A 72,089-nucleotide genomic window follows, 5' to 3' on the forward strand; every position below is an offset into this window, starting at 1 on the left:
TTATAAGAAAAAATAACAATTTCCTTACTACGATGTCTTTCTCATACAGTATGGAGACCATGGAGTGGGTGCTCCTAGCCAGTGATGGCACTTGACTGCTATGTGGCCACCCGCCACTTTCTCAGATACACCATCCTCATGATCAAGGCACTGTGTATTCAGATGGCTGCTGCCTCCTGGAAATTAGGCTTTCTCAACTCATTGACAGAAGTGTTCTTGCAATCTGGTTGCTCTTCTGAGGGAAGAATGCTAATAATCATTTTGTTTGTGAAATATTGGCCACTGGCAAGCTGCCTTGAGCAGCTATTTCCATGAATGAGATTACTATCATGCTGGGCAATGTAGTATATGTGTTTTCTCCATTATTGCTGATTTGTATACCTGGTATTTCCTCCTCTCTTCTGTACTGAGAATGAGTTCAGCTGCAGGAAGAAATAAAGGCTTTTCCTACCTGCTCAGCCCACATGACAAAGGTGACTTTATTTTATGGGACAATTCTCTTCATGTATATGAACCCCCAAATCCAAAGACTTTTTAAAAAGTCAAACTCTCCACTAGTGCACCTCCACCTGATCCCTTAATTTTCTTCCTTCTTTCTTTTTGGGTCTGAGACACAGAGCTTTAAAATGGACATAGAAAGTCGAAGAAAAACATCACAAAAACAAAATTGGTGACAGATGAACACATCATTGGTCCAGGTGGGATGCGTGGTGTGGACCAGGGCAGTGACTGGGACAAATACATTATGTTAGACAGAGGAGCAGATAATAATGATCCAGGGCTTTAAAGACATTTAAAGTAATGACTTTAAAGACATTACTTTTTTTTTAAAAAGATCATTTTATTGGAGGCCCTTACAGCTCTTAAAAACAATCCATTCACCCATTGTGTCAGGCATATTTGTACATATGTTGCCATCATCATTTTCTAAACATTTACTTTCTATTTGAGTCCTTGGTATCAGCTCCTCGTTTTTCCTTCCCCCCCCCCCCCCCTCCGTCCCTCATGAACCCTTGATAAATTATAAATTATTGTTGTTTTCATATCTTACACCAACTGCTGTCTCCCTTCACCCATGCTTCTGTTGTCTGTGCTCCTGGGGTGGGGTGGGTGGGTGATGTGTTGATCTTTGCAGTCGGTTCTCCCTTCTTCTCCTCTTCTCACCACCACCCTACCCTCCTGGTATTACTACTCCCATTTCTGTTCCTCAGGGCTTTATTTGACCTGGATCCCATGTGTTGTGAGCTCTTATCTGTACCTGTGTATATATATGCTCTGGTCTAGCCAGAACTGAAAGGCAGGACTGGGGTCATGATGGTGGAGGGTGAGGAAGCCTCAAAGAACCAAAGGAATATTGTGTGTTTCATCAGTACTATACTGCACCCTGGTTGACTCATCCCATCCTTGTGACACTTCTGTGAGGGGATGTGCTATTGTCTGCAGATGAGTTTTGGGTCTCTGCTCCGACCCACCTAGTTCTCAACAATATGTTTTGTTTTTGCTGTTGTTTTGAATCTTCTGGTGCCTGTTAGCCAATCCTGTCAATATCTCATGATCACACAGACTGCTGTGCTTCTTCCATGTGGGCTTGTTGCTTCCCTGCTATATGGCCAGTTGTTTAACTTCAAGCCTGTAAGACCACAGATGCTATTTCTTTTGATAGCTGGGAACCATCAGCTTTCTTCACCACATTTGCTTATGCATCCATTTTGAAAGACATTACTTTTGACAAACTGATTGCCCTATCAGTTTGGGGTGATCATGCCCATGATAATCATGGGACCATGTGAAAACTTATAAATAGTCATTGGTTCAGTAGGAAACAATGAGAAACTGGCACTTTTGAGTCCATATACAAAATAAGCTGACATATTTGAGCAATGCTTTTAAATATAAACAAAACAGAAGAAATTAAGTAATATGTACAATAACAGAATTCCAGAAATAATGGCATTTTCAGATTAGCAGTCTAACTTTATCATGTTATGAAAAGGACTGTGATCTCACAAAAGCATAGAGACAAATAGTCTAAGACGTGCAATTAAATTTATGAGAACAAGGAAAATCTATTTTAAAGTAACCCTTCCAAGAAATTTAGCACATATTCAACAAATAAAATACATATTTGCAACTCTTCTTTTTGTAAATGTATGTGACTTAACATTTTTGTCTGTTTATTCTTGCCAAGAACTTATCTATTTCCAATCTACAGCCTAAAATATTTCTAGCTACATATTTCACGTTCTTTTTTTCCCTTCCCAAATACCTATCACAACATGAAGAACAGTAGAAAATGTGAGGAGTTAAAATTTACTGTTTTTCTTAAATTTATAAAGACATAACTTACTAAAGCAGCAAAGATAACAACATACTGTTGTTATATTATGAACGAATTAAGTAAAATGCATGGTGTTGATAGAAGAAACTGTAAGAAGACTTTAAATGGAGTTTTTCTTTTCTTGTTTAAAGAAATGATACAATATTTATTCACACTAAATTATAATCGATTTAGGGTGTACATTGATTATAATCTCTGAAACAATCTTGCTGCTGTTGCTTTTGGTGATGTTAGCTGCCCTTGAGTTGACTCTGACTTGTGGCCACCCACTCGTGGCCACCCGAAAACAAGCACTGCCGGACCTTATGCGGTCCTCAGAAGTATTGGGATGCTTGGGCCCACTGGCTGCTACAGCCATCAAGGTGAGGATCGTGCCCTTTGTCACGGACCCTCGATGTTACCAAAGATGATGTCTTTTACCAGGAACTAGTGCCACAAGAAAATGTAGCCAAAGTGCCTGAAACAAAGTATTAGCATTCTTGCTCCTAAGGTGCACTCTTGTTTTACTTCCTCCAAGATAGAATTGTATGTTCTTCTGTCAGTATGGGGTAATCTCAATTTTCTTTAACAACAGTGAGATTCAAATGCATTAATTATTTTCCCATTTACTTATCCATTGTCCAGTTTTCATATCCATAGGAGGCAACTGAAAATAACATGGCTTTGGTCAAGTCCACCTAACTTACTCTTCAAAGTCACATCTCTGTTCCTAAACACTTGAAAGAAGTATTTTGCAGTATATTTGCCTGCTGCAAGACATTGCTTGAATTCTTGACTGCTACTTCCCTGAGTGTGGACTGTCAAGTAAATGGAAATACTCGACAATATCAGTCTTTTCTTCATTGATCAGGATGTTGTTTATTGATCTTGTGTGGATCTTGTTTCCACTGTGTTCCGGTGTAATCCACACAGCTTCTGTAGTTTATTATTGTCACTAGTCTTCCTGGTTTTTAATCAGGCAAGATTGTGCCATCTACATACTGAAGTTTTTTATGAGCTTTCTTCTAATCCCTAGGCTTCTTTCTTCTTCATAGTCTAGTTTGATTGTTCAGTGTATAGACTGAATAAAGATGGTGAAATGATACAACATGTTTCATATAACCTGCCTATCACAGAGTATTAATAAGCCTTCCTCCAATTCTGATGCTGCATTCATCTTTATATAATGAAACTTCTCTAATTATCTGCTCAGCATACAAATTGAATAAGTATGGTTAGAGGATACAACCCTGACACACACCTTTCCTAATTTTAAACCGTATTCTTTTCATACAACTGCCTTTTGGTCCATATGCAGGTTTTGGATTTCCATTCTTTTTAAAGCCATGCATAGTTTGTTATGATCCACACAGATAGTTAGTTGCCCCTTTAATCAAGTCAAATCCATGATACAATTGAAAGGAAGTTTTCTTGGGGGTGTGGTCTACCCTGTTTAAGCAGACATTGTGGGAAGGAAGGCTTCCCCTTCTCACTGTGTCTGGATTCTGCATCTGTTTCCTTAAACCCCAGTTCTTTGCACTTGAGCCAGTGGCCCACGATATTGGCTGGCAAGCATGGAAGCTAATAGCAGTCTGCCATAATGCCTGCTGGAGGATCCAACCTGCTGCCCTTGCATCCATCGACACACCCCTGCCTACCAAATTAAAACCAACCTCACTCCCATTTCGTCAGTGCTGACCCACAGTGACCCCTGTGGGTTTCTGAGACTGTAACTATTTAGGGGCGTAGAAAGCCCAGTCCACTGGTAATTTCATAGTGCCAACCATGTGGATCACATGCTGATGGGTAATCCCTACACCCCAAAGCTCCTCAGTACCCATGCTTACACCAGCCTGTAATCATTTTAGCTCCTAGTTCATCTTCCTGTTTCCTGATTGTCTAGTTCCATTAGCTATGGGAGCCAGGAAAAGTCTTCAGCTCCACATCTGACCCACAAACTTACCCCAGACTGAACTTGACCACTTCAACCACTGTCATATCCATTTCCTTGATATATATTTCTTTAAGTATGTATACCACTGATTTTGCTTTTCTAGAGACCCCAACTTAACACAGGTAGAATAAAATTGATCGCTAATAAATATCAGGATCCATCCTAGTTGCTTGTTTCCATACATTATTTATTCTATAAAAATGTGTAATATCGTCACACATTTTTATTTCATGGAAGAGGAAACTAGATTTGATTCTTTAATACATCTCCAAAGATCACTTGACTTGTACAGAAAACCAAATTGGAATTCTTCACTTTAGAATTCACGTGTTGTTTTTTCTTTTATAACCATTGCTAACAAGTCATTACGGATTCATAGTGACCTACTAAACCAGGATAGAACTGCTCCTGTGAGTTCCCAAGCTTATAAATCTTTATTATAGTAGAAAGCCTCACCTTTTTCCCATAGGGAAGCTGTTTTGAACTATTGACCTTTTGATTAGCTGTCCAACACATAACCCATGACAAAACTGGGTCTCTTTTTAAACATTCCACAGTCCTGACTAAATATACAAAAATATGAGTCAATTATTTTAAAAACATTTGTTCTTATTTTTCCTTGACCATATCAATCATACACATTCCCATCTCTGTTCAAAAGATTTCCAAATATGTGCCTATCTTCCTGATTCTCTCTTGGATTTCACTAACCTTTGTCTTCACCTGGATATCTGACCACAAAGGTGTAGTCAACCAGTCAATCAATTTATATCTCTAACTACGTGATATTACCATCCTCATTAGCTTCCCCTTATCTGAACAATGGTTAAAGCAGGTATTCACTTAGAACTAATTGTTTCATCTCTAATGGCTTCCTGTCCATAACTGAGAAATTCTAAAATCTAACCCCACACTCTTGTACATTTCACGTGTGTCTTATTTTTCCATCCCATTATATTACATCTTTACTGCCTTTTATGGACATTGTTGTAATGGTCCTCTAACTGATCTCTCTATTGTCACCCGATCTTCTACACCAGTCTTTATCACAAAATCAGCCTAATCGTGTCATAAATACTTAAAAATCTTCACTGCTTTTCCATTTTCTAAAGAATAAAGCCCAAAGTCATGAGCCTATGCTGAAGCAACCTGCTTCAGCTGACCATTCCACTTGCCACCACTTAAGTGAATTCTAGTCAATATTTCTGAAAGGATCTCTCTTCTGTTTGCTGCTGTGACTTTGTTAACAAAAGGTTTCACTCATTCTAAAAATTACTTATCTCTTAAAACTCTGATTCACTCAGTCAAAATCACACTCTTCCCTGTGTCTCACTATCTTGGTCTCTCTGTGTTTCTGTCTCTGTATCTCTTTCTCTATCTACTGAGGAAAAGGCTCTCACTTCTACACTTCCACTAAAATATTAGAGTATTTTGGATAGCTTGGCATTAGTAACCGACATATAATATTCTACTTCAGTTCAGAAATAGAACTTGTATGTACCTTTTTCTGGTTAACAAAAAGGATACACATTATCACACCACATTCTTGTTGTTGTAGATGCCATTGAGTGGGCTCTTTTATGCACAGCAAACTGAAACACTGTCCAGACCTGGACCATCCTCACAATTGTTCCAATGCTTGAGCCCCTTGCTGCAGTGACAGTGAAATCCATCTCCTTGAGGGTCTTCCTCTCCTTTGCTGCCCCTCTACTTTACCAAACATGACGGCCTTCTCACATTCCTTACAAAGTTAAAACCGTCAATCCTTTCATCTAAGCTTGTATTCAGTGGGAGAGAGAATGAATCATTCTCCAGAGCCTTTTTCCTGTGGCTAGCAGGTCTCCCAACATATCTTGTTCTGTGTTCTGGACATGACATCAAGTTAGGGTGTCTAAGGTCAAACAGTTTTTTAAAAATGGAAGGATAGGCATTCAATCCGGAGTTCTTCAGTGGTAGATCTCACACATTTCCATAATACCACATTGCTACTTCAATAGCTATAATAACTTAATTGACAAGTATTGACACTGTAGATGAGAAACATAATAATTTTTTTTCTTCAGAAAATATATAGAGAATATAATTTTATGTTTTCTAGTTTAAGCTAATAATACAGAGACTATATATTTTATTTTATTTTATTGTGATAAGTAAGAGTCCATGGAAAGGATACAGAAAAATTTTTATTATTAATATCTCTTTGTATTTGAACATTGTTGCCACATTGATCCAGAAACTTTGGTCATCATGATAGATCATATTTCCTCTTCAATACAAATATTCTATATTCTGATTTTTAAAAGCATTGATCAATTCTAGTATGGAAACCTTATTAACCTTTACTTCCAATCTCTCCCCTTTTTCATTTTATTTAAAATAATAATGATAAACTCCTTCCTGTTATTGGATATATTACAATAGCCAATTATAAAACACTAACCAGACAATTCATAGGTAATATCAGAGTGAGATAATCTTAGATATTATGTGTGTATTTCACTGAAATTGGCTCAAATCAGGTAAAAGAAACCATTTTCGGTATGGCCCGTAATCCTAGCCAAAACCTAGAGAGGTCCTCACCAACGGAAGGCACTGTCATAGGCTTATAATATTGAGTGACATCAATTACAGAAAAGCACCTACTAACAGAAAATAGATCCAAGGCCTAACAACAGAAAACCTTAAAAGGTAAACAAACTTTACTCGGAAAGTTCTACACAGAAAAAGAAACTTGTGAGGCTTAAACACACGTTACCTCCTGACCCAGAAATCAGAGTCACCTTGCCATTTTGCAGGAAATAAAGGTTATATCTCTGAAGGAGTGTAGAATGACTAGGGCTGATTAGCTGAAATTAATAATTGCTTTAATCTCAATAACTGTATTAGCTATTACTTATGTATACTCTCCTTACTTCTTGTACATAGAATTGTTGTCATTCCTTATTCCTATTACCACTACTTTTCCACCTTTCTTTTAGCCTCTCAATAACCAAAGATCATTGTGTCTCCCCTAGGCACCTGGCTTGATAAAATTGTCACCCTTTGAATGGGCTAATTGAATATTTGGTATGATTTTTTTTCATATGTCCCAACATTAAGCCCAGAACACCTTCTGTCTCTCCCCCAAGGAGAAACTCACAACCTGGGTCGAAATTATCATTCTAATTTCATTAACTCTGGTGAAACATTTGTGATAAATAGGAAATAAGATGTGTACATCTTGATCTCATATTTATTCATTTGTTCCAAAGAGGATCTATGAATTCCATGAAAGCTTTTGAGTATTCATTTTGGTATTTGCATGCATGCTGTGCTCTCTATATTAAGATATATTCATATATTTTACGATTTTACACCACTTTATTAGGTTTGAATATTGTATTTTCTATGGCATAGTAATCACACCTTTTCCTTTATAATGTTGATAGATTAATTCATTAGCTTAAGAAACCAGCTGGCCCAGAAAGGTACCATTGAAAGGGTACTAGTAGTTTCACTGATATACCTTTTTTGAATTTAAGACATGTCAGCACCCTCTCAACAACACATTACTACTAAATGCTAACTTTTTCCCTGGTTGGCACCTTTTGAACCGATTCTATTCAGGACTATATTTGCACAGACTCTTTACATTTGTATGTAGGTATTCGTAGCACATAGGTCTATCTGCATGAGCAACTTCAGCAAGTCTCCTAGTAATGAACATCAAAGTACAGGCAACTCACACTTCCCCTTCAACGCTAAGTAAGATTTCCCTCACTCTCATAATGGACCAACCCTACTGACAACAAACTCCTCATCACAATCACCTTTACTTCTTGAGCGGCTTTTAAACCTCTGAAAAGGCTTTGAGCCTCTTCTTGCACTAAAATGAGGATCCAGAAAAATAGTTTGTATCTGTTCCAAACTACCTGCAAATTTGACTTAAAGTCAGAGTTAGAAATGAATCTTTTTTGTAATTCAGGAATTGCCTGTATATACTCACATGTAAAATACAGCTACACAGTTATAGAATATGTATTTATATAAATATTTCAGATAGGTTTAGGTAAGAAATCTTTATATTATCTGAGAGTTACAGTGGTCTGTCAAGAAGAGACTTAGGAAATAAAATATCTCATTTAAAATGTGTCTTTCTCCACTATCAAAATGTTTGGGTGTACCCTGAAAATTAAACGACCCTTAGATTAATGTTGATTAATATTATTTGCTACTGGAAAGAAAGAGAGCATAAAGAGGGTTTCTAACTAGCAATCTTTTCACAGCCATTTTTACCTCTTTATTCCTTAGACTATAGATGATTGGATTCAACATAGGGGTCAAAACCACGTATAGTAAAGCCATAAATTTATCAATTTCCTGTGAATCCACAGCTGATGGCTTTAGGTACATGGAGAGAGCTGTCCCATAGAACAAAATGACCACCGTTAGGTGGGCTGCACATGTTGAAAAGGCTTTGCTTCGGCCATCCGCGGAGCTGATCCTCAGGATGTTGGAGAGGATAAAGGCATATGAGACACAAATAAGGAGCATCGGCACGGGAAGGAGAAGGATGCTGATCACCAGCATAAGGAGTTCTACCATGGAGGTGTCTACACAAACCAGTTTCAAGACAGCCAGAATTTCACAAGTGAAATGATTGATGATATTTTTCCCACAGAGAGGCAATTGCAGTACAGAAATTGTTTCCACAAGGGCGGTAAGGGAGCCTGTCACCCAGGAGCCAGCTGCAATGTGTGCACAAATTCTCTTGTTCATGATGATGGGATATCTCAGGGGGAAGCAGATGGCTACATACCGATCATATGCCATCATGGACAGGAGCACACACTCTGTGGAGCCCATGGCAAGAGAGAAGTACATCTGCACAGTGCACCCTGAGAATGAGATCGTGCTTTTCTTTGTAACTACGTTTGCCAACATTGGAGTGAGAGCAGAAGAGGTGTACCAGATGTCCAGAAAGGAGAGGTTGCTGAGGAAGAAGTACATGGGGGTGTGCAGGTGGGAATCCAGGATACTGACAGAGATCAGAATAACGTTGCCCAGCAAGGTGACCAAGTACATCAGCAGGCACAATGCAAATATGACGACCTCAACTTTAGGATAGTGGGAAAACCCCAGAAAAATAAAATTTGAAATGATTGTACAGTTTGTCTCGGTCATGTTAGTTATTCCTTCATGCACATCTGTAATGGTGAATAGAAGTATAAAACTTTATATTTAGTAGTCATTGTCTTGCTGTTATTACTAGAAGAATATTAATCATTCATGAAATATATATAATGAAATACATTATAAGGTACTAAGGATATTATTATATCAAGTTGGCTCTCCAACAATTTGCATTTAAGAAGATGACCCAACAAAGTAAGTGAACAATAATGACACCATAATATGTGCACCAGCACGTACCTGCCAGATAAGAGTCAGAACCCTGACTCAGCGATAGCTCTAAGGATTACCGTAATCAAAAGATTCCTTAAACCTAAATCAGGTCAAAGAACAGACAGCTGCATAAGGAGAATTTTTTTTGTAAAAGCTACAATAGGAGAAGATTTGTATATAATTCACAAAGTTGAAACTTATTTTAGTATGATAAGTGAGTATGTTGCATATTATGTAATATCAGAAGATGAGGCTAGGATAATAAGGGAAATCAAACTCACTGTCATGCTACCTGATTTCTGTCCTTTGGAAGGTATTTTCTAATGTGGAAATAATCTTGGATTCATTCTTACCTTAGAAAAGAAATAATTTTCAATAGTTATTTTATTAATAAAATTGTTTGCAACATATCTAACAATGGAGCACATATATAGACGTATGTTTAAAACCCACTGGTCTACAAGAGAGGACATGGGAAGCAAGACGTACAGGGCTTCATGTTTTCATCTCTGCTAATTTATTTAATATCATCTGCCAATACTTTCCCATCACCACCACCCCCTCACTCCCGCCCCCCCCAACTCCACAGCCACACTTTATAGTATGAAATAGCAGCCAATTTATTGTTCTTTATATTAACCACATTAACTCATCCACTCTCAGCTTGCTTTGAGCTTTGCTAAAATTTCAACCCTCAAACCATGGGTGAGGATAACAGTGAAAGGGCGCAGTTCTACTCTGTCCTACAGGGTCACTGTGCATCAGAATCAACTCATTGGCAATGGGTTACTAAATTCTCGAAAATGATTTATGATAAGATAAACTTGTCCAACTTATTCCCCTGTGTATTTCCTGTAATGTCAGCACCAAAATTATCCCAGAGAACTTCCAATCCAGCCCTTTCATATTAAACTTGAGAAATACTTGCAGAAAATTGATAACTTGCCTGAGGTAAATGAACAGATCTAGGATGTTGAATGAAACACCTCTCTTGCATTAGTACTCCTTTATCCAATTCAATATTTCTTCCAGCCATCTAGTGCTTTTTAAAAATAGAACATGTCTCTTCTGTTTTTGTGGCTAGTGGACACTCATTAATGTGTGTTGTAGACCGGAAAATACAAGAACGGAAGGAGAACATCTGCTTCCGTTCAGCTCAGCATATGTGGCAAGGATCTTCCTCTTTGGTTGGCTTGTAATTTCCGTATCTAGAGGGAGAGTGATCTTCAGCAGGATCTTTTCTTATAAGTCTAGTGCAGTGCTAAAAGCAGTAAACGAATTTAAGGTTTTAAATTATGAGGACATTGCATGGGAATGATGTTAAAATCAGTTATGTGGAGGCCTTTTGTGTCAAATAATGTAATGGATTGAGATCGAGATGGACTTAATTTGCAAAAGCATCAACCCAAAACCTACCCAAATCACAGAAATTTCTAAGAGAAATAACACTGTGATTCTGTTCTGCCAAAATCAAGGCCTGTGATCTGTCCTCCCAGAATTCCAAAGGGTTATCCCTGGAACTAAGACTACTATTAAAGTCTGCTGTTGCTATTAGGGACCTCCAACTCCCTAAACAATTTGGTGTTGTAATTCTGAAAACATGAAGAAGTTTAAAAACCTTTCCAGTTCTCTGGAGTATAGTCACAAGTTCCATTAACGAATTGGTATAAAAAAAATAGTATCTAAGTTTTAACTTGTTTCAAATCAGTAGGTGCAGTAAAAGGCCTGTGTGGACCCTAGTTCTATAAGCAAAGCTTGAGGGGACAGTTTGCCTATTTCATTTCTGTGTTAGATTGTCCGTGCAATACACAGAAAACAGTGCAATTAAAAAAACAAACTCACTGCCATTACGTCGATGCAGACTCCTGGAAAGGGTAGAACTACCCCGTGGGTTTCAGAGAGCTAACTCTTGAGGAGAGTAGAAAGCCTGGCCTTGATCCTGCAGAGCAGCTGGCGGTTTCCAACTGCTGACTGTGTGCATCGACACTCATGGGTACCCACGAGCCACAGGGCTCTTGCGCAACTGAACGAACAGTAGAAATGCCTCTGCACCACGCTTGTTGGTTTGTAAAGTGAGAATCTGTCCAACTATCATAGTGACCTGAGGAACAGAAATAAAGCATGCTTACTGAGCTTTTAAATGATCCATAAATGAAGCAAGCAATCTTTGACAATTCAAATATTTTATTACTGTTTTATGCCCCTTGAATAAAATAAGTGAATACAGTACAGAGTTTGTGATTTTAAGACTATGTAATATTTAACCTCAAGGATAACTGAAAAGTACTTACAGGAAAGAACGCCTTCTAGAGCAGCTGCACTCTGTGAGACAGGAGTCATCATCCACGCGGCAGCCACGGATATAGTAGACCTGGGGTTTCCGTTGTTTGGGAATAAAGAGGGTGTTTTTTTTCTTTATCTCTGAGCTTTATATTATTTGCCGCTTCTACATTTAGTGATTATGAGACTATGAGTCTATACAGAAATGAGGATAACAGAGAAAGTCAAGTACTGGTATCCTCTGAAGTACTAAGCCATTGCATGTTACTCACCTGGGCGTAAACTTCCTTTCCTCACAGGTCAAGAACTCAGGTACTCCAAAGATACTCAATTCAAAATATATCACCTCATAACTAATATTTCCTTAGCATTATTCTAGGGATATAAGATATACCATTGTCCTGAGAATTAACTCATTGGCCAGGTTGGTACAATAAACATTAACTATCTCACCTTGATATTGGCTCCTCATTTTTTCCATCCTTTCCCCACCCTCCCTCCTTCAGGAACCCTTGAAAATTTATAAATTATTATTTTTTCATGTCTTAGACTGACCAGTGTCTCCCTTCACCGACTTTTCTGTGGTCTGTCTCCCTGGAAGGGGCTTAGATGTAGACCATCATAATCGGTTCCCCCTTTCTCCCTATACCTTCCCCTTACCCTCCTGGTCTCACTACTCTCACTGTTGGTCCTGAGGGGGTTATCTGCCCTGGATTCCCTGTGTTTCCAGATCTTATCTGTACCCATGTACATGCTCTGGTCTAGCTGGATTTTCAAGGTAGAATTGGGGTCACGATAGTGGGGCGGGGGGGTGGCAGGGCAAGGAAGCATTAAAGAACTAGAGGAAAGTTGCATGTTTCAACGGTGCTATCCTGCACCCTGCAAAGTCAGCATTTCTAATCTATCAGTCATTCCACAGGAGAAAGATAAGGCTGTCTACTCGTGTAGCGATTGACGCGTCTCACAAAGGCTAACTGGCAGGGCTACTCTGTCCTACAGGATCGCTGTGAGCCAGTATTGATTCAACAGCAGGAAGTTTGAGTTTAAAATTGGTCTGGGGGGATCCCTCAGTATGTTCCATGTAGAAAAGAATGCCATCTTTAAATAGAGGTATAGATTTATATTTATAAGATATATTTTTGATGCATTTTTATTTATCTTGTGATATCTTTATATGGTTTTTATATCAGAGTAATATCATACAGCTTGAGTTATATTTGGAAACATTCTTTCTTCTTCTGTTTTTTTTAAGAGTTTATGGATAGTTAATGTTCATTTTTGAAATGTTTGATAGAGTTCATCAATGGCACTATCAAGTCTTATGCTTTTCTTGTGGAAAGTCTTTAAATTACAATCCAATCTCTGTATGTGTTATAGGTATATTCAGATTTTCTATTTTTTCTTGAATGGATGTGAATAGTTTTTGCCTTTCCAGGAATATTTTTATTTCATTTAAGGTGTCCAATTTGTTAGCGTAAACAAAACCCACTGCTGTCAAGCCAGTTGCAACTCATAATGACCCTATAAGATAGAGCAGAACTCCTGTGCTAGGGTTTTCATGGCCATGAAGCTCCACAGAAGCCAACTGATCAGCTAGAAGGTTCAACTTTGGGCTAGTACCTGAGTGCTTTAATCTCTGTGACACCTGGGATTCTTATTGGCACAGTTGTTCACAATATACTTTATACTCCTTCTGCTCATTTTTGTAAGACCTGTGGTATTTTCCTTATTTCGTTCCTGATTTTAACCATTTGGGTTCTTTCTCGTTTTTTCTCAGTCATTCCACCTAAAGTTTTCCCAATTTTGTTCATCTTTACAAAGAACTAACTTGTGGTAGCTTTGATTTTCTGTACTGCATTTTTTTCTCTACTTCATTTATTTCCACTTTAATGTTATTTCTTCTTCCCTGAGTTTAGTGTGTTTTTCCTTTTCTTGTTTCTTAAGGTGGAAGATTAAGCAATTGATTTTATAGATTTCTTCTTTTTAATTTTAGGTATTTGGCACCCTATAAGAATTCTGATTTTTTTTGTGAATTCTCAAATTTCCTGCTGCTATTTATTTCTCATTTTAGTCTATTCTGGCTATAGAAAGCACATGTTTCTATCCTCCTCAAAGTACTAAAGCTTCTTCCTGGCCTAGCATTTGGATGGTCATATAGAATGTTCCATGTGCTATTGAGAAGAACATATATTTGTTACCTAGTTGAGTGATATATATATATATATATATATATATATATATGGTGTATATAGATCTATGCCACGTCTAATTGTTTTACTATTTATTTTAACTCTTCTTTATTTTTGTTGGCATTCTTCCTCGTTGTTGATTCATATTTTAAACTTTATAATGTTGATCCAAAAACTCTAAAACATATTAACAGAATCCATAAGCATCTAGAGTCATTAATTCATCATTGAAGATATTAAAAGGCTAATATTTTCCCCCTCTTTGATTCTGAGTGACTTGGAGTATGATCAACTAAAAAAATAAATATAAAAATCTAATCATATTGATGGACTGCAGAATAAGAACTTCATTATTCAAAAATGATGAGAAATACATTGATTAAAAATTTTAATTATTAACATTATTAATGTTGTTGGGTACTTTAAGTCAGTTCCAAGTAATAAGGACCCTGTATAAAAGAATATGAAACAGTGTCTGGTCCTGAAAAATCTTCACAATGTTGCTATATGTGAGTCCATTTTTGCAGCCACTCTGAGAATCCAACTTTTCGTCTGACTTTCTATTTTACCAAGAATGATGTTTTTCTCCAGGAAGTAGTCCTGCCTGCATATGCACAAAGGACTTCTTCCCTTCTACAAAGAACTTCAGCTGTATTACTTCCAACACAGATTTCTTCATTGTTCTGGCAGTCCATGGCATATTCAATATTCTGTGTCAGCACCATAATTCAAACACATTAATTCTTCTTCACTATCCAGCTTTCACAAGCATATTAGCTATTTGAAAATTCCATGGCTTGGGTTAGGCTCACCTTATTCCTACAGGTAATATCTTTGGTTTTTACACTTTAAAGAGGTATTTTGCCGCAGATTTTCCCAATGCAATTTATCATTTGATTTCTTGACTGCTGTTTTCATGGGCCTTGATTATGAATCAAAGTAAAATAATTGACAATGTCAATCTTTCCCTATTTATCATGCTGTTGTTGATTGGTCCAGTTGTGAGAATATTTGCTTTCTTTAAGTTGAGACGTAGTACATACTAAAGATTGTAGTCATTGATCTTCATAACTCACAGCCATCAAGTCAACTCTGACTCAGTCAGCTAGACATGTTTAAGTTTTTTAAAGAAAAACTGTGAGTAGTTTAATAAACTGCTGTTACAGCAAAACAAAACAAACCAAGCCTAACTCACGGACATCCAATCAATTCTGACTTATGTTGATCCTTTAGTATAGAGTAGAACTGCCCCTGTGGGTTTCTGAGGCTATAAATCATGAGAGCAGAGAACCTCATCTTTCTTCTGAGAAGCAGCTGGTTGTTCGGAACTGCTAAGCTTTCCATTGACAGCTAACTCCTAACCCACTCTGTCATCAGAGCCCCGTTTGATCTTCAACTGCAAGTGCTTAAATCCTGTTTTCAATAAGTAAGGCTGTGTTATTTGTGTAACAAGGGTTTAATGAGTCTTCATCTCATCCTAATTCTCATTCTGTCTCATAATTTCTACTTCTCAGATTATCCTTACTTTGTCTTCTGAAACCACTTTGAAATATTCTGTTCAGCTCTTTTGCTTCATCGGTTTCTTCATTTGTTTTAACCTCGACCTTCAGGAGCAAGTTTTGGAGGCTATTCGGACATTCATCTTGGTCTGTTCTTTCTTTCATGGCTCATGAATGACCTTTTGCGTTCTTTGTGGATGATGTGCATGATGTCATCCTACACCTTATCTATCTGTTCTTTAGTTATTAGTAGCCAATGCGTCCAATCTATTCTTGAGATGATCTCTAAATTCATGTAAATTCTAAACTCAAATTTTACTTTGTCTCTCATTAATATATTTTAATTTTCTTCAGCTTCAACTTGAATTTTTGTATGGACATTTGGTGGTAGGCACCACACTAGCACCTGACCCCATTCTGACGGTTGACATTGAGTTTTCCATCCTCTCTTTCAAGACATAGGGTCAATTTTATTCCTGTTTAAACCAACTGCTTTTCTAGACAGTATATGGCCTCTCCTGACACAGGACTTTAATTCCAAAGTTCAGAGAGATATTTTAAGAACACTATCTTTTTTGAAGAAGAATGAATGTCTTTGAATAATGATGGTGATTAAGAAATTAAATTTTCATGGATTCTTAGAAGAATGGACCAATTCATGCTGGGGAAAGTCCAGCAAGAATGTTCCGTAGAATCGAGGATACCAACACTTCATTTCATATACTTTGCCTATATTATCAGGAGAGACCAGTTGCTGGAAAAGTACATCATACTTGGTGATGTAATCCAAACTCACTGCCGTTGAGTCAATTCTGACTCATAGAGGTCCATATAAACCGGTCCATATAAACCGCGTCCATTAGGTTTCTGAGACTACACATCTTTTTTTTAGATCACTTTACTAGGGGCTCATATGACTCTTATCACAATCCACACATACATCAATTGGGTAAAGCACATTTGTACATTCATTGCCCTCGTCATTCTCAAAACATTTTCTCTCCACTTAAGTCCCTGGCATCGGGTCCTCATTTGTTCCCCTCCCTCAGGAGCCCTTGATAATTTATAAATTACTATGTTGTCATATCTTGCCCTGTCCAACGTCTCCCTTCACCTACTTTTCTGTTGTCCGTCCCCCAGGGAGGCGGTCACATATAGAACCTTGTAATCGGTTCCCTCTTTCCAACCCACTCTCCCTCTACCCTCCCAGTATCGCCACTCACACCACTGGTTCTGAAGGGATCTATACATCTTAAGGGTAGCAGAAAGCCTTATCATTCTCCCACTCGCAATTTGAATGGGTGGTAGGCAGCGCAACACTTAACCCACTGCAACAGCAGGGCTCTTTAGATGACATAGAGGTCAGTAAAAAAGAGGAAAAGCAACAAGATGGATTGACACAGTGGCGACAATGATGGGTACAAACACGCATAACTGCTAAGATAACGAAGTACTGGGTACTGTTTCTTTCTATTGTGTGTGTGGTCATGATGAGTCAGAACTGACTCAACAGCACCTAATAACAACAACAATTAATATTTTGTATGATAATCTTGTTATGCGTCACCATTGAATTCTGATGTTTTTTGATATGGTCTCTTAAAGAGAGAATACTATAATCTGAAATTAAACATAATATTTCTCTTCTCTAATTTTTTAATAGTTACTTTGTAAAGTTGTTTTATTCTCCATTTTCAGCATCTGGCTAATAAAACAGTTATAGTTCACATCTTTATTGTTTACTGATTTAAATAAAAATGCTTATGTTATTTTTAAATAATGCACAATTATAGCTGTTGGCTTATATTAAATATGGCTTCTATAAGGGTAATCAAACTGATTTATCTGTCAGTTTGCCTTACTCTGATGGTTTATATGATGCCAGAACCTATACTTCATGTACCAATAGTGTCATTCCTGGTGGACAACTTTCAGCAGAGCTTTCAAACTAAGGTAGATTAGGAAGAAAGACTGTTCACCTATTTCTGAAGAAAAAAGTGGCAAAGAAAATCGTATGAATAGCAGAAGAACATGTCATAGTGTTGTGAGAGGAGTCCCTTGGATTGGAAGGCACTCAAAATGCAATTGGGGAAACTGCCTCCTCAAAGTAGAGTCAACTTTAATGACATAAAGGGAATAAAACTTTTGAAACCTGTATTTGTAGATGTGGCATGACTTGAAATGAGAAGAATCAGCTACAAACACTCATTAGTAATCCTCTCATAAATCATACAATGTACTAATCCAATAAAAAGGGAAGTTGTCAAAACTGAAATAGAATTTTTAATGATCGATATCTCAGGCATTGAGGGGTTGAGGTGAATTGGAATTGGTCATTCTGCATTGGACAATGGCAAATTGAAGAGGACTGGCAGCCAGTCATTGTCAAAAAGTGTACCTAAAAATCTATCCTGAAAGATAATGCTATCTATCATTGAGAGGATAGTATACATATTCTTGCAAGGAAGATCAATCAATCTATTAATTAAATGTATGTACCATCCACTAATACCAAGTATAAAGACATGGAAGATTTGTATAACTTCTGAAGTCTGAAAGGAAACAAACATGCAATTTAGAAGCATTAATCCTTACAGGTGTCTGGAATGTAAAAGTTGGAAAAGGCTTTGTTAATAGAGTTGTTGATTATTCATTGAAAATACTCTTTTACACCAACATAAATGGTGACTATGCTTAAGGACCTTACCAGAAAAATGACCAATGGACACCTACAGTAGGGAATTCACTATCATAAAGCAAGATGAGCTGAAGTAGAGATTCCCACTTAGTCCCCAAGATCCGGTGCACTAAGCCTCCTTATCCAGAAGACAGACCACTGTGGAGAAATGGTGGAGAAGTGATGGCAGCAGATCCAAGAGCATTAGATAGAGTGGGAGGCTTCACAGCACTAGACAGAGAGGCGAGATTCCCAGACTTCCCAGCACAGAGTGAGAAAGCTGAGTATCCTCAGATAGGAGGCTCCCTTGCAAAGCTCAGTGCCACGAAGCACTCACTCAGCCCAGCTCCACTTGCTGACTCACAGAACTAGGGGTCGGATAGTCTTCCTTATTTAATGTCTACTTTTCAATGCCTAAGAGTCGATTGAAAATGTCATGGCTTAGGTCAGCTACATCTTACTTGTCAACATGAAATTTATATATTTTTAATCCTTTAAAGAATCGTTTTTGCAACAGAATTGCCCAATGCAATAAACCATTTGATTTCCTTCCTGCAGCTTCCAGGGGCTTTCATTGTAGATACAAGTAAAATAAAACCCTTGAAAACATCAGAATCTTCTTTATTTATTGCTTTTGTTAATGTGCTTAGTTCAGCTTGGACTTCTTCCTTTAATCCTCTTGGTGCTTGGTCAAGTGATGCCTATGGAAATGGTTGCATGTCAGCCCATTCTCTTTGGCATAGCGGCTTTCTGTATTCCTTCTATCTTCGGTGGATGCTTCCTGAATCATTCAATATTTTCCTTATAAAATTCTTCAATGTTTCAACCTAAGAGCTGAATATTTTCCCTTCAGTTTGAAAAATGGCAAGCATCTTCTTTCCCTTTAGTTTTCTAGCTTCATGAATTTGCACATTTTATTATAATCTATTTGTCTCCTTGAGATATCCTTTCAAATCTTCTATTCAGCTCTTTTACTTCATCAATTTTTCCATTCCTTTTAGGTATTCTACATTAAATACTAAGTTTCCATCTCTTCCGACACCCATTTGGGCCTTCTATTTCTGTCCTGTCAAATTAATGATTTTCTTTTAAAGATGTGATTTCTTTTATGGTATTCCACAACATGTCTTGAGATTGTCTCTAAACATAGGTGGAATAAAGTGACGGTCATATTTTGGCTCTTATTTAATTTTTTACAGCCTCAACTTAAACTCATGCATGAATAATTGAAGATTTTCCTTGACCTTGCTCTGACCAATGATATTGAGCTTCCTCATCACCTCATTCCACAGATATAGTCTATATGTTTTCTGTGTATCCCATTCTGTAATGTCCATGTGTAAAGTCACCATTTATGATGTTATAAACTATATCATCTATATCTATATGCATACACACATATATATACACACTGCAACTTCCAGGACATTGGACGTTGCAATGTGTATATATATTTATGGACATTTATGTGTTTCATTACATTTTTTATGACTTCCAGTTTTTTCAGATTCATGTTTCATATACTCCACACACTGATTTTTAATGGATGCTTGAAACTCTTTCTTCTTATTTGGGTTCATGTTCCATCTGCAAACAAAGCCTGAGACTTTGTTCTACCCACATAATGAAGTTCAATTCTACTCTAAGGGGGCAGGTAGGTCTTCCTCAGTCTTATTTTGAGTGCCTACTAATTTTATGGCACACATTCATGCATTATTAGACAATGTTCTACCGCTATTCATAAGGTCTTAAGTGGCAAATCCCTCAGAAGTGGACCACCTCTGCCTCTTCCTAGTCTGGCTTAGTCTGGAATCATATCTCCCAGCATAAAAGCAACAGAAGCTCATCAAGAAAGGCTTGGTGATCTATTTCTGGAAAAATCAGCCACTGAAAAATTTTATGGTACACAGTTCTATTCTGACACATATGGAGTCACTAGTAGTTGGAATTGATTTGACAGTAATTGGTATCTAATGTATGTACCTAAACATCTTGGAAACTGAACAATTTAAGTGAAAAAATACAGTTGCAATAAAGTTTACATCAAATATATAATATTTTAGAAAATTAAAAATACATATATATGCTCTGAAAATATGTTGTGTATATTCACTAAATGTTGTCATATATAAATGCATATGAAAGTATATACATTTGAATTTGTATTTTGTACATTTTGCTGTACTTAAATATTAATTTTTGAAAGTATATCTGTATATAATATGTGCACATATGCAAATAAAATTTAATATATGTATATATGGAAGTTATGATCCAAAATGCCTAAAATTGAATCCAACCATACATCCAAAAAAGGAAAAGGATACATCAAAGCCAAGTGGAATGTATACCACATATGCAAGGCTGGTTCAACATCCCAAAAACCATCACTGCAATCTATCGGATAAATAAAGCAAAGGAAAAGAACAACATGGTCATATCAATTAATGCAGAAAATGCATTTGACCAAATCTAAAACTCATTCCTGATTTTTAAAAGTCAACAAAATAGGAATGTAATGGGAATTTCTCAACATACTAAAGGACATATATTAAAAATGCATACATTTCTATGGAAATATCAAATAAGAGTGGAATTTTTTTATAATGTAAGAAATGGGTAGTAATTAGAGAGGCTAGGAAAGTCTATAGTTTGGTTGATACAGCTTTTATTATTTTAAAATATGAGAGAATAGAACACATTTGTAGGTCAAGTAAGAAATGAGGTCAATTCAGCTTATAATTTCAATTACAAAAGAAACACAATAAACTGTGAATATATCCATTTTGAAATGACAGGGAAACCCTTTTCATTTTACCCTTTTCTTATAGAATCGTTTTTCAAAGATCAGTGCTATGGTCAAAGTCCTCCTCCCCTTGGGACCCGTTTAAGTGCATACTCTATTTTAAGATTTGATTTCATCAAGCATCTATTTGAACACACACATGTAGTAAGTGTCAAGACTCTTTTAAAGGTTCCCTTTAAAAATTATTTTCAGAAACAATTCAATTCATTTGTGATTAAAGTTCTGATGCACATAATAACTTGATAATATTTGATACACCAATGTTGGACGCCATGACTACAAACCTGGAGAAGGCTCATGTTAGAATAAAGAGAGAAACGGCGGGGGGTGGGGGGGGTGGGGGGGGCAGGAATAACAGAGGGCAGGCATGCTTCTCTATCATTTCACACTGTGAGGTTTGCACCCAGTGTGGCGACTTCTCTAAGCATCGCAACGAGGGTTCCACAGAGTGTTAATTTTGCTCAGTTTTGTAGCCTCAGTTATACAATAGTAGCACTATCAAAGAAGAAGATTTTAGGGAGACAATTTAGGTGGGTTGGCAGATAACCAATGCATTTTCACATATTTTTGTAAGTTTCCATTTTAGAAGTTTCTTGGAAACATACAAAGGTAAAATGATCTCAGGATTAGAGTGCTTAGGAAGTGAATAGATTTAAAAGTATACAAAAAATGAAGGAATTTTATGGATGAAACTTACACATATGATGTTGGCATTGCCACAGTATCTCTCCCTTTAGTAATTAAATCTGAACTTGTTTGGGATGTGGATGAAATAAAAAGACATTTATTTAGTCTCCAAGCGGTGCTGTCAAAAAAAATGAGGGTGGCTTTAAAGAACATGAATGTATTATCTCCACACTGGAAGCTGGGGGACAGGTCCAGGGTATCAACAGAGCCATGATCATTTTGTCTTCTCTAAAAACCCTTCTTGTCTCTTTCAGCTACTCTGGAATTCCTTGACTGGTAGATGTATCTTTATATAATGTGTTCTTTCTATGTCTGCTGCGCCCTTTGTTTGAAGGATTAGGACCCAGCTACTTCAGTAGTACTGCTTTAATTTAATCCGCAGCCTTTTCAAAGAAATGTTCTATCCCTAAACAAGCTCACCTTTTTGGTGGAGACAATCTGTATGTGCCCCTCTTGTTACACCACCTTCCATGAAGTTTTCCCATTCATATATTTAAAATGCATTCACAGTCTATATTCTACCTTCTGGACTGGGTGCAAAGGAAACATCTTGTGCTATCTGGCAGAAAACACACACCCTCAATCACATCTAGCGAGACAGAAAAGTTCCTCTGACTATGCTCCCAAGGAAGTAAAATAAAATGCTAACAACAAAAGATAATCCTCCATAAGAAGTTTTCAGACTAATTTTTTGAAGGAAAACCCCTTTAGAGAGGTAGTGAATAAAATATACCAATATCATGCTGTTGATGTGTGCTCTTGAGTCGATTCGAACTCACAGCAACACTAAGTCAGAGTAGAACAGCCCCACAGGGCTTCTAATGAATCTAACTGGGAGCACATAGTCATGCCTCTGCTCTCACAGAGTGACTTGTGTGTTTACACCTCCAATCTTTGGGTCAGCAACTGAACGCTTAACCATTACACCATCAGTGCAGAAATAACGAGATTATAATGACAGTATATTTGCACAGCAAATTTGAATGCATGAATATATCAATACTGTGTCCCAACTTTCCATTCTTCAGACTGTGACTTTATATCCCTATGAGAGAAAAATGCACTCGTCTCCTATGAGAAGAAATGTGTGTATTAAAAGTTTCCACTGCAGTTAATATCCCATCACATATTTATAACTCATAAAAAACTAGGAAGAAGATTGGTCAACCAAAGCACCTGAGAGGTGGTTGGACCAATACTATAAGAATAAGCAAAGTTATAGCCTAAGTATCCGAGATGACTTGAAACATAAGACACAAACATAAAATGATTGATACCAAGAAAATCCTTTTCCTGGAATGTTTTTTAATTCCTGGTGACACTGTAGGCTAAACATTGAACTACTAACCACAAGGCTGTCCACTCAAATCCACCAGATGAGGCTATGTATTCCTATCAAGATTGACAGACTTCCAAGTCCTAAGGAGAAAGTCTGCTACATATGGCTCCCTGTACCCTGTGGTGTAGTGGTTATGCATTGGGCTGTCATCCTCATGGTCAGCGGTTTCAAAACCAGCAGCAGCTCCACGGGACAATGACCGGGCTTTCTACTCCCCAAACAGTTACAGTCTCGGAAACCACCAGTGGACGGCTGTGAGTCAGCATTGACTGGATGGCAGGGAGAAAAGGACCCTGAATTGACCTTCCCTTTTCCAATATTTGCCCACATTATTATTTGAACTTGCACCCTGGATTGTTGAAACCCATCTTTAGCTTTGGGGTTTATTTTCATGCTAAAGCTAGCAGACACACTGCAGTAAAGCAGACCAGATAAAACAGGGATATCTGGGTTGGTTGCCTTAACTTTCCCCTATGAGTTACTCCTTCTCTTCCCGTCGCCCAAGCGGTATGCCCCTCGAGGATGTCACGGGCACATGCCAAAATGACTGAACAAGAAAGAGACTGCTGACAGAGTAACTGGCTTTGATTAAGAAGAAGATATGACAAATGGTTCTTAAGAAGAACACACAGGTGTAGTGTTGTGATGATTTTCTATGCTTTGCTTTTTTTCACAATAAAGCCTTTGTTTTTCTGAAAATTTTAATGAAATGTTGCCTATGAAATAATTCTAGGTAAAAAATGAGCATAAGAAAGTCACATACTTCCAATCCCAATACTGCCCAAAATTCAGACTGAAAGATATAATTAAGAATGCTAGGAAGCAGCTGTCTCCTAGTGATGATGTGAGAGGTGACCTCTTTTTTTCCTCATGCTACTGTTCTGTAGCTTGAAAATTCTCTGTAAATAAACCTGCATCATCTTCAAATAGTGTATCTCATTATGAAAAAATTTAACATGAGAGTGAAAAATAAAGTGAAAGGATCCCATATGCTCAGGTTTCAATAATGTCCGATGTGTTAATGATGAATTTTTCTACTCACTTGCTAATAAACTTTCTGTTCAGCAGATGTTTTACCGCCTCTTTCACATCCTTGTTTCTGAGACTGTATATTAAAGGATTCATCATGGGAGTCATCACCCCATAGAACATGGATACAAGTTTGTCAGTAGCATCCAGGTCATTTGAATTAAGTGTCTCTTTGGACTTGGGCTTCATGTACATGAAAAGAATCGTCCCATAGAATATAATCACCACGGTCAGGTGGGCTGAACAAGTGGAGAACGCTTTGCTTCTACCCTCAGAGGAACGAATCTTGAGGATGCTAGAAATGATTAATGAATAAGAGAAGACAATCAAGAGCAGTGGCATTAATGTGAACAATGTTGTGGCCACAAGCATGATAAACTCATTGCCTGAGATGTCAGCACAGGCCAACTTCATGACAGCCAGAATTTCACAGGAGAAATGATTGATGACATTATTACTGCAGAAAGGCAATTGTACAACAAACATGGTTTGAACTGCAGAGTTGACAGCTCCTGAAAACCAAGACCCAATTGCCATAGGTACATAGGAATTCTTGCTCATAATGATGTGATATCTCAGAGGGTTGCAAATGGCCACATAGCGGTCAAACGCCATCATGCCCAAGAGCACACACTCGGTTGTACCCATGGCCAAGCCAAGGAACATTTGCACTGCACAGCCAGAGAAAGAAATGGTCTTTCTTTCTGAGAGGAAACTCACCAGCGTGGAGGGGACAGAGGTGGTGGTGTAACAGATATCCAGGAAGGAAAGGTTCCCCAGGAAGAAATACATGGGTGTGTGAAGGCGAGAGTCCAAGATACTAATTAATATAAGGGTACCGTTGCCCAAAAGAATGAAGATGTACATGACAAAGATCAGCACAAAAAAGAGTAGCTCCAGCTTCGGGTAACCAGAAAGGCCCTTCAGAAAGAATTCCACCAGAATGGTTTTGTTTTCCCACACCATGCCACTTGTTTCTCTCTTGCCTGTGGGAAGACAGAGACACTTACATTTTTTAATCCACGTGCACCCACTCATAATTATAAAAATGTGTCCTAAATCCAATAAGAAGAAGAGAGAAAGAGGATAAGAGTGGAAGCAGAGTACAAAGAAAGAAAAGGGAAGGGAATGAAGAAATAAACTACACAGGAAGGGAAGAAAGGATTAGAGGGAAATTATTCTGCTGATCCCTGGTTCTGGGCTCGGAAACGAACATGCTGGTGTAACTCTTGCTCCGTTCATGACATCACCTAACCACCCACATCCCTGAACATGTGGCTTGTTTCCATTGTTCCCAACTGGTGGCTTCTTCTTTTTCATTCATTGTCTTAATGTAAAAACATTCAATTAACATTTTAATTGTTGGCTACCTAAGTCCAATGGAAAAGAACCCAGAAGAAAACCTGTGACCCAATGGAAATTTTCCAATGCCTCTCATTTGGGGAGATCAGGAAAATATGCACTACCTTCACCCGTAAAGGAGGGACTGAGGTGTTTGCCTTCCACACCTCACCTCAAAACATCTTCAGGCCATCTCTTTCAGTCCCGTCCTCCATCACACACACACATTTCCAAAAATATTCTTGTCTATCAACACAGGAAGCATCCAGAGAATCCATTACAAGTGCCCCAATTCATTAACAAAGTGAAAAGTTGGTTTTGTTTTTTTTAAGTAAACCAACACTTAACATGAAAGATAATTTTTCTTGTTCAGGAAACTTGGCAGAAGTTTAAGAATTAAGTTGCTTGGAGCACCCTTTCCCTGCTATCCACTTGATTCTGTCCCTGTGGGTTTCTGAAATGATAAATGGATAAATGTTTATCGGAATAGAAAATCTCATCTTTTTCCCTCTGAGCATCTGGTAGTCTTGAAGTGCTGACTTCGTGGTTAGCAGCCCAACTCCTAATCTACTATACCAACAGGGCTCTTTTTGTCATCAGTTAGGGCTCTTTTATTCAGCTTATAACCTCACAGATCTTTGGCAGTTTTCAGGATAATTTCCTTCTATTATATTTCCTTTCATTTTCCTTAGTTTTATCATTTTTATTGGTTCTACCATTTTTACTACGAAATTCTTTTATACCCTAAAAGTATATTTACTCTGATTATCAGGATCATTTTCTTAAAGCTAAGTGATAAACACAATAGTATAAATGCCAGTGGTGTGGTTAATGATGACTATGATGCACCAGCCAATCTCACTGTGAGAACCATTATTCTAAGCACTACTTTCAGGCAGTGAGACAAGCCTTCATTGTCCAGTGGGGGTGGGGGTGGGGGTGGGGAGTGAGTTTAAACCCCAACTATGTGACCATGAGTATTTTACTTACTTTGAGCCTCAGTTTCCTCATCTATACCATGAAGATTTATGTACTCTCATCATGGAGTTTTTGGGGGAAATAAATAAGGTAGTATGTGTACAGAATCTAACAGATCAGTTTACTATAAATTATTTTAATTTGTTGAGCTTTCTCTTCTCTCAAATGCTTTTATGTTTATGACCACAACTACCACCCTCCTATAACAGTATATTTGAAATTTTAAAAATCTACCAGAATCTGCTCAACTATCTAGTCTGTTCTTAATTGGCCCAAATCTACTATGTTCATCACATTTATGATGTGACACAAAGGCACATCGCAGAACATTTTACTCATTTGGTAGCAGATAGTATTATACCCTTGTATCTAAAGGTCTGTGTAGGTAAAACCAGGAACTACGGGTTGACATTTTTAAAGAAAGGCAAATTCATTTCATTCATTTAAACTTTTTAGGTATGTGAATGTTTCACAAAGAAGTCACAAGAGAAATACATTACCAAAAAGCCCCTCAGAAATATTAAACGCAATCCCCCCAATACCCATGCAATTATAACCAAGTCACAGTTAACCAATAACTCATTTCTCCTATTTCCATTTATCATGAGCTTAAAGATGGATGTGAAAATAAGTAACAGTTTCCCAAACAGGCTCTTCAAGAGAGACTCGGGGGCATGGCCAGTGAGAAAGAAATTGCCCACGTAGGGTTAATACTGGACAAATAGTGTCTACATGTAACAAAACAGTACTACGTGGTAAATTCGGCGTCAGGTCTTTGGCTGCACCAGTCTGCTTTTACAATCTGGACCACGAGTGTAGAGACTGCTGCCTTTTCTGCAACAGACCCCTTGGATTAAGGAAAAATGACACCATTAGACAACAGGTAAGTACTTTGATTATACTGAAGACTTGGGAGATATATTCTGACCAAATGCATCTTTATTTCCAGTTAGATAAACTCTAGATTTAAACATCTATCTCCTATGGATATTTCAAATCATTTTATATTTGGAACCATCCTTTTGCTAGCAATTTTTGGTTTTGCTTTTCCTACATTTTCCCACTACACCTAAAGATTATTCTTTGATTTTTAATTTTTATTTCCTATAGATTCCCTCTAGTATGAAAACACCATCCTTAAAATTCATGGATTATTTCAACTCAGCTCATAAAACTGTCACCCGTTAGCATGTTTTCAGATATTACCTCCAAATTGAAGTCGTCTTGGTCAGAGGGGTTTTTTGTTTTGTTTTTTCCCCTTGATCTTCTATGTTTGATCTCTTTCACTGTATTTTTCACTAGACTGATGGATTACCAACAGGAAATCATGATGTTACAGACGTATGGTCTAGGTAACACTGACAGAAAAACTATTTCAAAATTGTTTTAAAACTTTCTCTACATAATAGTCAAATATAATTTTCTAGGTAGCATGTTTTGTTCCTTCTATTTAAGAAATCAGAGGAGAATGAATATTAGACAGTTGAGTTTGAGAATATGACATTTCATTTGCTCTTCATCTGCCCCATTGTGAAAGCCTAAGAAATTCTCTAAAGAATCTTCTCCAGGCTCAGGGAGGCCATTTATATATTTCTTGCTCTCAGGGACCTCTGCAATTTTCTAAATCACAACTTTAAATTGCTCCAGGGAAAGATATGCGAAACTTTGGGAAACTTGAAAAGTAATGCCCTGAAGGCTTAATTATGTCAGATCCATTACTCTACTTCAAATAATCAATCAGGAGTCTTAGGTCTTGGAGTCTTTATCCCAACACTTTCTAATGAGTCTGTCCAGACCTCTGTTCATCCTACTACATCTTATGGATGATGTTGTATAAGAAATGCATTAAGATACATCAACTCTTACAAAGCTCTCAGCACTGTTGTTATAAGGATTTTACACACATTGATTATAATATATTTGTTAAATTAGTGTGTGAAAAGAATTCTATTGTATGAATAACCTAAAAATGACTGCAGAACCAGGTATGTGCCTGGAAAGGAGCTGTGATGGGGGGGGAGGTTCAGGCATCAGGCTGCTGGTCAACCCATCGGCCACTCTGGGAGGAAGATGAGGCGGCCTGCTCCAGGAGATTGACAGTCTCAGAAGCCCGATCTTCACTTACTGAGTTGGAACCAACCGTGGGTTTATATAAATGTGCGTGGCATTTTAAAATTCACAACAAATAGAGAAGTCTTGAAATTATAAAACAGAAATGTTGGAGTCAACAGTGCTCACAGAGATTGCTCATATACAACTCTGTGATATTAATAATGTTCAACCATGAGCATGATCAATTTTTAAAATCATTTTACTGGGGGCTCTTACAGCTCTTCTCATAATCCATCCATCAATCCATCCATCCATTGTGTCAACACATTTGTACATGTTTCCATCATCATTTTCAAAACATTTTCTACTTTAGCCCTTGGTATCAGCTCATTTCCCCCCTCCCCCATCCTCCCTCCTTCATGAATCTTTAATAATTTATCATTTTTGTTCATGTCTTACACCAACCACGGTCTCCTTTCACCCACTTTTCTGTTGTCCATTCTCCTGGAAGGGAGTTATATGTAGATCATTGTGATCGTTTCCCTCTTTCTCCCCCCAACTTCTCCTTACCCTCCTGGTATTGCTACTCTCATTATCAGTCCTGAGGGATTTATTTACGTGTCCTGGATTCCCTGTGTTTCCAGCTCTTATCTGTACCTGGGTACATGCTCTAGTCTAGCCAGATTTGTAAGGTAAAATTGGGGTCATATTAGTGGGGGGTGGAGGTGGGGAGGAAGCATTAAAGAACTTGAGGAAAATTATGTGTTTCATTGGTGCTATAATGCACCCTGACTGGCTCGTCTCTTCCTTATGACCTTTCTGTAAGGGGATGTTCAATTGTCTGTAGATGGACTTTGGGTCTCCACTCCGCCCTCCCCGTCATTCACATCGATATGATTTTTGTTCTAGGTCTTTGGCATACATTTCCTACAATAACTTTTTTTTTAATCTAGGAGATGTCAAATTACTCAGATTTCATCTTGAAATTCTACAGGAAAATGTTTAATTCCATTGTGCTCCATAATGTGGTACTCCTGAAGGAGAATTCCCCCAATCAAATATACCAGATATTCAAATTAAGTGTCACAAAATCTTATCTGGGTTACATAAGAATGATATATATTAAAAAAAAGAATGATATATATGGTATATGTATATATGTTTATAGGTACATATTAGGAAATAGATTAATAAATCCTTTCTTGTTTACCCTTTTCCTTTTTCAATTTGAAGTCAAATGAAATAAAAGAAAAGAAAATATGAAGAAATATTAAAACTATCATTATTCAAATATACCTTTAATTTTCAGCCTAAAGGGAATCATTACACATTGACTATTGAAATAATGTAACACCAGCTCTCCTCATGACTAAGAACAAAATGACCTGAGTCCTTTCTGAATACCTAACTTACCACGACCACTTGTTACCATCACCGATTCTACTGCTCCCTATGGCTGCCCTTCTTAGCACGGGTCCTGCATGCTGCGCTCTTTTCCTTCAACTGCTAACTCATAAGAACACAATTGCTGAAGCTAAGAACCAATCACCCGGGCAAAACCGACTTGACTAAAGGTTTAAAAGTAAACTAGATGTTCAACCTCATGGTTTCTGAAGGTCATTGATCACCCTTGATGACACAAAAATCCCTCACTAGACGTTTTCTCAGGTTCTAGTCTTCCACCATATGACTAAGATTTTTCTTTACCATCCCCCCTCCCCCCACATTCTTCTCCATCCCTTTAGGCTTGTGCATGTAGTGTGGCTTCAGCTATACAAAAGGGCTCAAAAGGTTTGTGGAAAATGAAATTAAATATGATGCAATATTTCCATGAACTTTTTGAAGGATCCTCTTAGGACATCCTGGGAAAGGCAAAGCTATAATGACAGCAGAAGTATGGGCAGTTTCCAGGGAGAAGGAGGAAGAGCAGCGGAAGTCTGGGAGACATTCTTTTTTTTTTTTTTTTTAACATTTTATTAGGGGCTCATACAACTGTTATCCCAATCCATACACACATCAATTGTGTAAAGCGCATTTGTACATCGTTTCTCAAAACATTTTCTCTCCATTTAAACCCCCGACATTAGGTCCTCATTTTTCCCCTCCCTCCCCGCTCCCCCCTCCCTCATGAGCCCTTGATAGTTTATAAATGGGTATTTTGTCATATCTTGCCCTGTCCGACGTCTCCCTTCACCCACTTTTCGGTTGTCTGTCCCCCAGGGAGGAGGTCACACACAGTTCCATGTAATCGGTTCCCTCTTTCCTACCCATTCTCCCTTTCCCCTCCCTGTTTTGCCACTCACACCACTGGTCCTATAGGGCTCATCCATCCTGGATTCCCTGTATTTTCCGTTCCTATCTGTACCAGTGTACCTCCTCTGGTCTAGCCAGTCTTGCAAGATCGAATTCGAGTCATGGTAGTGGGAGCGGGGAGGGAACCTTTAGGAACTAGAGGAAGGTTGTATTTCTCATCATTGTTACATCGCACCCTGACTGGCTCATCTCCTCCCCGAGACTGGGAGACATTCTACTGGTAGATCCAAGCCATTTGTCAAAACTCATCCAACCGTACAGCAGACAGAGTAAAGCTAATATAAAGTATGGACTTCAGTTAAGCATAATGCATCAATACCTGTTCCTTGGCTGTAACAAATGCACCATACAAACACAAGATTTTATAATAGGAGAAACCATGCCAGCAGGAGAAGTCTCTGTACTTCCTGCCCAATTTTTCTGTGCACCTAATTCTACTGTAAAATACAAAGATTATTTTTTAAATATAGAAGGTAGCATGAAGTGGTGAAAATGTATCTGATACACCAAATCCAATGGGAAATAATTTATTCGTCTGAAAATTTTAACCAAACAAATTAGGGGACTCCATCATAGGGAAATGAATATAAACCCAGGAAAAGTTCTAAGTATAAAGATATGGATGGAACATTCTGGATGTAGCTATTGCTTATATAAATAATTACTTAAGCACTGCAATAAAAATAAAAATAACATTATTCATGTAATTAATTACTTTTTTTAAGCATCAAAAGAGATGGGTGGCTTCCTGATGGAATGTTTGCAATTAAAGATTTTGTCAACAACTATCCCATGGCTGTCAAAACTGTTAAAATACTAAATGTGCTACCTTAGTCTCAGCAAATGGCATTGTTTTCCAGAAGTAATCCCCCAAATGGAATAATGTTTTAGACAAATTACAGAGAACAAATGGCATTCTACCAGATTTTTACCTTCACGGAACAAACCTTCATTCAACCAATATACTGACCCTCTTTGAAAGCCTCTAGTAGAGTGAGTTTTATTGGTGTTCACCAAAGAAGGCTGATACACTCCTATTTCATTGCCTTCTGGTTGATTCTGACACTTAGCAACCCTATAATACAGAGTAGATCTGCCCATAGGATCTCCATGTGGTAATACAGCCAACCACCTTCAATCCTGCACCAGCAGGTACCCTAGATAAACCTATAAAGGATCACCTTCCAATACTAAACAAATCCTAGAAGGAGTATATTTTCAACTAATTCATCCTTCCTGATTTCTTTGTAATTAGATGCAGCTATAAATATATGAGAGTCTCCCTCTCTGCCACTGATAGAAGAATTTGCAATTTCTATGCTGATAAATTGTCTGGCCATTGTAAAGTAGAGCTTCCATAGAAAGCTGGAAAGCCTTTGGCAAATAACCATCACAAGGTGAATTCTAAATCAAAGCCACAGTCACTGTTTGAAAATACTAAGGAATTACTCACCCATTGAATCAATACGTTTGTATTTCTAGGTATCTATTTTTACAGCTGTGGTAGAAAGCCCTAAGAATACAGAGCTATTTAAAAATGAAAAGATATTGTGCCATTCGTTTACTATAAACAGGGAAGTCCCCTGCTAATGTCTGTGTTTTAAATTTTTTTCAAATGAAAGTCATTTGCTCCTTGCTCTTTAGTACAGAATTCAGTCATGTGAACTAACTCAAAATTCCTTGAAGAGACAGATTGCCTTAACTGAAAATTCAACATATGAAAGAGGAATTAATTTCTTAAGAAAAAAAGCAAGTTCTTACATCAGGGCCCTGCTCAATATACACCCTCAGGAAGGAAACACAGAAGATATGGGTGCTATAGCAAAATGTGGCCAAGAATTTAAATGGTGCCTGGCTATCAGATAAAATAGCCTCTGGGGTCTTGAAGGCTTGTCTCCAAACAAGCAGCCCTCCAGGAGAGATGTCAACTAAGTCCACATGGAAGAAGCAAACCGTCATCAGTCACTGAAGCATTGCAAACCATATAATCTGAAGTTGAAGGAAGGATCAGTATCAGAGTCTAAATGGTGAGAATCCTGTGTGCAGAAGGCAAAGGAGGACAGTGGGAGCCCAAGATTCATTTGTGGAACCACGTAGGAAATAAGCCTCGAGAGAGGAGTTTAGAAGATCAAAGACATAAATCTGACCTGAACAGTTAAACCTTTGGCAGTAGACCCCTACTATGATGTGGGCTGGACCAGATCTGGTTTCCAAAATGTTCTATACTTTTGGCTTGCATTGTTTTCTTCAGCTTTTGTTTGTTCATATTACAGAGTTTCTAAGAGGTGTTATGTCAGTGGAGGTCACCCTCTGGAAGTTGTATTTATTATATGCTTTTTTGTTTTGGGGATAGGAAACCCAGAATTGGTGACTCTATAGGGACAGCAAGTAGAATAAGAGTTTGTGGGGGAGAGGGGGGTAGAGTGGCGGTGGTGAGGTAAAAGAGAGACGATGTCAAGGAGTCCTTGTAGAAAAAGAATGCTTGGGAACTGACTGTGGTAGCTATTGCGCAATTCTACTTGATGGGACTGAACTGTGAAATATACACCTTCAATCCTAAATAATAAAAAAAATAGAAAAAGCAAGTCTGTGTACAGCTTGGCAGCTTATATATCTATATTCTAGTGAACACAAAACTTTGTAATAAGCATACATCTCACCTTCATTTATCACCAGCAATTTAGAATCACGTTGTCTACTCTAAATGCTATCACCCTAGGCACAAGTGAAGTGTCAGTGGTATTCGCCAAGGTGTTAGAGAGACGCCATCCTTGCTCTTCCTAGGAGTTCTGGCGACGTGCATCTTTAGCCTCACCGGGAAACAGCTTAATGAATGACATCTCAAGTTCCCTCTAAGAGCTACGGAATCAGAATCTATATTTTCCCAGGATTCCAGGTGATGCAGATATGAATCTAAAGTTTGAGAAACAATTGGGCAGATCAGTGATTTGCTCCCTGTTATATATATGAATCACCTGGGGAGCATTATTTTTTAAAAGTTCCTTGATTCCCATTTCTTAGTCCATTTGTACAAGTTTGGGATGACAGTGAGATTAAGTAAAAGATAAATTTAAAAAGGAAACATTAGATTTAAATTGCTAGAATATGTGTAGTTGGAAAGGCACACAGTGAAACTCAACGACAGGAGACAGATTTATTGGAAGAAACCTGAAGGGGGCTCTGACTTGAATCACAAGAGCCATGCTGTACAGATTACCAGGGTTGTATAGTCAAGGAAGTACATTTGGGTGTGGGGGGCGTGTGTGATTTGGCTAACTCTGGAAATTAGGGTCATCTACCTGTGAGTGGGAGATTACTGAACAAGGTGTTTCTTCAGACACGTGTCTTTGTTGCCTGTGCAAGAAATCACTGAACACGATGTTTCTGGAAGCAGAAGTTTCCATGGGTCATTTTCCCATCAAAAATAAGCACTTGCCATCACAGTGACAAAATAATAATAATTTATAAATTATCAAGGGTTTATGAGGGAGGGGGGAGTGGGAAGGGAAGGGAAAAATGAGGAGCTGATACCAAGGGCTCAAGTAGAAAGCAAATGTTTCAAGAATGATGATGGAAACAAATGTACAAATGTGCTTGACACAATGAATGGATGTATGGATTGTAATAAGAGTTGTACAAGCCCCCAGTAAAATGATTTAAAAAAAATAAGAGCTCATCCACTCACTATAATTTTATATAAATTACACCTTTTTGAATTTCCTTTACTTCGAAGATGCATAGTCATAATAAAATACATAATGCTTGTGAACATATTTATAAATTATAAAACCCTAAACATGCTAAAGTTAATTCTATTGTTAATATTGTCCAGGGTTTTATAGTTAATAAATGACATGGCATAAAGTCAAAGAAATTTCTGTGACAAAGAATAAGCATCTTATCTCCATAATACTGATTTTCAAGGTGGGGTATGTAGATCAACTGCATCTGAAATAACAGATGTTTGTTTAAAATGCAAATTGTGTCCCTATCTTTGACCTTGTATATCACAAACTCAGGAAATGAAATACAAACAAAAAACTCACTACCATCAAGACAATTCTGCCTCCTAGTGACCCAGCCACCCTGTGGGCTTCTCAGATTATAAGTCTTTATTGCAGTAGAAAGCTTCATATCTTTCTCCCTGGTGGTTTCAAACTACTAACCTCATGGTATCACCCCAATGCATACAGCACTATGCCATCAGGGCTCCTGGAAATTGAAATACAGAAATCTGTATTTTAAACAAGCTAACAAAGTAGCTTAATTACTTAATAAGCTAGAGAAAGAATCCCATCAATTAATCTGGCTACAGTTTCCACTGCTCCAGATAATGCTTACCATTTATACTCGAGTATAAGCCAACCCGAATATCAGCAGAAGCACCTAATTTTATCAAAAAAAACTTAGGTGCTGAACATGTGCTGAAAAGTTCAGCTTATACATGAGTATCATGAGTATATATGGTATATAATGGTTGAAACTTCTATCAAAAATATCTGAGATTGGGTTCATTCTACCAAGGCTAATTACACAGGAGTGTATTTAGGAAATTTTTGGAATATCTCTAGAAACCCCTCAAAGGAAGAGCATGTTGATCATTCTAATCTTCTTGAACCTCACTTTCACAAGCCCATAATGAAGAAAGGAAGAACATTAAAACAAAGACAGGTAACGAGTCCCATTTGGACAGCTAGTTTCACATCTGGCTAATTTAACCCTTAATGGCCTACTAAAACGCCCTGGTGGGGTAGATGGTAACAAGGTCAGCAGTTTGAAAACATCAAACCATCTTTCTCTGTGAAAGACTGTCTGCTCCCATAAAGTTTCACAGCCTCAGTAAGCAAGAGGGGTAGTTCTACTCTGTTCTGCAGGGTCTCTGAGTCAGCATCAACGAAATGGGGGTGGATTTGGTTGTAGTTCGGCCCATTTAGTCTTTCCAATGCACCTAACTGAGATGGACTCTTTACTCTGACTTGGTGGGTTTCTTAATTCCTTGTTCATTTTAGGATATTTTCTTTCAAATATCAGAGCTTTTTGATTTTGGGGGTATGTCATTATAGTTGGTGGTTAGGTGCCTTCTGGCTGGTTTTGATTCTTGGTGATCCTGTGTACAATATAAAACAAACCCTTCCCTGCCCTTTTCCATCCTCAGAATTGCTGTGATATTGAAGCCTCTTTGTTGTAGCACTGTGCCACACGATTCATGTCGTGTCTTCTTTATTGCTGACCCTCTCCTTTGTCAAGCATGGTGTCCTTTCCAGCGATTGGCCCTCCTGATAATAAGTGCAAAGTAACTGAGATAGAGTCTCGCTCTTCTCCCGTCTAAGGAACACTTTGGCTGTACTTCTCCCAAAATGGTTTGTTCTTCGGCAGTCCAGAGTACTTTCAATAGGCTTCGCCAACACAGTCATTCCTTAGGTCTTCTTGATGTATTGCCCGTCTTTCACATGCATATGAGGCAAATGAAAACACCAGTGCTTGGACTGGACACACTGTAGTCCACAAAGTGGCATCTTTGTTCTACAAGATGTTAAAGAGGTTTGGAGCAGCAGATGTGCCGAGTGCAACACATTGTTTGAGTTCTTGACTGCTGCCTCCATGAACATTGTTGGTGAAACCAGGCAAAGTGAAATCCCTGCCAACTACAAACTTCTCCGTTTATCATGATGGTGTCTATTGGTTATGAGTAATTTGATTATCTGTACATTGCATTCTAATCCACAATGAAGGCTTCAGTCTTTGATTTTCATTAGCAAGTACTTCAAATTCACCTTGCCTTTAGCAAGACAATTGTGTCAACTGCACACATATCATGGGTTGTTATTAAGCCTTCCTCCAATCCTGGTGCCATGTTCTTCTTTATGTAGTGCAGATCTCAGATGATTTGCTCAGCATGCACATGAAGTAAGTGTGGTGAAATCATACAACCCTGAAACTCCACTTTCCTTATTTGAAATCCTGTAGTGCTTCCTGTGTTTAAACTATACCCATCATAACACTATGTGAGTTAATTTTTCCTATGACCCATGTTTCACCCATCTTCCCCACTCATTTTGTTCTTCCCTGTTTAAATTCCTTTACATCTTGATACCCGGCAGGTACACATCATAAGAACTTGCCATGATCACATCAGAACTCTCCAAACTTTCTGTGTAGCTTTTCTGAATTCCTAAAATGTCTGGAAAATAAAGTTTGGTTTTAAAACAGACATTTCTAATGACTCTATCTTCTGAGTCAATCTGTTCAAGCATATTTGTATACATTTTCTTTCCTCTTACATGGGAATCTGTCTACCAAAATCTGAAGATTCTGAGTTTGGGATTCAAAACAGGTACCTTGAACTTCCTTTCATATGCTTCTTCACCCTTTGAAGAGCTGTCTTCCCATCTTCCCAAGTTGCATATTGAGGATTCATAAGCTAGATTAACAGCATATAGCATAAAATTATACCAGACTGAAAAAAAGGCCTTTGCTAATTAATAAAAACTATTTTTATCTGTTCAAAGATGGTTCTGTGTCAGAGATTTTTCTTTTATCTTTTCTTTCCCTTTAAGTATACCCTGTATACCCCAGGATCAATCCAGAAAACCGTCACTGTCTACACCAGCAACTGACAACTCTCTGACACAAGAGCGTCAGATCCACAACACGAGGAAGCTTACGTGCTTTCCTGGGCTGTAAAACGACAAAAGATCTAAAAGAACTAGGCTCGTAGTCTTACAAATGAATAAATAACACCATACATATTTACTTATATCTACAATAATTCTAGAACATTATATAGAGGTGGAAGGACACTTTATTCTGCAATAACAAAATATTTCTTTGAGATGAATTTATAAATCACTGCAGATATTTATTCATGGTTTAAATGCATCCCTATACAGCCCTCTTATTAAATAAAGTACAGAAGCCTTGCTCTGATTTGTGTCATCTGGTCTATGTGCCTCACTGGCCCAAGATTCCTTTAACCCTATGCCTCTGGTGTGTTTTTCACATGAAATGTCTTTCTCCAACTTCTCTGCTTGGAAAAATACTACTTAAAGACATGTAAGCGCAAGTAAAATGTTTGTGAGCAACTAACGATACTGTTCATACTGTTCGGTGAGGTTTCTGTTTTACTTTTACAAGTTTTATCACAATGTGTCCATTTTTATTTGTTTACTTCATCTCTGCCATCAGATGGAACTATATGCAAAGGTAAGATGCATTTGTCTTTACTTTTCCATTGCTTATACCAAGGCATTAATCTTCCATAGCCCGGGGGTGTGAGTTTTAGCATGAAAAGTTATGGCCTGGGCACTGCTTATGAACGCTTCCATCCTTCTGAACAGTGCCAAAGGGCATATAAAATTATATTATATTTGGCAGCAGCATAAATTCACCTTTTCTGTTTAATAGCAACAATATATTTCAATTTTTCCAAGTAGAGTATGTGTGCCTATGACTTTATTGTCAGTTAATTTACCTTTGCATTCACATTCACATTACATGATAGATGCCTCTCTTCACTGGTATAACCAGTCTGCCCAATCTATCAATTGCCAGGAAATCAAGCAATTACATTGTCCTTCTTAAGACCTTATCATAAACTTAAAAAGTCTAGTAATTGGTATTGGGAAATACATAAATTAACAATTAAAATAATAATTTGATCATCTCCATTTAATATTTTGAAGTCTACAAACATGTACATATAACTTCCATTGGTGACCTCATATTGACAAGGTAAGCCATGCAAGTTGGATTTTAATAATAATGAAACTGAATTTCAAAGCATGAATGAACTCAGAGAATGTCCAAGGGAATCCAAATCCCTTGACATTGTTCTTTACATCGTCATTCACTAATGTATATTGAAGCCCTGGTGATTAAGCATTTGCTGATAACTGAAAAGGCTACTGTTCAAAGCCCTGTGTCAGCAATGACATGGCCACCTGCTGAGAAAATCCTACAAGACAGTCTGCCTTATTCTATCAGATCACTAAGTGATGGAAACAACTGGACAGCACACAACAACAATAGCAACAATATGTGTGTTAACACAAATGAACATATGTAGAGAAATATGAATACTTAACATTTGAGGGGCAATCAATATACTACAAGGATCACCACTGAAATAAAAAGTACATATGACACATACCAAATTTTTCTCTGTAGTTCAAACTCCAGGTGAAGTTTAAGCCAAAGAATAAATGACAGAGCCAGTCTGCCCAAGATGTAAAGAAAAAAGGAGGTTATATTCAAAAAACAAATGATTTCTTGAGCCAAATGAAGTATTTAAACAATACCACGCTTAAAAAAAACATAAAGCACAACAAATAGTTCATCATTAGAGCCATCTTTTCCTCAGCCCTAGGTACCAAAAAGATCTAACTCTTAACAAAGAAAGGCAAGGTGCAGAGTTGAATATATAACAAGGGACTTCCAAAAGTTCATGGAAAAGTTCCATTCTCTCTTCATCCCATTTTTCCATAAACTTTTTGAAGCCCCTCTCATATAGTCAGTATCCATATATTAGAGCTGATGCTGTCAAAAATGTAGATTTCCTAAACCTGAGTAATATTCTCATCTTTATTACTTTGATAGTTCCTTTCTGTTTTCTCCTTGAATTAGAATAAAGCTTGTATTCTCAAGGCCAGGAACATTATTTGAGAAACCCAGGTCTATTCAACAACCACTGAAGCAGAAACTGCAAAGGACTGGATAGGTCCTGAGCGCTTGGAGGTCTGCAGGAGGAAACCATGCTAAGCTCCAGGAGCAGACCACGGAGTGTGAAAGAGTCCTGGGACTCGGCTGGGACGAGGCTGGTCACTCTACTACTGCCAGGGATGATGATATCTGTCTGAAAAGCCAATCCACACACACCGGTTTCTTTCTTACAACACTTCAGTGGGTTGTATTGCACATACAGTGACTGGAATAGAAAAATAAATAACTGAATAAATGGAGAATTTCTACCTAAAATTGCCTAATGTGTGGAATTCTAACCCCAATATCAGCATAGTGTCAGAAAATTACACAGCCAAGATCTTCAGAAACAGCATAATTGTTTCGGTTCATTAACTGAAACAGTGGCTTTCCTCAACTACAGTGCTGCTCATCTACTGAAAATCAGAAAATACCCCAAAACAATAACAACCCTACTGTAGTGTTATTTCCAACTCATTCAGACACAACAAGACAGAGTTGCCCACAGGTGGTGACCAAGGCTGCCGATCTTTGTGGAAGCAGACTGAGCATCTTTCTCCAGCAGACCGGCTAGTGGGTTCAAACCACAGCCCAACTTAACCCACTGGGCCCCTGGGGCTCAAGACAGATCAAATGATCCCAGGAGTTGGGTTGCATTCAAAGAGCTGCATATTTGCTCAGACATCTCTGTAACAAATTGTGCACAACAATTTGTCCCCAAAAGGAAATCAGCCCTAAGAAAACATAAATATGTTGCTCCAAAACACAGAACAGGTCATTAATACCACATGAGCTCCTTCTCCTCTACATGATCAAAGCAGCCCCGTTCTGCTTTATTTAATGTTGTGTTCATTTCCATGAATCCTTCCAAATATTAATAAGCTACTTTCTACTTGATCTCCCTAAGGAGGCTGTGGAAATAATAAACGTATGTGCCTACAAAATAGAAGGTTAAGCTAGTCAAAATGGTATCCCTTTTTATATGAGATTCTAGAAATCTTCAATCTACAGTTACACTGAACTTCAATGCTCATGAGATGGTGGGTAGTTTGGCAGAGAATTTTTTGACCCTTGAATTTCTGTCCTACTTAATCCAGACATGAAGGGGAAAGGGAGGGCCTGCATTTTTCTCCCTCATTTAAATACCAGGAACAATTTTTTTTAATATAATCTCAGGCATCACCAACCTTTTTAGAAACTATAGATGAGAGCAAGTCCTGTATTCAGAGTAAATGAATTAAACCAAAAAATATACAACATTTATACTTGGCCAGAAGTACATTTCAGACATAGCATATTCCTCACGGCCGCCTTCACATCCTTGTTCCTTAAACTGTAAATGAGAGGGTTGAGCATGGGTGTTAACACTCCATAGAAAAGGGAGATTATTTTATCGGTGACTTGTTCTTTATCGGCACCGGAAGAGTCTTTAGCTTTGGGCTTTGCATACATGAACAGGATGGTCCCATAGAATATAACCACCACTGTCAGGTGGGCGGAGCAGGTGGAGAAGGCTTTGCGCCTGCCCTCGGCAGAAGGAATCCTTAGGATGGTGGCGAGAATGAAAACATAGGTGATAAAAATAAAGAGTACGGGGACCACGAGAAAAATCATATTTGCAACAATCATGCTAATAACATTTGTGGAGATGTCAGCACAGGCCAGTTTTAAGACAGCTAAGATTTCGCAAGTGAAATGATTGATGACGTTATCCCCGCAGAAGGGAAGCCGCATGGCAAGCGAGGTTTGCAGCAGAGAATTGACCCCCCCTGCGATCCATGACCCAGCAGCCATGGGTACGTATGACGTCTTGCTCATGATGATGGGATATCTCAAAGGGTTACAGATGGCCACGTAGCGATCGAACGCCATCATGCTCAGAAGAACACACTCGGTGGCTCCCATGGCAAAGGAGAGAAACATTTGCACGCCACACCCAGAGAAGGAAATGGTTTTCTTTGAAGTAACGAAGCTGCTGAGGAATAGTGGAATCGAAGAACTGGTGTAGCATATGTCCAAGAATGATAGGTTACTGAGGAAAAAGTACATGGGGGTGTGCAGGCGGGCGTCAAAGACACTTACCATGATAATGACTCCATTTCCCAGCAGGATCACGAGGTACATGCATAAGACCAGCACAAAGTAAATGGCTTCCAGCTCGGGGTAACCAGAAAGCCCCAGCAGAACAAATTCTGTCACCGAAGATTGGTTGGTCTTTCCCATGGTGTTATTTTCTTTCACAGCAATGATTCCCTCGAGAGTGGACTCTGGGTACAGGTGTCACAGCAGCATCTGGACATGTTTGCCTCCTCACGTAGCTGCCTGTCCGGGTTCGGTGGACCTATATGCACAAATGGCATAAGCATAGTGAGGAGCGCTCAGCAAATACCACTTAGTCTTTCATCCCTTCGCAAGGAGAATTGGGTTCTGAAAAAACAATTTTTGAAAAAAACACATGCAACTGGGTTCACATAACGCATCACATTTGAAATTATTTTGACAGAAATGTTGCTATAATACTTTGACCCATGCAGAAAAATTCTAAAATGTATAAAAGTACTATGGGTTAACAGAGACTTAACCACTTTAACCTTCATGTATATATGCAACCTATTTTTCCCCTCCAAAGCAAAAATACCATCCTTAACATAACAAAAAAAAATGATCTTCAGTTAGTAAAACAAAGTGGGGTTATTTTGATTTAGACTATTTCAGCAAAACATTGAAACCATGTGCATTAGGAAAGAGGATTTTTAGTTATTTCTATTATGGCAAAAATACTTTATGTCTATGTATATATGGATATATATATATGTATATATATATATTTGTAATATCCAAAGAATATTTACTATAGGAAGGAGAAAATAGAGAAGAATGATTCTTTTTAATAAAAATTGGTAATTGTCTCTAGGTAAGTCTGTTGTCCCCTCTGATATAGTTAATGAATGGCAAGCTGACTTAAAAAAAACTCCAATGCACAAGTTTCAATCTAGAGTCCAGCAATAAATAAATAACATGAGAAATCTCAAAAATAGAAGATTCACTCTTTTATCTGCAGTAATAAGAAAGCAGATGCTGTCTTCTCCCTACCCAGATGTCTAATTCTTCTGCTCTAAAAGCCACTAAAAGTTCATACTTTACATACATATTCAGAAATATCATGATTAAGGGTCAGAATTCACTCAAAAAAAACACAATACTATTAGCAATTGGCAAATAATTGGCTATAATTATTTGAATCCCCATTACAATGGAATATAAAATGTCTAAATATTAAAATGCTGCGAAAACAAGAAGTCCTACTTTGAGATTGGTTACCTCATCAATTCCAATTAATGATTTCAACAAAATAACCAAAAAAAGGCCTATACACTTCTCAGTTTTCATTAATATCAAGTAGCTGTCACTGCTTGTATAAAAACCAATTCTACAGTGTAAAATAGAAATAACTTCCAGTACAGCTGACAGGTGAGGTTCTTTCCACTCTTTTCACTAATAAATGATCATTTAAGGGACTAGCAAATAGCGCACCAAAACAATTTAAAGTTTTTGCTGCTTCGAGGATGTTTCTAATCCCAGAAGCAATTTAAAGTTCATGAAGTGGATTGGATAGCATTTTGAAACTTTCTAGTACTTTCGGATGAACTCCCTCAGAAGCAATTAAAACAAAGTTGCTAATACCATTTAAATGAAGTATAATTCACACAAAACAATAATAATTCTTCTTACCTCACACCCTCTGAGATGCGCAAAGGCCTGGAGTTAGGAAACCAAATGGTAAAAAAACATTTTGACATTTGTCAAGCTGAAAGAACTGGGGAAACTATTCAAACCTTGAGCTGAACTACTGAAGGACTGTACGCACAAAATATCGAAAGGCACCAAAGCATCAACAGAAGATAGAAGGAATATACAGTCACTATAACAAAAACAATTGGCTGACATTCAATCATTTCAGAAGGTAGAATGTGACCAAGAACCAAAGGTATTGAAGAAAGCAATAGAAGTTACACAGAAGGCATGGGGGGAAAAATAGGCATCAGAAATTAATGGAAGAACAAATTGAGATGTTTCAACAAATGGGAGCAATACTATACTGTAAGTGCTGGCTCTATGCCAAGACACATTGCTCTCTAGCCAACACATGAGAAGAGATACATTTATGCACTTATTCCAAAGAAATGTGTAAATTATTGAACAATATCATACAGAAGTAAAAATTTGTTAAACACCATTCAGAAAATAGCTGAGACAATGCAGCAACAGGGGACTGCCAGAAATGTAATACAACTTCAGAAAAGGATGAGGTTGTCATTGCTGATATCAAATGGATCCTGGCTGAAAGCAGAGAATACCAGAAAGATGCTTATTTATGTTTTGTTGACTATGACTATGCAAAGCCATTCGACTATGATCATAACAAACTATGGTTAACATTGCAAAGGGTACGAATTCTAGAATACATTTATGTGCTCATGCAGTCCCTGCGCATAGACCACAGACAGTCGTCTGGACACACAAAAGGGGACAGTGTGGTTTAAAATCAGGAAAGGTGTGCTCCAGGGTGCTATCCTTACACCAATTTTTATGCTGAGCCAATAATCCAAGACCACATGAATAACAAAGTACCAGGATTGGAGGAAAACTCATTAACAACCATGATATGCAAATGACTCAACCTTGCTTGCTGAAAGTGAAGAGGGAAAGATGTGAAGTGTTTACTGACGAAGGTCAAAGACTGTAGCCTTCAATGTGCATTACACTCCAACATTTAGTAAGTAAACATATTCACAGCTAGGCCAATAAACAACAACATGAAAGTGGAGAAAATATTGACTTGTCAAGAATTCATTTTACTTGGATGCACAGTTAATGCCCAGGTAAGCAACTATCAAAGACCAACATGCATTGACAAACTGCTGTAAAGGAACTCTTGAAAGTGGCAAAAAGCAGATGTTTCTTGGAAGACTAACGTTCACCTGCACTAAAGGGTGATACTTTCAATTGCTTCATATCATATGCATGTTGAAAGTTGGACAATAAATAAGGAAGAATGAAAATGAATTGATCCCTTTGAATTATTGTGTTATCAAAGAAGATTAATAGTACCATGAACTACTAAGAAAATGATCAAAACTTTGTTAGATGGTATGAAATAGTGTTCTAGCAAAGAGTAATTGAAATCATCATGTGAGGTGTTAAGAGAAGGTAACAAAAATTGATACCAGTTCTCTCTCTTATTAGTGTATAACTGATTTACTTAGTGTAGTTAGTTTAACGCATACCATGTTTTCCATTACTGTAGACAGTCTCACTTACACTATATTTTCCCTGACTCCCAATGCAGGCTGTTTGTTGGAAATTTTGGTAACTTTCTGCACTGCTCAGAGGAAAACAAGTGATGCCTTCTGGAAGATCCTCCAGACAACTATGAGAATCATTCCAAAAACCCAATTCCTTATATCTGGTTAGTCACCAGAGAATCCCGAAATTGTCCTAAGGCTTAAGGCTCTTTGTTAACGGTCAGCAGTGGCATCATGTGATCATCCTGATATGTGAGTTAGTGTAAAACATCAAGAAAGTCATGTGAGTCTCCGCAGGTATGGCTTCAAATATAAAAATGTATAAACTCTGCAGAGCATAAGGGGGATTCCATTAAGGGAACCTGCCTTGTTTCCAGACTCCCAGCTAGTCACCTTCTCAGACACTTCTCTTTTGCTCTCTAACTTGGAGCTAGTGAATTGTGTTCTGCTGCTCCAAGGATGAAATTCTTATTAGGGGTAAGAAGTAGACAACATTTTTAAAAAGCAACTGAACAAGAGGTCTAAATGTAATGTTAATGCAATGAAAGAAAACTAGAAAGGTGAGTTATGCCATGAAAGATGGTATTACTTATTTTGGCAATCAAATTTGAAAAGCAATTCTCAGAGCTGTTAATTTAATGTAAATTCATATTCAGTATATAATGCTAATGTTGACCACATTTTCTCATTAATGAATGTTCAATGGACATAATGACTAAATAAATTAGATATGTAAATACTTTACATGCTGTTACAACTTAAAAGAACATAGACTCCCTGTGAGTAATATTAATAAGCGAGTTCTGCAAAACAAAAAAATGCTAAATAAGGTAAAATAATTGGAAAAATATAATGAAAGATGCAAGAGAGGTACAAAATTTCATGGAAATTTCTATTATATTTTAGTTACATTTTCCATGAACTTTCGAACTCCCTGGTACACAATAGAAAACAAAACATATAAAGCAAAACCTACTTAAATAAGTCTCTGTGGTTAGTCTCTATTCAGCTGCAGAAATACAGTCTCCCAGTAATACAATTCTCTTAGTCTCAGTAGGGTGCTTTAAAAAAAATAGCCAATCACAGGGATATATATAAACCGTAGATATATGAATGGGTTTTGAGGTCACACTTAATCAGCCCTAATCTAAGAACAATTATTTCTTATGAAATGGCCCTACTCAATACGTTCCTTCATGAAGTGATCACTGAAGATATGGGTACTATAGCAAAGTGCGGTGAAAAAAATTAGATGGTTCCTGGCTATTAGAAAGAAAGAATAATATCTTGTATCTTCAATATTTGTGTTAAACAGCCATCTAAGTGAGGTATCAGCTAAGTCCATGTAGAAGAAGCACACCAGCTTGTATGATCCAAGGATTGTAAATAATAAAATCCAAGACCAGACAAGAGAATAGTATTAGAGCTTAAATTCTGAGAACCACGTTTTTTTGTTTTTTCTTTTTTTAAATCATTTTATTGGGGGCTCATACAGCTCTTATCACAATCCACATATACATTCATTGTGTCAAGCACATTTGTACATTTGTTGCCATCATCATTCTCAAAACATTTTCTTTTGACTTGAGCCCTTGGTATCAGCTCCTCATTTTCCCCACTCCCTCCTCCACCTCATGAAACCTTGATAATTTATAAATTATTGTTTTTCCATGTTTTACACTGTCCAATATCTCCCTTCACCCACTTTTCTGTTGTCTGTCACCCAGGGAGGCGGTTATATATAGATCATTGTGATCGGTTCCCCCTTCCTCCCCCACCTTTCCCTTCCCTTCCTGGTATCACTACTCTCATTATTGGTCCTGAGGGGTTTATCTGTCCTGGATTCCCTGTGTTTCCAGCTCTTATCAGTAGCAGTGTACATCCTCTGGTAGAGCCATGTTTGTAAGGTAGAATTGGAATCATGGTAGTGGGGGGGGAGGAAACATTAAAGAACAACAGAAAAGTTGTATGTTTCATCAGTACTATACTGCACCCTGACTAGCTCATCTCCTCCCTGTGGCCCTTCTGTAAGGGGATGTCCCATTGCCTACAGATGGGCTTTGGGTCTCCTCCACACTCCCCCTCATTCATAATGATATGATTTTTTGTTCTTTGATGTTTGATACCTGATCCTATCGACACCTCATGACCATACATGTGGGCTTTGTTGCTTCTGAGCTAGATGGCTGCTTGTTTATCTTCAAGCCTTTAACACCCCAGGCACTATATCTTTTGATAACCAGATGCCATCAGCTTTCTTCACCACATTTGCTTATGCACCCACTTTGTCTTCAGTGATCATGTCCAGAAGGTAAGCACCATGGAATGCCAGGTTAATAGAACAAAGTGTTCTTGCAGTGAGGGAGTACTTGAGTAGAGGCCCAATGTCTATCTGCTACCTTAATACTAAACCTATAAATATATGCACATAGATCTATTTCCCCATCATCAGATATAAATATATTTACATTGTACATGCCTGTATTTAGGCCTCTGTAAATGCCCTTTGCCTCCTAGTTCTTTCCTCTATTTCCTTTTACTTTCCTCTTGTCCTCCTACATGTTCAGCCTTCGTTTGGGTTTCAGTAATTCCTCTTGGTTACATTGCCCTTGATCAAGCCCTACCAGGCCTCCTACACCCTCCTCACCATCGATTTTGGATCACTTGTTGTTCCCTTGTCCTTGGGTTTGTTAACACCCACTTCCATTCCCCTGCCTCCCCCACTCCCATGTCCCCGGAACCGGCAGGTCCTGTTGTTTTCTCCTCCAGATTTTTTATCCTGCCTATCTTATCTAGATAGACCTGCAGAGATAATAATATGCACACAAAAACAAGACATAGCAAAACAAAGCAACAAAAGGAAACAACAAGCCAATGACCCAAAAAAAGAGAAAAGCCTGTAAATAGTTCAAGGTCTGTTTGTTGACCTTTCCGAGTGTTTTCAGTTGAGTCTGATGGGGTGTCACGCCCTGGCCCCAAGGTCAAATTTTGGTGTCCCCTGGGGCCTTTGTTGTTCTGTTTTCCCTGCTGTTCTGTTGCATACCCTTAGTGTTTTGCCTTAGTGTGGTGGGGTCAGATTGGGCACATTTCCTGCACTGTGTCTCCAGTGCTGTCCCCCATAAGGCTATGGGTGAGCAAGGGATATTGTGTCTCCTAGTGGGGCTGGCCCTATGGTCCTATCTATGCTTTGGCTGTTCTGAGGGGGAATGTCGTCCTCAGGGCTTGGTGGGCCAGGATGTGCTCCACTCTCTCTTCCTCTCCCTTCATTTGCTCCTGCGTGCTCTGATCAGACATGTCTCTCTCCCTGAGCTATAGCTTCAATAGTGCCCTGTCTGATGACCAAGTTTGCAGAAGATGATGAATGACCGTGAAAGCCCCAAATCCCAACATGGGATTCCAGAGAACCCCCTCTGACTATTGACTGAGGATATGAATAGCCTTGCTATCAGATACTATGCATTAAAAAGTGGATTAATGCAGATGTCATTAGGTTAAAATTTAACACTTTATCATTTGGGCTCCTTTTTGACCCATTTTAAATTTGTTCTAGCTTTTACTGTTTTCTGCTTTCTTTTGAATTGACATTTTCTGTGTTTTTTTTGTTGTTGTTATTGCTATTGTTGGGAGGGGTAGTAGGGTATGTTTTTTGTTATGTGAAAGTGAAGATAGGTAAATCTATGGAGACAAATGACTGGATTAGTAGTTTCTTAGGGTAGGGAAGGTTGTGTGGCAATGGGGAGTTAATAATGAATACAAGAGTTAAGAAAATGTCCTAAAATTGATTGTAGTGATTATTGTACAGCTGTTTTAGTGTGTATGAACCATTAAATTGTATGATATGTGAATTATATGTAAATAAAACTATTACTTTTTTAAGGTTCAATCAAAACAGTAGCTGCCTAAGCAATCCGTTGGGTCAATTAAATTCAAAGTGAAGAGGTCAGCTCATAAGGTTATGCAGACTGCTTTTGGTACGCCAAAGGGGGTAATCTTGAGAGATTTTTGTCAAGGATACAGAAAGATCATGGAGGCTTATTATGAAGTTTTAAGAAAATGGAAAATTGCATCGGTGAGAAAATAGCCAGGAAATTTGTGCTGACATAAATTTTTCCCATCACAGTGCGCCTGCTCATTCTTTGAAGATAGCAAGGACCATCCTAAGGGAACTTTATTGGGAAGGCTTCTATTCCATAACATTATTTATTCCACTCTAATTTATTCACAGTTTAAATAAGAAGTAGAAATATTTGTTACTTAATAATAAGCTGATAAAATTTTGTCTTGCCCACTGGAAGTTAGATATTTAGATGTGTTATGACTGTTTCGGCCACTCTTTTCCTGGTCATTGACTAAAGCAAAGAGGATTTTCTTGGTTGTGTGTGTATGTGTGTGTGTGTGTGTGTGTGTCCATTGTGTGTGTTTCCAAGTTGGTGCCTTCCCTGGAGCTCCATCAGGGACATATGGGAGGGTACAGGGAAACATAACAACTCAGAGCCACGTCGTTCCTTGGCTTCCAGGATCTCCTACTGACCTCCCACCTTGCTCCTCCTCTCAGAGTCTTCTGATGCTGTAGAATATATATACAGGGAGAACTGTGAACGTTTGGACCTGATGAAACTACCTGTTTTTTGGAATCTCAGAAGTTTTCTGTTTTTGACATGGTTCAGTCACCACCTTTCTATAATTCTCTATGTGACAGAAAATAGTTCTTTTCCTTCTGTGACAGGTTTTGATTCTGGCTTTTACAGAATTTCCTGTGAATAATGTTTGTAGTTTTAGGTATATTTAGCAGAAGATTAAGGGTAAGTGTTTACTCCATCTAGTCTAGAACCAGACATTCTTATTATCTTATTTTTTTAAAGTGGATCCATTATTATACCCTCCCAAGAAAAAACTTCTAGGTTTCATAAAAATGTATTTAAATATTTAAATGAAGAAACTAATTCAATTTTATACAGTCTATTAACAAAAGAGAAAAATATAGAAAATTCAATTTTATGAGGCTTTGTACTAAACTTAGTACTAAAATCTAATATGAGTATGTTTAATTTTTTTTTAAATAACAATGTGTTGGTCTTGTGAACATAATTGGGAAACATTCTGGAAATATCAGAATGCTGAATGATGCATCATTTGAAGAATAGATTGCAATAAGTGAAATTAATCCTAGAAATGTTTGGGGGGTGATTATTCAAAATCAAACAATGGCATTAAAATACTGTCATTTTCAAAAGAAATAATATATGGCAATATTTATAAGTGCAGAAAATTATTGGAAATGTATTGATTCTTTTTACCTTTTCCAGAGGGAATAAGTTTCATGTCTCTTCATCTTCTATTTTATGTAGTTAGCTTCTTAAAATTGACATCTTTCATGTCAATTACATAAAATTACTTTTTATGAGTCTTCTATTCTATTCATGTAATGACCACCACATGATTGCATGCAAACAAGGTATAGAGGACCCTACTCATAGATTTGTCAGTGTTACCATTCCACTGAATAAATAAGAGATGCGTCGCAGAAGCAGGTAGAGAATCCCACTACCATGCAGAAAACAGAGTCACCTGTATGAATGTGTAACAGGGCACCAGAGGTCACAGGATAGAGACCATGAGACTGAGCAGCAAGATTCCTAGCTACACCTGACCAAATAAAGTTGAGTTCCTTCTGGCAGGATGCCTCCCAGAGGAGGATGTCCTCTGAGCATTTGCCGGTGCTCCAAGAGCTTTGTACCACTTGGCAGGGCAGTGCAGAGTCCAAGGGGCACCTGGCTGCGAGGTCAAAGACCAGAGAGATGTGTGACTAAGAAGACACACTATGGGCAAACTGTTAATGTCCTAATATTGTTGATGTTGTTGTTAGGCGCCATCAAGTAACTGCCGACTCATGGCCACTCCACATCAGAACAAAACAGTCTGGCCTGAGCCATCCACAAACAATTGTTTTTATGCTGGAGGCCAATGCAGTCACAGATCATCGTGAATATTGAATGGGAGTTCTGTGCGGCTATTGAAAGGGTTTTATTGATCCAAGCAGAAAGTATAGGGCCATGGGAGGGAAAGAGGATGGAGGACGGAGGCACATTTGACTACTGTCTCACAGGTATCAACCTTGGGCAGATGTGGAACTGGGTTCTCCTCCCTTCTGTAGCCAAAGGAGGCGAGATGTGGCTTCCAAGCCAGTTCTCAGCCTGCGATTTTGATAGTTGAAGATTTCATGAAAGGCCTTCTCCATAGTTCGATACCAAAATATAAAGAAAACTGAAGAAATTGAACAAATATTTATCATGTCATTAAAGTATCCTTGTCTTTTACTCTTGTAAATTTATTTGTACCATCTCTTTGCTTCATAATTATTCTATTACAAATAAGCCAAACTCCCCCTGTTGAAGTGTGTTTTTGTCTTGCAAAGGTATTTCCAAATCTGGGAATGCTGAAAGATTACAGCTGAATTGAAATCCTAAGAAGCAGAGTTGGTATAGTATGGTCAGGAGCCAGAAGTTGGCAGAGGGTGCGTGAAGCTAGGAGAGGCCGTTGGTAACCACTAGCAAGAGTGCCTGGGGTTTTCCCCTGAGGCTGAGCATCTGCAGCTTTGGTTCTCTGCTCCACCTCACTAGGGGAAAAATAGGTATAGATCACATTCATTTTCCATCCGCTAAAAGGATGTTTTGAGAAGTTCTAATTATGGAAACAGGTATTTACTAAAGAGAATGTCTAATTTCCTTCCTACCATTTACAGTTAAAAGACATGGTCATCACTCTCAAAAATTAAGGTAAGTAGAAAACCATTATTTCCATTTTTTTCTATTTTCCATTGACAAACATTGATATCAGTTGATTGCCTGATAATATAAGATGGAAAAGTTCACAGTATACAGCTAGTTTTAAAAGTGGGTTAAAAAATCAGAGATGGAGTATGCTCACAGGTTTTTAGTAAATGTGGGATATGAATATTAACATATTGAAATATTAGTAGTTACTATGTCTTTATACTATATTGTTACTAAGATTATTAATTCAGTCTCTATGAATAGTTAATTGAAATTATTAATGACTTTAACTTCTTTTGGACTTTTCCAAATTTTCTGACTTGAGAATATATCATTAATTTAATTGGAAAGTTTTTTTATTTATAAAAAGTCATTACTTTAAGCATAATTAAGTTTTTCAGACATTATCTACAAACCACACAAAATTATTACCTTCTGCACAGTTTAAGAATATTACTCTAAATCACTTCTGGGATTACAGAGTCCCTATGGAGAGAACAGAGTAGAATTTAAATGGGGTATCAGAGCTAAAAGCAAGTTCTCTAACAATGTTTAGAGTACTCGTTGGTGGGAGATTAATGTGCTATCGCTACAAATACAAGACGGGTCATTCTTATAAGCTGGACAACTTTACCACTGGTTTACTTACCTTGACTCTACCCATAGAAAGCTACTGTAGTATAGCTACAGTTCAAAAGACGAGAGGTAAGCTCGATGAAGTGAAACCATAGTGCATTAGCATGTGGACACACAGAAGCTGGAAAATGAAATGGTGTATATGTACTATAATTGTATATAGTACATACAAATATGTACTATATCTGTATGTAAACTGACATCCTGTTTTAATAAACAAATCCTACCAAAACGCTACTTATCATTTGTGGAGGAGCTGAAAATCCTACATTGAAACTTGAATATTATTATTAATAAAACTATAGGCCTTATTCAAATGTCACCAATCTTTCACTAATGTCTTCTGTTCCAGGACCTATTCCGGTTCTCACTTGCATGTAATGATATTTCTCTTTAGGCTCTCCCTATTTTTAACAGCTTCTTAGATTTTTTTTTACTTTGAAAGCTACCAAATAAAACAATGAGAACAGAAATATGGATTAGAAGAACTACTAAATAAAGAAAATATATTTAATATCTATGAGCATTTTAAATCATGCATTTCTCCTTGCCACAGAAATGGAGAGAGAAGATGTGAAACTGGAGATGAAGATTAAATTAATATGTAATATGTGTTGTCCACTCATTCTGCCAAGAACTACTACACGTTATGCCAATCTTCATAACAATGATATGAAATACTTATTACTATGCTAATGTCAGATCAGAGAAGTTAAGTATCTTGCCACAGTGTCAAGAGGAAACTCTTGATTCCAAGTCATCTGTTCTTTCCATTTAGACAGTACTTTTCCATAAATAAACCTGAACAGTAGTAAAGACAGAGGTAAAAGGTGTTAGGTATAATGATGTTATATAGCACAGCCTTAGAGACAGAGCATGCAGGCTGGGTCTAGGTTATTCATCCCAGCACTGAGTCTATTGCTGAGATAGAAGTTCTCATGATATAAGCTTTCACTGTCCTCCCAGGAATGAAAAATTCACTTGATTTCCTCAAAGAAAAGATCATGAGAAAATTCAAGATAATCCTCAAGACCAGGTAGGAAAAAGAAAAGAGACTTTGGCTCTTTGCCTTCACTCACCCAGAATTATTCATTAGTAATTCCTTCTGGGGCACATAAGAGCTCATTTATTCCGGCAAGAACTGCGGGTCTCTTGAAGAGATGTCTCATGATGTGAAGAATGAATTTTATCATGAAAACTAGGGAAAACTTGGTGATTCTGGAATTAAAGTGTGGTTCCCAGTGGTGACAAATTTATCCCAAGGAAATCTTTGAGGATGGCTGTGGATAATCTGATTTGAGGATCTCATTAGGTGCAGTGTGGAATGTTGGCTGACTTTATCAGCTTAGAAGCAAACCACTGCTTTCTTCTGCTGGCCAATGCAGTAGGAGATGGGTATGTGAATGCACATGATTCAGAATTTTCAGAAGATTCTTTCCTTCCAAAGGGAATCCCCAGTGGTGAAGATCAAACTAAGGACAAGGTCTTTCGGTGTATGGATAACACTCATGGAGCCAGGAAATTGAAACTTGACCACTTTTTGAGCAGAAAGAAAGAAGTTATAACTGAAGATTCTACAATTTCTCCAAAGTCCTTCCCATGCACCAAGTATCTTCCTATCTGTATGATGTTGCTGGTATGTTTAATGCATCCCATCTGTGCTGCTGCTCTTGACCAAGTGATAATGTGTTTTAGAAATATTCCTCTGTCAAGAACTCTGGATGTGTTAATGTGTTGTACAAGGAAGATATAGTTGTAAGATCACCTTGATTGAAACCAGAATATTAAATGGCATAGTCTATATTACATATATTAAGAGAAATCCCCACTCCAATTTTCTGTCCACTGGATGTCTTTTCTATTCTTTTTATTTTAGCAACAGCTGGAGTCACCAGCACCTGGACAATTGTGCTTCTTTGGCGATCTCCAAATAATTAAAAAGAAGACAATGATACAATCTTGGCACCAAAGTAGTTTCCTACTAAGAAAAATAATACTTTTGCCTCTTATTTTTAATACCAGGAAATATGTGCATTGAAAAATTAGAGAAAAAGGAAAAATACTAAGAAAATGTAAAAGACTCTAAAATGTATCTTTCAAAGAAAAAACATAGTTAATACTTTGATGTGGTTGTGTCCAGGTATGTGGATATAGTATTATAATCATTCATATTGCCATTAAACTTACATTTCTCATACAAGATGAGCATTTCCCCCTGTATCCTAACTTCAAAAATCAAACCTTTAATTAGTATAACAAATGAAAATACACTTTTTCACATGTTATAACACTCTCCTCCACTAGGACCAGTGGTGTAGTGGGGCATGAGTTGGGCCGAGAACCACAAGATCTGTGGTTCAAATCCATGAGCCATTCCGAGGAACAAAGATGAGGCTTTCTCCTTCCATAAAGATTTCTAATCTTGATACCCACCGGGGCAGGTCTACCCTGTCCTAAAGGGTCACTATGCACTGGAATCCACTCAATGGCAGTGAGTTTCGTTGGTTTTGATTGTTTTGTTGTTGTTATTTTGAGAGAAGGGGAAAAACTATGACAACTATCCCAGGATATAAGAGCTAAGTTTAGTGCTCCCCTGAAAGACTTGGGGAAGGGGGGCAGGAGGGGGCCTCCTTCTCTTCTATTTCTTCACCTCATTCTCCTGCTAATTTAGAAGAACTGTGGCCAAACAAATCAAAACTGCCTCAAGTCACGCCTTTGAGGAAACAAGCCCCTTTGTCAAGGCACCAGAGCTAGGTGAGGAAGTGCGCGAATAAGGGAATCGAGTCTAAATGACTAAAATCGTCTCTTTTTCATCTTTCCTAAACCACTGTTTAGGTGATGACTCACTAAGAAGATTAAAATGGCGAAACCAAGAGAACTGCTCTATGTGTTCAAGCAAGGAATAAACCCTTCTACTCTCCAAAAACACAGGAGCGGATCAAGCATTTGATTGGAGATTGATGAGAGGCCAAGGGAGGCATTTTCTCCTTCTGCAGTCACAGGCCAGCAGCTAAAAGTCTTTCATCTTGGTTGGGCATCATAACAGACAAATGTGAAACAATTGAAGGAGCACAGCTAGATGTGGCTGGAATTTTTAAAACAGAGAGATCGGGGTCTGCATTGGAAAAGGTAAGTACGGCAGCAAGGTTCATTTAATCAGACCTGAGACATTTGTAGAGGCAACGAGTAAGGTCTGTGAAAGGAAGTCTAGAGGGTTTAACCAGAAGCCAGACTAAAATCAAACTTGTTGCTGTTGTATCGATGCCAACTCATAGCGACCTTACAGGGCAGAGTTGAACTGACCGTAAGATTCCCAAGGCTGTACATCTACACAGACACAAACTGCCACATCTTTCTCCTGCAGCACAGCCAGTAGGTTGAAAACATCAGTCTTGTGATCGGCAGCCAAGCACTTAACCACTGCACTGCCAGGGGTCCTCTTCTGCAGCCAGACTTCCAGGCTATCTTGAGTCCTACTGTATGGCTTTGGACAAGATATTTCAATTTCCCTTTGTCTGTTTGTTCTACCTTAAAATAAGGATGGTAATAGTACTTATCTCATTGGGATCCAGTAAAAATCAAATGAGTTCTTGAAACAGTGTCTGACACAGTAAAGATTAGCTCTGACTAGCCCAGCCACATTAATAGTTACTGGCATCCATGGAAAATTTTGTGCAAACCACATTCATGAGCATATTTTATATGCTCCTCAGAATATCTGTTGCCATAAAATAAAAATCATATGAAACAGCTTGAAATACTACTGTGCTTAAGTTGCATCCTCAGTAAAATTAGCATAATATCCCCGGTTCTCAGTACAGTTCTAACAAATATGATTCTCTGAACATCAAACAAAATAATGAAAATTAACTAGTCTTTAACATCTACATAATTCACATTTCTCTTAATCGTGTCCTTATCTGAACTCTGCAGGTGGCTTGGTCATATGGCGATGGGAAACCTTTCGGTTGTGACGGAATTCTTTCTGGTGGGGCTTTCCCAGTACCCAGAGCTCCAGCTTTCTCTGTTCATGGTCTGCCTCATCATGTACCTGATAATCCTCCTTGGAAACAGTCTCCTCATTCTCATCAGTCTCCTGGATTCCCGGCTGCACACTCCCATGTACTTCTTCCTTGGGAACCTCTCCTTTCTGGACATCTGTTACACATCTTCTTTCATTCCTCCAATGCTTATCATATTTGGGTCGGAGAGAAAATCCATCTCCTTTGTTGGGTGTGCTCTTCAGATGGTTGTCTCCCTTGCCTTGGGATGCACCGAGTGTCTTCTCCTAGCTGTGATGGCCTATGACAGGTACATGGCCATCTGCAACCCACTGAGGTACTCCATCATCATGAATAGGATGCTCTGTGTGCAAATGGCCGCATTGTCCTGGATTATAGGCAGTCTGACCTCCTTAGTACAAACTATGCTGACAATGCTATTACCTTTCTGCGGGAATAATGTCATTGACCACCTTACTTGTGAGTTACTGGCTCTTCTTAAACTCGTCTGCTCTGATATCTCTATCAATGTGCTTATCATGACAGTGGCAAGTGTTGTTGTTTTAGTGATTCCTCTACTGCTAATTTTCATCTCCTATGTTTTCATTCTGTCTACTATATTAAGACTTAATTCCACTGAGGGGAAAAAGAAAGCCTTTTCTACCTGTTCAGCTCACATAGCTGTGGTCGTCTTGTTCTATGGTTCAGCCCTATTTATGTACATGAAACCCAAATCAAAGGACACAAAGACGTCTGATGAGATCATTGGGATGTCTTATGGAGTGGTGACTCCAATGTTGAACCCCATCATCTACAGTCTAAGGAATAAAGAGGTAAAAGAAGCGGTGAAGAAAGTCCTGAGCAGACACCTACACTCATGGAAAATATAAAAGCCATTAAAGGATGCAATAATTTTTGTTGGAGGAAACAGGTGTCTGTGGTAGTCACAGAAAAAGTAGAACTCAGTATTGTGAGAGCTTTGCAGCGGCAAAAGTAAAAGTGAGACTGTCTTTGTTTATGCCAGGCAATGCCCATGTAAATTTTAAAAAGAATATCCATTCATCATACTTTATAGTTGCATGTATATCATCCTCTGGGTCCCTTATAGGCCAGGATGGAAGCTCATTGTGGCAAGAGAATTCTCTCTCTCTCTCTCTCTCTCTCTCCTTCTATTTTCTTTCTTTGCTCTTCCATTCCTTCATTACATTTCCCCCAATATTTTAAAGCATAGCCTATTGCTTTAGTCTGTATAAACAGGTCCTCATCTGATAAAATAGCACATTTTCCTTTTAAAGTCGTCACCTATCTTTGTCTCTGTGTTGGACTTTAGAGAAACAAATCCACAGAAACTCGTGTATGAGAGAGTTTTATATAAAGGGTAAGTGCACATCAAGAAGACATCCCAACCCAGTGCTGTCCAAGCCCACAAGTCCAACATTAACCCATATGTCTGACACCAATCCACAAAGTCCTCCTCCATCTCATAAAACACACGCAGTGGTGCTGACTGGAGGAGGAAAGCCGAATCAGTGAATGTGTAAGCATCTCAGTGCTGGCAGGGGTCTCCACACGGCTGCTCCAGCACCCAGGGCTGCATCAGGGTAAGTCCATGTGGCTTCTCCTCAGGGATGTCTTGCAGGAAGTGAGCCTTACCAGCTGAAGTTGGGAACTGGCTAAGGCAGCTGCACCCTGGTCCAACCATCAAAAAGCAAGAGTCCCGAGAACTAAAAAGGCGAGGCCCACTGAGCCATTTATCTCTCCGCCCTTCAATTAACCCCACATGTGTTTACCAGCCAGGTTGGCACAATAAACTCACTATCTGAGACTCTCAAGTCCATATATTGCTAAGTGATCTTGACTGCAGTATCTAGATCAAATGGTGAGCACAGAACACCGACTGGGCCAGTGGAAAGGAGGTGAGGGAGAAGCGGGGGATATCCTCCAAGCCACTTCGTTCTCAGTGCAGCATCTGACCTAAAACATGATGATTTCTCCGATTAAATTTCAGGTCTATTGCCAGGGTTTCAGAGGAGTCACTTTATCTTCCAGGGTTTCTAAAGCAGTACAATGTGAGCCAGGAGCTTTTATTTGGTCATATGTGTCGATATGTGGAAAGAGCCAAACTAAGAATCAAATCACCACAGAGGAAATTAGAGCTAAAAGAAGGAAAGGAGTGTGCCTGATGAGGTTAGTTTAACTTCTCAGTCAAGTTGGGTCTAGAGACAAACGCATGTTTGACTTGTCAGCTAGGGTAGCCAATAAATTACCTTTTTAAAAAAGAGTTTGGCGTGATTACCGTAACTTGTAACCATATAAACTTGACTACCTCATTCCCTTGCCTTACCCCATATCCTCTCTCCTCTTTGATCCTGCCTTTATCTTTTCCTCTGCATGTCCCTTTTCTCATTTTTATGCCTGTATGTCTCTCTTCCTTCACCTATCATTTTAAATTGTTTCTTTTTTTTGCTCTCACTTTCTTGTTCTTTCTTTGTTTCAAATGACACTCGAGATTTTAAAATAAATATCTATACGTGATCCCAAATCCAACATTTAGAAGTCATCTCTTTCTATAGTAGCTAATGTACAATAATCTGACTCCACTCTGCTTGCCTGCTTTCAGCTCAGTTCAGGAAAGTAGTGCTGGAGCCGTTTTACATTTTCCAAATTGTTAGTTCTTTTATTCCCCAGATTGTTATACAGAGCTTCTCAGTCATTTCTTTCTGATCATATTATAATTCTCTTTCATTGGTATTTAATCTATATACAGTCTACTTGTTCCCCCAGCAAAGAGTGTATACAGGTCCCCTGAAAAGTACAAAATATTTGTTTAATAGGCTTTATTTGGGTTTAGAATGAGATAAAAGTGACTTGGTAAAGAAAAAGCTTCAATAGTCAATAATTTCTATTTTCTACTCAATAAGCCTCTTCATACTTCTCTGGCATGTGACTAGCCACTGTGTTGCAAGATCGATGTGTTGCCTTCTCACAAGAGCTGGGTTGCCACAATTAAAATCTATATGTCAAAGCAATCCTGATTATGGCCCTCTCAAATAAAAGGGGTGTGTGCGGGGTGGGGGGGATGTTAGAGAGCAAAGGTACTCTTAAATTAATGGCAGTATGGTAGTTGCATAATCTGGTTTCAACTTGCGAGGGGGGTAGTATTACTGACAATGAGCCTGATGCTGTCAGAAAACTAATCCCATACTTCATATCAATTGAATAGTTTAGATAAGGATTAAGACAAACTAAATAAGGATTGAACTTGACTGTCTTAAGAACTGAGTTTAGGATCTGACTGTACTAGGTTTATACTGTTTTCTCTTGACTATTGTTATTGATATAATGATTGATGGAAATGAGTATTTGGAAGTATGAAAATAGAGTTTGTAAGCCTTGCCTTCAGTCATTAAAATTTGAATCTTTAAATGCATTGAAGACATGCCTGCAAAGAAGGCTCAGAAAAGATAAGCCCCACCCAGTGTCTTGATGGCTCAGGACGTTCGAAGGTGAAAAGACTTGCCTAGGAGGCTGTTAGACAGGTTGGGGGGGGGGGAAGGAACTCTTTGGATTTTTGAGTTTTGAAATAGTGGATTTTGTCTAGAAAAAAATGTGGAACCATGAAGAAAACTCCTCTCTAGGACTGAATGTTAAAGGGAGCTGGCGGGCTGAAATGCTTGCTAAGTGACCACCTGGATCCACTTGTTGAGTGGAAGTGGGAGAAAAGCAGCAATAGAGAGTCTGGTCTGGTCACTGACATCCATGGACCAGGCTTACAGGAACTAGAGGAGAAGACGAGAGTGGGCTGACTGGTCTGAAGTTCATGACCTACAAGGAGCTAGGGTTGTTGAGAATTTGTGACAGTGCTCATGGTCTAAAGGCAAGGCAACCACTGGGCACCCTGGTGAGGCTAAGTGAGGCAGCCCACACTGAGTTGACTAGAATCCAACTAAATGAAGAGAAGATATTTGAGCCTGTGAACTGGTGCATATTGCTGCAGACTTTACGGATGGTCTGTCCAGATTTGACTTTGCTTATGGATGCAGACTTCACAAGTTTCCAACAGGAATGAAGATTCTTCACATGAAGGAACATGATTGTCTCCTCAGAGCACTGGGTTGACGTAAGGGGGCAATATAGAAATTGGATTCCCAAGATGTGGGGATAAAGGCATGACATGGCTGGCTTACAAACTTTCATAGGTGGGGGAATATATTCATAGGATTATGGGATTATGGTTTAGGTGTTCACGTAAGCATAGACTATTGTGGTATTTTTCACTTACAGATTATGTTTAAATGAAGCTTTGGCACTTATTGAATTGTAGGTTTTTTTGTTTTACCCTTTAGGTACATATATAATTGTAATATTGTTTGGAAATTATATATGGCTAAAGAGTTGTGTAAAAGTGTCAAGTTGACAAGGAGTCGTCTGTGGTAGTTACATAATCTGGTGTCAATTTGTGAAGATGGGGAGTCTAGCCTGTCGATCAGGTCATAGCCAATGAGGCCTCTATGTGGGCATGGCCTTCTCCTGAGGATTCTTGGAACTCAATATGCCTCCCTGAAGGGAGGAGACCCTCTCTCTCTGCTTTGTCTCCCTGTGAGATATTCCTGTTGACAAGCCGCATGGAGCTGTGCTGATGGCAGTCAGAGCCTTGGAGCTGGAGGAGCCATGTGGAGATTCACGCCAGTGCTAAAATGCTCCCACCGCCTCTGGATCCACAAGATATTCCACCCACTGACCTGTGAACTTTCATTCAACATCATTGCATGTGTTATGTGAATCTGAAGAGGAATTTACAGACTGGTATCGGACATATAGGCTAATATCAGACTTATGGACTTGATCTGGACTGGGCTGGGATGTTTTCTTAATGTACAATTGCTCTTTGACATAAATTTCTCTCACACACATAGGAGTGTTCATTAATTTGTTTCTCTAGTCAACCCGGCCTAACACAGTCCGCATCAACTTTTACTTTAGTAGAAAAACTCAGGCCATTCAAACAACTGCAGGCCTATTTGTCCTTATGTCATGTCAATGATTTGAAGATATTTGCATCCAGTATAAAAGCACCTTTTCACACATGTCTGTGTTATTCATTTTAGGAACAACAACTATAGAAAAATACCTTACATCATGTTTGCCTTGGCAATAAAATGATTTAGTACTGAAAGAAAAATTCTCTTTAGACAAATCTTTACAATCTGCTATTAATGAAAGCATGTGGTTTCCTCATTGTCTCCCCAAATAAGGATTTCAGTCCCCTCTACTGGACACCAATGTTAGATACCATGCATCGCATGCCAGGAAAAAGAAATTTTATAAGTTCTAACATAAAATAATGTGCAAAGTACAGCTGTATCATCACAACCAAATCTCACAGATTTAAAAGGATCCATGTGTCTTGACAGAAGGATGTGTCACAGGGAGTGAGTGTGTCCCGCCTCAAGTGAGGTATTTATCTTCTTAGGCCTCCAAATGAGGTCATCAAGCTGCGACCTGATTGGCAGGCTAAACTCCACCACTTCACTCTTAAGTCTCAAATTGACAACAGATTATGTAACTACCACACATGTGATATTTCTTAACATTTTTTGTTTACGCCTCCATCACTTGGTAACTTTTTACTAGCATTCCTCTTGTATCTTCCAGAGATGTTCTCCCTGAATCCCATGCCTGAATTAGGCAACGCTGTTACGCGTTCACACAATATTCTGTCCTCACTCCTGTGACTTAAGTTTTAACCTGACAATAGATAGGTCAATAAAGTGAACAATAATACTAGAGAAGTACTCATTCCTTGATATAATCAACCATTTTAAATCAAAAGCGCATCATCTGCCCAAGGAAAAAGTTCAAAAGGCAGGAAGAGGAGTAATAGAAATGAGAAATACAAGGAAGAAGTGAGATGACTAACTTTGTATTGTAGGAATTTCAGTAAGTTGCATAAACTAAAGGTCGCTGTGAGTAATAATATTATTATTACTTTGGGTTTGGGGTGTACCCTGATAAAGTTGATTTCTGTGTAATTCATGTTTAACAGAGAAATACAAGAATCAAAAGAACTTTTAACATCAGCCACATAACTTTTGTAAAATGATTCAAGTCGTCTAAATATTTGTATTATAGCCACACTTAAAAGAGTGCTTTTTTCTTTTAAAAATTTTAATAGTTTTATTGACATATAATTCACATGCCATACAATTTATGCTAAAAAGAATTGTGGAAACATCACCAGAATCAATTTTGGAACATTTTGTTCATTCTTGTACATTGTAGCATTTTTGTAACATTGTTCAGCTAGTATTTATTACTAGCCCATTTCCCATAAATTAATGAGCTCCTTGCCATAACCCCAAGAAACTATTAATCCAGTTACTGACTTTATAGGTTTACCTATCCTGGATTTCATATAAAGAAAAACATATAAAACCAGCAACACTAACAACATAAGAAAACCTCAATTCAAAAGAAAGCAGAAAGTAATAAAATTAGAACAAATTTTAAGTGAGCCAAAAGGAAGAATAAATGATAAGGTGTTAAATTTTAACCTAACTCACTGCCACTGAGTCACTTCGGACTCTCGCAGCCCTAACTACAGCTGCATGGAGACACTTTCCAATGCACTCTGCTGGCAAGGCTGTTTTCATCCCTGGTCAATGGTCAGAGAGGCTCTCTGGAGCCTGAGTCCATGTGAGGAGCCTGCAAATGGGTTTTGGGCTTTTATTGTCTTCCATAGCCTTCTGAAAACCAGGTGCTCAAAACTGAAACTCTTGGATTTTATTATTTACAATCCTGAATTACACATGATGATGTGGTCCCTCCATGTGGACTTAGCTGATACCTATTTCAGATGACTGTAAGGACAAGTCTTTAAACTTCAGCTGCCATTCTTTCCTCTAGGTGGACACCATCTGATTTCTTCACCACACTTGGTATCGCCACCAGATCATCAGTTATCGCTTAATGAAGGTTAATTTAAGCAGGGCCACATTGTATGAACTAGCTGTTCTTACATTATGGCTTATGATTAAGTGGGGGGAAAAGGACTGCTTTACTCTTCTCTGCTGGCATTATTAGTTGATAGGCATCACCATGGCCATGCTTACTCAGTGTGATGCTACGTACAACAGAACAAAAAACTGGCACAATTCTGTGTCATGATCACATTTGCTATTATGTTATTAATGTCAGTGTGGATTTGTGTCAATTCATCTCATTGAGGGTATTCATCTTTTTCTCAGAATCTTTAATTTAACAAATATGGTGTCCTTCTCCAAGATTGGTTCCCCCTAGAAACATGTACAAAGGGCACAAGACAAGTCTCACTACTCTCCCTTCTAAGAAGCATTCTTCCTGTACTTCTTCCAAGAGAGATTGGTTCATTCTCTGGCAATCTATGGTATTTTCAAGATTCTTACACAACATCATAATTTGAAGGCATCAATTCTACTTTAGTGTTCCTTATTCACTGTCCAGCTTTTGAAACCATATGTGGCAATTCAAAATACTATGGGTTGAGCCAAGCATACGTTACTCTTCAAAGTGACATATTTGTTTTTTAACCCTTTTACAGCAGATTCGTCCAATGCAACCAATTGTTTGGTTTGTTTTTTTTTATTGCTGCTGTCATGAGTGCTTGTGGTGGATCCAAGTAAAATAGATTGAAATCTTTGACAATTTCAAGATTTTTCTCTATTATGAACTTCCTTAATGATCTAGTCGTGAAGATTTTTGTTTGATTTATATTAAGCTGAAATTTATACGAAAAGTTACAGTCTTTGATGCTCATTAGTAAGTGGTTCCATTCCCTTCCCTTCTAGAAAGCACGGTGTGTCATCTGCATATCACAGGTTATTAATGAGTCTCCCTCCAGTCCTGGTAGTGCAATGTCTTTCATAGACCAGTTCTCTAAATTAAATACTCAAGATATAAATAAATAAGCAGGGTGCAAGAATTCCTTGTGCAAACAGAACTTGGGGATACAGCATGGTTTAAAATCAGGAACCATTCAGGCTTGTACCCTATCATCATACTTATTCAATCTCTATGCTGAGCAAATCATCAAAAAAACTTGAGTTATATAATCTGTGATATGCAGATGATACAACTTTGCTTGCTGGAGGAGGTCTTGATGCTTTTGCGGATGAAGATCAAGAAGTGAGCCTTCAGTGTGGACTACAATGCAATGTAAAGAAAACCAGAGTCCTCACAACCAGAGCAATAGACAACATGATGATAAATGTAGAAAAGACTGCAGTCATCAAGGATTTTATTGTGGTTGGATCAACAATCAATACTCTTGGAAGCAGCACTAAAGCGTTCAAAGGACCCATTGCTTTGGGTAAATCTTCTGCAAAAATCTCTTTAGTGTTGAAAACAAAGATGTTGCTTTCAGGACTATGGAGCATCTGCCCCAAGCCATGGTGTTTGCAACCACCTCAAATGCTTGTGAAAGTTGGATATTTAATAAGGAAGACCAAAGAAAATTGATTGATTTGATCTGATTGGACTGGCATTCCCTTAACTGATATTGCAGTGCTATTATTTATCTGGTTTTATCCTTACTACTCCTCTGAGCATCATAGCCATGACTGTTATAGGCAATAGGTCAGATGGTATATATCTCATCAATTTCAGCATACATGAAATTGAGCTCACAATTTAACAGTTTAAAAAGAAAAAAATCTATGCAACAATTATTCTCATATGGGTATATTCAACACCGCTCTTCCTGACAAACCAGATTCGTATATCTAATTGCTTCCTTGATATTTCTACTTGTGTGCTTACTAAAGACATCAAATATATAACATGCTAAAGACATTTATTGATTTCTCCAAACCACTTCAATCTCATCTTCTCTATCTCGAGAAATGCACCATCATCCATACAAATCCAATATACCAAAAATGTCTGTCAATTTTACATTCAAATTTTACTCTGAATATTACCAACCTATGCCATGAAGTTTGGATGTATTGAATTATCATGTTGGCAAATAATACTGAAAGTACCATGTACTGCCAAGAGAATCAACAAATCTGTCTCAGAAGAAGTATAGTCAGAATGCTCCTTAGAGGCAAGGGCAGTGAGATTTCATCTCACATATTTCAACATGCTTTCAGGAGAGACCAGTCCCTGGAGAAGGACATCATTATTGGTAGAGGGCAGTGAAACAGAGGAAGACCTTCGGTAAGATGGGGTGACACACAGCCTGCATCAACAGGCTAAAACTTGAGGATAATTCTGAGGATGGCACAGGACCAAGCAGTGTTGCTGTTATTGTTTTCAAAATTATCTTCTGACTTCATTTGGTTGTGCTACAATACATTATCTACATGTATTGTAGATACATGTACAACAACATTATTCTTCAATGTCAATGATATATTGACTACTAAGAGCCCTCTAAATATTTTCTATCATATTTATAATGCTTCAAAATTCCTTACCATACTCTGTAAGACCTTAAATAATCTGATTGCAGTCTACTGCAAGAGAATGATCTTGATTAAAATCCACACTGAACATTAGTTATCCATTTCACACTAGCATACCACTTCCTGTTTTACATCAACTGGCATACCTTATGATAGAGCTAATCCAGGTGCACAACTACCTGCTAATATTAGAACCAAGAAACATAATACACAATATTCACAAAATGAGACATGAATATCATTTGCCCATACTTGTCAAGTTAATGAATTTCCCCAGGGAATATAAAGTGTTACATCTTGAAAAGAATTCTTGTCTTCTTAGTGCAAATATTTCTGGGGGAGATATTATAAAGTTTAAATTCTATATAGAAAGGAGTTAAACATCTCATAATTACAAAAGTTAATCCACACAAACATATAATTGGGCTCAAGATATTCAGATGTTGAAATAGCCATAGAACTAGATAATTTGGTATCTTGCAAAGACATTAAAATAAAAATAGATAACAAGGTCAATGAAGAAAAGGCTATGCTACATTTCCTTCTTTATACGAAACAAGGCATAAATCCAGGTACAAGAACAAAAATATTTTTAAATGATTTCAAAAGAATTTGGAGGGGTAAATTGAGATTAGGAGTAAGTCTGTGGCATAAGAGCTATGACAATGAGTGGAAGGAGGATAAATGACCTCTGTAAACAAAACCCCACTGCCACAGAGTTGATTTAGACCCTATGTACCCAACCGCTTCCAAGACTGCAAATCTTTACAGAACCACACAGCTTCATCTTTCTCTCAGGAAGCAGGTAGGGCATTTGAACCCCTGAGCTTGTCATTGGCAGCCCAATACATACCACACACCACTACCAGGCCTCCTAAGATTTCCACACTATCTCCAAATTCTTTCAACTAGATTTCTTATACTAATGAAATATAATTCCCCAGAAAATATACTTCCTCCTTACTAACTCTTTAGAAAAATTTGCATTCTATAAATTTTAAGAGCTAAGGAAAATAGGATGGGGCCATGGTGGTATAGTGGTTTTACATTGGGCTGTGATCCACTGAGTCAGCAGCAACTCTCCCTGAGAAAGACTGGGCTTTCTACTTTAATAAACAGTTACAGTCTTGGGAACCCACAGAGGAGCACTGTGATTCAGCCTTGACACAATGACAGTGAGTTTGAGAAGGAAAAGAAGAGAGTTGGTAAGATCCTGATTCAAGAAATAAGTGACTTTTGTGCAAATAAGGTCTCCCACTCACTTGATCTCCAGAGACTGTTGAAAGGAAATTTTCTTTCAGTCTCACCGGCAATTCCGTCTTTTTAAATTGTTGGACTTTTCTATGAGTTACAGTTTAGAAGATTCAAATATCTAAATTTATAAAATAAGGAAAATGACAGAGGAGATTTTTTCCACATTACTCCCAAATTATTCTTTACTCATGCAGTATCCATAGACTTCCCTAATATATTTTTCTAGTATTAATTTATAGAAATATAGGGCATAACGCTTGAAGGAATGACACAAGATAAATTCCTCTGGAGATGAGACTAGCAAATGATTAAAAAATAGTGTCATAAATTTCCTTAAACTTGCTTTACAAAAAAAGTTTTCCAAGTTACAAAGGAAAACTTTTTAATAGGCTGTTTACAACTCCAACAAGAGGGTGATGAAAAATAAATTTTAATGGTCCCTTTGAAATTTAGTTTACTAAACCATTCAGCTGTTATTCCTGAGGGATGGCAAGAAAGGGAGACAGTATTAAGGGAAAGCATCAGAAGGCTTGCCAGGTTCAAGCTTGAGTAATGAGGAGAAAGTTAAGAACCAACTTCTTTCTTTCACATGTTGTTTCCTACCAAATTCTTTCATGTGTTTATAGCTATAGCCCGAGGGGAGAATTGATTCCCCCAGGGAGTGTCTCATTGTGTAAACCTTAGTAAGAGGAGTTTGCATCTCCCTACAGTGTGATGCAATTTCACATGTCAGTACCCATCTGCCCAGGAAGAAGTTTTAGAAAGTACAATTCTACGCGCACATGCTAATTGCCTCTCAATCTTGTAACACCACTGATTTTAAAACAACCAAGTTACATGTTCTCTCATGCTTTCTAAGGTCTGTTTTGATTGAGAACTTTAATGAGAATGAAGGAATTCAGATTCACCTCAAAGAAACTAAATGACAGCCTGGAGGAAAGAGGGAATTGTTTCTTTTTCTATGTTCTATATCAAACAGATGTGGGAGAAGGAACAATGATTAAATAGTGAGATAATATATATGAGATAATTCAAACTTCTAGTATTTGCACAGCTATGTATATTCAGTAAGCTACAAGAATGTGTTAATATACTTTAAAAATTTAATAATTATTTTTAATTCATTAAGATTTTGGATAATATGATGAAAACTATTGATATTATCAAGAAAATAATGTTTACTATACTTTTATACTTCACATCCAAAGTATTTAATTTCAAAGGATTTCAAAAGCTAGAGTTAATCGATGACTCAGTATTAGGTGGGGGTGGGGGTGAAATGACTACTTAGAAGACAAACAACACAGATCATACAGCTCATTATTCAGAATGAATTGTTATATTTATGATAAATAAGTATTAATATTTAAAAGATCTGTGTACTGAATGAGATTAAAATGTAGGGCTATAAAATGAAAAGGAGAGTAGAGAAAGAAGACAAATGACAAAATAATTGTATGATTGTAAGATTGTCAGGAAGTTTTGTTGCTCTGTAGTCTCAAACATCGGGTATGGTGGCGAATTTGGAAAACTTGAATAGCCACCTATGTTAAGTATAAAAGTGACTGAATATAAATTCCAAGCATGGTTGGGTGAGAACATAGTCTGTGCAGAATTATGCTACCTTTTCCAATGCATGTGGGTGGAGCCCTGGTCATACAGTGTCTAAGTACGCCATTGCTAACTGAAAGGGGAGGCCTGAAATCTGCCAGCCATCCTGCAGGAGAAAGATGTAGCAATCTGCTTCCTAAAGGACTGACTGTCTAGGAAACATGATAGGGCAGTTCTGAATTTTCTTGGAGTTTTCCATTGCATTATATAGATCATAGTGATGAACAGTAAACTAAGATTGCTTCCTGCTTTTATTTCTGTGAATACAACACAATTGCGAGTTTATGACTTAGCAGAAACACTTTTTAAATTTGAATAAATATTGAATAGGTAGGCACTCATTTTTGTAATAAAGCAAAATATGTTGATAAAGCTAGGACTGGTAAAAAGGATAGTTTCTGTTTAAAGAGCATTTAGTACCGTCTTAAAAGATAAAACAGTTTCGTTTTAATTTTTTTATATGAATACTTTTTAAACTATTTTGACAGTAGTTCTTCAAGTTCATGAAGCAATTATTTGACATGTGATCAATGAAATAGAATTCAAGTAATGAAAATAGTGTCTTCACATTGTTGAATAAAGTAATAAGCTAGCTAAATGAATCTTTCAAGACTCAAAGCAAAATGAAGACCTTTTCAGACAAGGACCACGAGTCACAGAACCGCAGGGAATGAACTATTAAACAGCTAATGCAGGAAAAAGAAATTCAAACTGGAGGGAAGGGATCAAATGGACAGGAAGAAATGAACGTAATACTTAACAAAGAATAAATTAATGCAGGAATAAGTCTAGAAAAGTATTTGCCCATATGAAAAAAATAAGCAACAAATTTGGAAAATGTTTCATGGGTAGGAATAAAATTCTAGAACCAATAAGAAGGTGATGAGTGGTAATCAGAGGCAACTGGTCTGGGATCCTTGTACTGTTCAGGAATTCTAGTTAGATCTACCCTTTGTTAAGTAGAGGATTTTAAAAATAAACGTTAAACAAAAAGAACAGAAATAACATTTCAAACTTTCAAACTAGACAAGGAAACCAAAAAAAGAAGGAAAACTTAATTGATTTACTGTGCAAGGTAAGTTGAACAAAACAAAAAGAAAGCAAAAAAATGTAGTAGACCCAAAACATCAAATAAAAGAAATGTATTCAAACGTATTAGTAGGTGTAATTGGGTTAAACATGCCAGTTAGAAAAGAAAGAAGAAGCCCTGGGCTTTATTCCATGCAGCTCTATCCTACTCACAAGAAAAGCCATCCGGCTGATTCCAACTCATAGCAATGCTGTAGCACAGACTAGAGCTTCCCCTTTGGGGTATCAAACTGTAAATATTTAAGAAAACAGAAACCAACATGTTTCTACCTCAGAGTATCTGTTACTTTCAATCTACTGGCCTCACAGTTAGTAGTTCAATGTGGAACTCACTGACACTGCCAGAAAGTCACGCCAGATTCAGACGAGGACATGGAAAGAGGGTGTCATTGCTGCTCTTAGATAAGAGCAGGCGATATCATCAGTGTGTTTGTCTGTGTTATGTTTGCTAGGCAACATCATTGAACTGTATGCAGCATAACACATTATGGATAATATTATTAAAGAATGCGAGTAATGGTACTTTTAATCGTGCTCAAGCAGAGTCTGTGCATAGATCAAGAGTCAGCCATTTGTACAAAACAAAGTAATACTAAGTGGGTTAAAATCAAGAGAGGTATGCATCAGGGTTACTTCCTTTTACTATATTTATTCAATCTTTGTACTTAGCACAAAAAATATGGAAAAGCTAGGCTCTGTAATGAACAAGGTGGCCTTAGGACAGAAGGAAGACACATTAACAACCTGTGCTATGCAGACGACACAACTTTGCTTGCTGAAAGCGGGTGGACTTGAAGCGCTTGATAACGAAGATCAAAAAGGAGCAGAGCAAAGACGAACATCAAAGAAGGGTCTTTGTTTTTATCTCAAAATTAAAAGCCAAAAATTCTCACAGATGGACCGGTAAACAATATCACGATAAAATATCAAAGTGGGAGGTGCCAAGGATTTCATTTTACTCGGATCCACAATAAATAGAAGAATCGATGTAGAAGAATTGATGCATTTGAATTGTGGTGCTGGAGAAGAATATTGACAATACCATGGATGGCTAAACTGACAAATCACTCTGTATGGAAGGAGTAAGGTCAGATTGTTCTTTAGAGACGAGGATGGCGAGACTTCATCTTACATACTTTGGACATGTTGTCAGGAGAGACCAGTCCCTGGAGAAGGGCAGCATGTTATGGGTATTGGAGGGGGCGGTGGAAAAGAGGAAGGCCCTCAACAAGATGGATTGAGGCAGTGGCTGCAACAATGGGCTCTGGCACAGGAGCAACTGTGAGGATAGCGCAGGACGATGCAGTATTCTGTTCTTTGTGCATAGGGTCACCGTGGATCAGAGCTGACTCTATGACCCCGAACAATGACAACAATAAACAGTCATGAAACAGCAGTCAAGAAATAAAATGCTTGCATTGCGCTGGGCAGATATACTGCAAAAGCCCTCTTGAATGTATTGAAGAGCGAGGCTGTCAGGTGAGGACAGAAATGCACCTGGACCCAAGCCGTGGTATTTTCAATGACTTCACATGCACTCAAAAGTCAGAGAATGGATAAAGTAGGCCAAAGAATAACGGATGCATTTGAACCACAGAGTTGGCAAAGAATATTGACTATACCATGGACTACCACATAAACAAATAAAAGCTGAACAGCCGGAAAGCGCTTTAGAAAGCAGAATCGTAAAACTGTATCCCATGCATTTCAGACTTGCGATCAGGAGGGGGTGGTTGCTCCCGGAGAAGGACAAGGTGCTTGGTGATAAAAGGAAGATGCGCACGTTGTAATAACGAGCTCAAACATGGCAACATTGTGAGGGCGCTGCAGGCCCGGGCTGAGCGCGTCTCTCTGGTACACGTAGGGTTGTTGCTCTTGAGTCAGAAACAGCTCAATCGCACCTTATGACGACTCTAGTGTTCGTTTCATAAAACAGGGTTTCTCAAGCCAATACTTTGGGGCGAGCATAAAGTATAACAAAAGTTCCACTAGGCAAACAGAAGAAAGGAAAATTTACAAGTCATTCTCTTCCACAAACATAGATATAAAAATCCTGAATAAAATGCAGCAAATATAATTCAACAATGCATAAATATTATTAATGCATAAAAAAATAAAAGTAAGATTTATCCCAAGGATATAAGGAAGTTTTAACATTCGAAAACATGTTAAGGTAAAACTAAGAAATATCCAAGAAGGGAAAATGCCCACTTTACTGAATGTAGAAATAGGGAATTTGACAAGGCTCAACATACATTCATATATTTTTTTAAATTGTAGCAAACTAGTAGAGAAAGGAACTTTTGCTACCTGATAAAGGGTACTTATTTAATGTTCAAAACAAGATTTTTTTTAAAGCCTATTTTGGCCCGTTCTATAAACAATAGATGAGGAACCCTGGTGGCATCGGGTTTATGTGTCAGACTGTTA

General features: G+C 38.0%; 4 protein-coding genes and 1 pseudogene across 4 annotated transcripts; 2 read left to right on the plus strand and 3 right to left on the minus strand.

The window, feature by feature from the left end:
- Positions 1–1,790, plus strand: part of LOC115871869 — a 5,206-nt pseudogene extending 3,416 nt beyond the window's left edge.
- A 6,684-nt stretch (positions 1,791–8,474) lies between these two features.
- On the minus strand, positions 8,475–9,434 carry LOC101649316 (olfactory receptor 13F1-like). Its single transcript, XM_030887376.2, has one exon. It carries the CDS (start codon positions 9,432–9,434, stop codon positions 8,475–8,477), a length of 960 nt encoding a protein of 319 aa, XP_030743236.2.
- A 14,737-nt stretch (positions 9,435–24,171) lies between these two features.
- Positions 24,172–25,128, minus strand: LOC101644807 (olfactory receptor 13C9). The gene has a single exon (XM_004710970.2). The coding sequence runs from the start codon at positions 25,126–25,128 to the stop codon at positions 24,172–24,174; it is 957 nt and encodes a 318-aa protein (XP_004711027.1).
- A 15,675-nt stretch (positions 25,129–40,803) lies between these two features.
- Positions 40,804–41,837, minus strand: LOC101649000 (olfactory receptor 13C7-like). Its single transcript, XM_004711056.2, has one exon. It carries the CDS (start codon positions 41,764–41,766, stop codon positions 40,804–40,806), a length of 963 nt encoding a protein of 320 aa, XP_004711113.1. The 5' UTR covers positions 41,767–41,837.
- Positions 41,838–56,204: 14,367 nt separating this feature from the next.
- On the plus strand, positions 56,205–57,149 carry LOC101648695 (olfactory receptor 13D1-like). Its single transcript, XM_004711055.1, has one exon. It carries the CDS (start codon positions 56,205–56,207, stop codon positions 57,147–57,149), a length of 945 nt encoding a protein of 314 aa, XP_004711112.1.
- The last annotated feature ends 14,940 nt before the right edge of the window (positions 57,150–72,089 follow it).

The sequence above is a fragment of the Echinops telfairi genome, unplaced genomic scaffold, assembly GCF_000313985.2.
Source record: "Echinops telfairi isolate 266 unplaced genomic scaffold, ASM31398v2 ScPeMD7_7410;HRSCAF=8448, whole genome shotgun sequence".
NCBI lineage: Eukaryota > Metazoa > Chordata > Mammalia > Afrosoricida > Tenrecidae > Echinops > Echinops telfairi.

Coding starts and splice junctions, on each gene's coding strand:
- LOC101649316 (XM_030887376.2), bottom strand. CDS start 9,434: ATGACCGAGACAAACTGTACAATCATTTCAAATTTTATTTTTCTGGGG.
- LOC101649000 (XM_004711056.2), bottom strand. CDS start 41,766: ATGGGAAAGACCAACCAATCTTCGGTGACAGAATTTGTTCTGCTGGGG.
- LOC101648695 (XM_004711055.1), top strand. CDS start 56,205: ATGGCGATGGGAAACCTTTCGGTTGTGACGGAATTCTTTCTGGTGGGG.
- LOC101644807 (XM_004710970.2), bottom strand. CDS start 25,128: ATGGTGTGGGAAAACAAAACCATTCTGGTGGAATTCTTTCTGAAGGGC.